The sequence below is a fragment of the Crocodylus siamensis genome, chromosome 2 (assembly GCF_052110815.1).
Source record: "Crocodylus siamensis isolate JL-2025a chromosome 2, ASM5211081v1, whole genome shotgun sequence".
Classification (NCBI taxonomy): domain Eukaryota; kingdom Metazoa; phylum Chordata; order Crocodylia; family Crocodylidae; genus Crocodylus; species Crocodylus siamensis.
Window position 1 is genome coordinate 57,132,823 of NC_143396.1, and position 72,089 is coordinate 57,204,911.

At 42.8% G+C, this 72,089-nt stretch overlaps 1 protein-coding gene across 1 annotated transcript; it reads right to left on the reverse strand.

Moving 5' to 3' along the window:
- Positions 1–17,447: 17,447 nt before the first annotated feature.
- KDR (kinase insert domain receptor) lies at positions 17,448–55,481 on the reverse strand. The gene is made up of 30 exons (XM_090035942.1): positions 55,323–55,481; positions 53,069–53,147; positions 52,750–52,946; positions 50,857–50,981; positions 50,379–50,547; positions 49,326–49,465; positions 48,899–49,070; positions 47,274–47,385; positions 47,005–47,168; positions 45,775–45,931; positions 44,231–44,354; positions 43,436–43,544; positions 42,241–42,585; positions 41,246–41,392; positions 40,476–40,607; positions 37,331–37,437; positions 36,794–36,929; positions 36,312–36,416; positions 35,538–35,651; positions 34,258–34,346; positions 32,103–32,259; positions 30,987–31,087; positions 29,404–29,526; positions 29,137–29,248; positions 28,631–28,730; positions 28,416–28,521; positions 23,109–23,260; positions 19,815–19,911; positions 19,601–19,698; positions 17,448–19,023 (listed from the first exon to the last, which is right to left on the reverse strand). Exons 1-30 carry the CDS (start codon positions 55,384–55,386, stop codon positions 18,807–18,809), a joined length of 4,050 nt encoding a protein of 1,349 aa, XP_089892068.1. The 5' UTR covers positions 55,387–55,481; the 3' UTR covers positions 17,448–18,806.
- Between the last annotated feature and the right edge of the window lie 16,608 nt (positions 55,482–72,089).

A 72,089-nucleotide genomic window follows, 5' to 3' on the forward strand; every position in this document is an offset into this window, starting at 1 on the left:
TGCATGACAAGGTGTGGTTGGCCTTCCTGACTGCATCCCCACACTGCCGGCCCATGTTCATCTTGGAGTCAATGATGTCTCCAAGATCCTTTTCTGCCTCTGTACTAACAAGAAGGGAGTTCCCCAACCTGTAGGTATGGTGCCAGTTGTTCCTCCCCAAGTGCATCACTTTGCACTTGTTGGTGTTAAATCCCATCCTATTCTCATCCGCCCACCCTTATAACCTGTCTAGGTCTGATTGCAGCCTATTCCTCCCTTCTAGCATGCCCACATCCCCCCACATCTTAGTGTCATCAGCAAATTTGAACAGGGTGCTTTTTACCCCCTCGTCCAAGTCACTGATGAAGATGTTGAACAGTGCGGGCCTGAGGATCGAGTCCTGCGGAACCCCACTGCCCACGTCCTTCCAGGTCAAAAATGACTCATCCACCACCACTCTCTGGGTGTGGCCCTCCAGCCAGTTGGTGACCCAATTGACTGTGTGGGTGTTGACACCACAGTCCCCCAGTTTCTTAATGAGAACGGGGTGAGAGACAGTGTCGAAGGCCTTCCGAAAGTCCAGGAAGACTACCCCCGCATCTGCTACCCCCACATCTAAGAATTTGGTGACCTGGTTGTAGAAGGTCAGCAGGTTGGTCTGACAGGACCTGCCACTAATGAACCCGTGTTCATCGCCCCTAAGCATAATCTCCCCTGCTGGCTCCTCGTGGATATGTGCCAGAATAATTTTCTCAAAAAGCTTGCCCAGGATCGAGGTAAGACTAACTGGCTTATAGTTTCCTGGGTCCTCTTTCTTCCCCTTTTTAAAGATAGGAACCACATTGGCTCTCTTCCAGTCCTCTGGCACCACACCAGAGCACCACGAGTGCTCTTAAAGCCATGCCAGGGGTCCCACAATGACCTCAGACAATTCCCTCAGTACTCTAGGGTGGAGATCATCTGGACCAGCTGATTTGAATATATCCAGTCCTTCCAGAAGTTCCCTAACTAGTTCCTTACTAACCCTTGGCCTAGGTGCGCCTCCCTTGGCATCTAAGGGGGGCCTAGAGGGGGGTGACTGTTCCAGTCCCTGCTTAGGAAAATGGAGGCAAAGAAATCATTAAATATGTTGGCTTTGTCATCTGGTGTGACAACCAAATGTCTTAGAGTGTCCTGCAGGGGCCCCTCGTTACCCAGAACCTTCTTTTTGCTCCCTATGTATTTAAAAAAGGCCTTCTTGTTGTCCGGGAAGCTAGTCCCAGTTCCATCTCTGCCTTGGCCTTCCTGACTGCCCCTCTGCATCCCCGAGACTATCCCCTGCGGTATAGTCCTCCCTGGTGATGGCCCCTCCCTTCCATTGGGTGTACACCTCCCTTTTTGCTAGAAGACATTCCCGGATGCTTTTGGTGAGCCATGGGGGCTTATGTGCCCTCCTGCTCCCTTTGATCCCTGTTGGAATTACCTCCCTTTGGGCTTGAAGGATCGTCTCCTTAAGGAGCAACCACTCTCCTTGGACACATGGCTCCCCTCCCCTCCGGGACCTCAGTGCTTCCCTGACTATTCTCCTTAGCTCATTGAAGTCGCCCCTCCTGAAATCTAGGGCTGCTGCCTTGCTGTAGGCCTTTGCCATCTTGAGCTGGATGGTGAATTCCAGCAGGCAATGATCACTGTCACCCAGGTGGTTGAGCACCCGCAGTCCCCTCACCAGGTCATCGCTGGTGGCCAGCACCAGGTCCAACAAGGTGTCTCCCCTGGTGGGGCTGTGCACCTCCTGGGTTAGATGGAGGTCCTGCATTCTGGCTAGGAACTTATGTGAGCAGTCAGACCTGGCTGACTGCTCTTCCCAGCAGATGTCTGGAAAGTTCAGGTCCCCCATGATGACCACATCCTTTGACTTCACTACCTCCATGAGCTGACTTAAGAATTCCTGGTCGAGCTTTTCCCCTTGGTTGGGAGGTCTGTAGTAGACCCCCACCGTTAAATCTCTTTCCCCTCGACTGCCTTGTATTCTAACCCAAAGCATTTCAGAGTGCCCCTCCTCTGATTCTTTGCTAATTGACGAGGATGTGTATTCCTCGTTAATATAGAGTGCCACGCCCCCACCTTTCCTTCCTATCCTGTCCCTCCTGTACAGTCTATAGCCCTTGACATTCACCACCCAGTCATGCATTGGGTCCCACCATGTTTCAGTGATCCCCATTATGTCCGGGTTGGTGTCAGCTAGCAGGAGGGTAAGTTCCTCCTGCTCGTTTCCCATACTACGAGCATTTGTGTAGAGGCATTTGAGGCCTCCTGTGATGTGTGCACTGGCCCCCTACTTTCAGATTACCCTGGCCCCTGTCGCTTACCTGTGTATATGTTCCACACGTCAGTCTAGGCTGGACTGTACTTGTGGGTGTTGCTTGTCTGGCAGTCCGATGTTTCCTCCACCCTCGTCTTCCCCTTCCCCCAATGAGCCTAATTTAAAGCCTGCTGGAAGAGATCCACCAACCTAGAAGAAAACACACGCTTACCTTTAGGGGAAAGGTGGAGCCCATCCCATCTGAGCATGTCTCTTGTTGTGATGTGGCAGTCATTGTCGAGGAAGCCAAAGCCTGCCTCGAGACACTATTCCTGAAGCCGCCAGATATTGATCAGGCAACCTTATAACTCTATTAATATACAAACTATTACTTCAGCTTATTCACATAAACTATAAGGCACAGTCTACAAATATAACAAGCAATCCTTAGACTACCTGGGTACCCTCCAGGGCAGGGGCCCCACTCCCAAGGTACCACTACAGGAAAGGAGGTGGGGGGAAAGAGAAGGAGAGGGAGACCCCAAAGACTCCTAAGCTTTTCCGCTATCACCCAGGAGTGGCACACTTGGTGCCCCTTCACAACCCTGTTGGTCCCTTTCTCCAGGGTAACTTACTACTCCACAGTCCTGGAGGGTTGCCTCCCATTTTCCAGGTTGAGCTCTGTTCCCTGCTAGGCTTTCCTGCTGCCTGACTCTGCTGCCATTGGCCTGGCTTAGGGCCACATGCACCACTATGTGTAGTGGGCACTTTGCCTTGTGCTAGGGGTTGGAGACCTGGACAGCCTAATGCAGCACTGGGGTCAGTCTGCTCCTGGACTCTCTGGGCAGCATTGTCTGCACTGACCTGCTGCTCTGTGCCAGCAGCTGTACAGCTGAGCCACCTCAAGTGACTCCCAGAGTCTCACCCTCCGTGCAGAGCATCATGCACCGAGCTGCCAGCCTCGTGCTGGGGGTTGTGGACCTGAGCCACCCAAGGGGCTCTAAAGATCCTGCTCTGTGCACTAGCTTGTGAACTGTCTCTATGGCTGCGTGCCAGAGGTTGCAGACCTGAGCCACCTCACGCAGCTCCCAGGGTCCAAACGCTGTGTGCCGTGCTGCACATCGAGAGCCTAACTGCTGAAGCCGTCCGCTGCTCCCCACTGACAGAAGTCTTCAGGGGCTCTTCCTGAGCTACAGCTTCACCCTGCTGAGCAGCTCTCTTCAGCTCTTCTAAGCCCTGCTCTTCTCTCTCCTCTGTCCCTGATGCATCCCCCCTCATGCTCAGCACGCAGCTCCTTTTATACTCTCCAGGGCTCCGCCCCTGAAGTCTTTTGGACCTGACAGTGTTGCAGTCTTCAATCAGGTCCAGGGGAGCTCTTCTCCTCCTCCCCTCAGGAAAGGAGTGTGACTTTATTTCTCTTGCCTTCTGATTGTTGAATGGGCTCCACCAATCAAAACAGCAGAATCTCAAGCCTGGGACTCAACCCAAGCTCTGAAAGGTAAGCCTGCTGCATGTTCATTTGGACAATCTCATATTGCAGAAAACTAGTCTTGGGACCTTTGTTTAACACCCATAATTCTTTGTTGTCTAGCTTCATATCAAAACTTTTCAAAAATATAAAAGGAACACACGCTCTATCAAATGAGGACCTTATCTGCCATCCTGGCATAAGGTCAGTTAAAATATTTCATGAGTAAGAAATGATGATAGATACAAGTAAAATTCTAAGCTGTTACTAGTAATAAAACTTTTACTAAAATCCTATAAATACTAACGAGGAAATAATAAAAAAGCATCTTTCTCTTTGGTTTACTGATCCATAAAAATTGTTGCCTTAGACAACCTGAAACCATGCCTGACTTCACATCTTGCCTGAAACCATGTCTAGACCTCAAAATTATCATTGCCCAGCAGAGGCATCCTCAAATATACCACACAGCTCCACACATATGCAGCCTCTTAAGAGCAGTGGAGACACTTCCACAGGGCCCTGGGAGCAAGCTATTGAAGACTGCTGAGTGACAATGACCATTAGCTTGTCCTCAGAATTCTGTCTATGCAGCTGGACTGTTGGGAAAAGATGTGTGCAGAGCAGTATGGCATGTTAGAGGGCACCCCTGCTTTTGCACCAGCAGCCAGATGCAGAGACATCATGCTGCTGCTATAGCAGCAACAACTGGGGTGGGCAAATTAAGCCATTGCAGCAACAGCCAGGAACTTTTTTGAGTCCCTGAAGCAGGTAAGACTCCACCTCCCCAGTTGCACCAACCACACTCACTTGCTCTGGCAGCATAGATGACACGTAGGGAGGGTAAGGGGGGACATGTGCCCCCTCTGAGATTTGGCCACCACCAAAGCCACCACTGGCTCCTGCAGGCAGTCACCACCCACACCTACACCCACACCTGCACCCCCTTACTGCCGATGCGGCCAGCAGCAGCTGTGGGCAGTCCCTGTTCTTCCTTGCCACCCTACCCCACTGCTGGCACTGCCAGCAGCAGCTACAGGCGGTCCCTGCTCACCACCATGGTGCTCCCCCAGTCACAGGAGACACCAGTCATTCATGTCTGGCAGGCTTTCACCCAGGGCACAAACCCTGCTAGTTATGCTTCTGCTTATTGTGAAACAAGGGGCCAATTACTTAGAATTCTAAAATCCACTTTAACTCATTCTGAAATGGACTTAATTCATTTGTAATGTGGAATGTGATTTGTATGGATGCATCTCTATTTCACACTAGCTTGGAAGGGCTATCCCACACATTTTTTATGATAGAATCATATGCTTGAGACTTCAAGGGTCACCTGGTCTAATTCCATACACAAATGCAGGACAAATTATTCCTAAATCATTTTGTCATCATGTCAGAACTGAACGACCTGCTTGCCTGTGTACTAGCTACAGCTCTGGAGTCATGCCAAATAGACATCTTCTCCCCCATTTAAACAATTGGTGCACAGATAGGATTTCTGCCATTTGTAACTGCACACTCTTGAAGTCACACCATCAATGTTATACCCTGATTATAGCAACATCATAACAGCTATGCCTATGTACTTTTCATAGAGATATACAGAGGTCTTGGGTTTTCTCATATTTTGAAGAAAGAAGATGGGTCAATACAGCCTTAATCATGGCCATTGCAGTAAAGAAAATAAAAAATATAAAATTGCATAGCTATGCAGTTGACTTAGATGGATAACTTCTGGGTTTCTGCTCAGCACTGCAGCAGAAGCAAAGAGCTAAGACAGAAAGTCAGGAAAAGGAGCTCTATTAGCAGTCTATAACTTCTGGCTGCTACCATGAAGGATTAAGATTTTTTTCCAGGAGCAGAGAGAGAGAGCTAACTGTGTTAGTCGTCAGTCAAGTAGAAGGCAGGATTGATTTGCAAATATGCCCTGCCTTTTTTGAGGAGTTCACCAACAAAAGGTTCTTTGTGATAAAAATATTTTCATGGAGAGCCAGGATCATTTCCCCATACTGTGAGAGTCTGAGAAAGACCCTGAAAAGAAGGCAGAGCCAATAACTCAGGTGGGCACCCTCCCTGATAGTCCTGTAAATAGAACATCCTAAGTCAGGCCGCAGCTGTTACTGGTTTTATAAAATAAAGCTGCAAAAGGGATTTGTTTGTTCTGACTGTCCAATTTGATGCTGCCATTTTGGCCAGATGTGACATATGAAGCTTTCTGAGCCTGTTCAGGTTCCTGAACCCACCTCTCCCTCATATGCTCAAAATAGTAGCCCCACAGGAAATGTTATCTCTATAGCAGATGGTTGCATTTGATTCATTCTGGGGTCCCTTCTGGGCCAGAACCCAAATTCAGACATCACTTTCTGATCCCCTTTCATATGCTGATGCCTGACTGACAGACAATTATAGATTCTCCTCCCATTCCACTGCAAGCTGCATACCCCCTGCTCCAATAGTGACATCACAATGAGTTGGAATAAGAATGGCAACCATGTCTTAGACTGATATATTTTATTAAGCCAACTATGTAGTTGGGATAAAGTTAGACAAGATATTCTTCCTCAGGTCCTGCATCCTTGCCTCTTGCATAATTTCTTAACTAATACAGCTACAACATCACTTATACTACTTGAATAAGGAAATATTCTAATGTAAGCATGTTTATTAAAAAGTACACTATAGTAGAAACATAGCAATGTTTTTATATTTGTATAGTACCAAAACAGATTTTTGTTTCAGTCTATGATGGATGTTGTAAGCTTTCAGCTATCTTACCACTTTAAAAGGTGTAATTCCCAAAGTAACACATAACAGTGCAGAGAAACTGCAATGCGCTTAGCCTCCAATAAAGAGACTGCCAGCATTGTTAACCCCGAAAGTTCCAAACAGTAACTATAAAACTCTCTTTTGAAGAGCACTTTTTGCATGCCTGGAGTTAAGAAAGACTAGCCTTTAAGGCAAAGAAAATACCTTTTTTGCCACAAACATTTCAGACAAAAGCAGCCTTCAGGAGCTGCCTATATAAGCAGTAATGCCATTGGGGTTTTTTTTGGCAGGAACCACACTAGTGAATAACATCACTGCGGAGCTTGCTGATATGCACTTTGCTTTCTTCTTTTTTTATTTTTTAAAGCCCCTTCATTGCTTCTATATAACCCCTATCGTAATAAAACCCTTCCAGTTTTACCCTCTATCAAGCAGCTGCTAATCTATCTTCTTTAACTGCTAACCTATTGTCTTCAAACTTATCAGTTCATGCTCCTTTTAATGCCAAGATTTTCTCATCCATGAACACTAGTGGCCCAAACCTCAAAATACTGCAACCCATTTACCCCCAGTACTGCCTAGCCAAAAAAATCCAGCAACTCAGAACTCCATTCCCTGCTCTCTACCCATTCCTATCAGGCAAGCACCAGAGTCAGCCATCTAAAGATTAAAAACAGGATTCATTAGAATAGGTTTCTTGTGAATAGGCCCAATAAAGCTTAAAACAATTTATCCTCAAATTCACTCAAGACTAGGAAGAAGCAATTGGAATAGTATTATGACATTTAGGAGAAAAAAAGCATTGTCACCATGGAGATTAAAATAAGTACAACTGCTGTTCAGGATGGTATACACTGCTGTTCAGATTTTCCAATAAACATCCATGTGAAAGTAATATGCACAACTGCACAGTTTACTTCTGAGATTATGTCTACATTGCAGTCAGATTAAAGCATGTGTAGATATGCCCTAACACTAGCTGCAATTCCCCTAGATACCAGTAAGAGTAAAGCTGTGACAATATGAACTTCATTCCACACCTTTGTACTTATTTAGACAGCTATCCCAGACTGAAGTGCTTTTATTGGGATTTGAACTAACTAGATTAAAACTAGCTCAGGGATGTTTACATGTGCTGTAGTGACACTTTTGATTGCAGTATCATTGAATCAAAGAAAATTAGGGTTGGAAGAGACCTCAGGTGGAACCCTAGTCCAACCCCCTACTCAAAGCAGCACCACGCCCAACTAAATCATTCCAGCCAGGGCTTTGTTGAGCCGGGCCTTAAAAACCTCTAAGGATGGAGATTGCACCACCTCTCTGAGTAACCTAATCCAGTGCTTTACTACCCTCCTACTGAGAGTTTTTTCTAATATCCAACCTAAACTTCCCTTGCTGCAACTTGAGACCCTTACTCCTTGTTGTGTCACCTGCCATCTAGATTAAGAAGAGTTTAGCTCCATCCCCTTTTGAACTATCCTTCAAGTAGTTAAAGGCTCCTATCAAATCCTCCTCCCACCCCCTCCTCTCACTCTTCTCTTCTGCAGACTAAATAAGACCAATTCCCTCAACCTCTCCTCATAAGTCATGTGCCCAAACAACTTTCCTTCCCTCTGCTGGACTCTCTTGTCCACATCCTTTCTATAGTCAGGGGGGCACACATTACTCCAGATGTGACAGCACCAGTGCAGAATAGAGGAGAATAATCACTTCCCTCAATTTGCTGGCAACACTCCTACTAATGCAGCTCAGTGTGCTGTTAGGTTTCGTGGCAACAAGGGCACACTGTTAACTCGTATCCAGCTTGTTGTGCACTGCAACTCCTAGTTCCTTTTCTGCAGAGCTACGGCTTAGCCAGTTGGTCTCAAGCCCATAGTGGTGCGTGGGATTGTTCTGTCCTAAGTGCAGGACTTTGCATTTGTCCTTGTTAAACCTCATAGGATTATTTTGGGCTAATTCTTCAATTTGTCTAGGTCACACTGAATCCTAGCCCTACCCTCCAGCTTATCTACTCTTCACATGTCTTCAGCAAACTTGCTGAGGGTGCACTCCACCCCATCTTCCAGATTCTTACTGAAGTTATTGAACAAAACTGGCCCCAGGATTGACCCCTGGGGCACTTGATACCAGCTGGCCAACTTGACATCAAGCCATTGATCGCTACCCATTGATCCTGACAATCTAGCCAGCTTTCTATCCATCTTACTGTCCATTAATCCAATCCATACTTAGTTTGCTTGCAAGAATGCTTTGGGAGACCATATCAAAAGCCTTGCTCAAGTCAAGGTGCATCACATCCGCTGCTTTCTCCCCATCCATAGAACCAGTCATCTCATCCTGGAAGTCAGGTTGATCAGGCATGACTTGCCCTTGATGAATCCATGCTGACTGTTCCTTGATCACTTTCTTTTCCTCCAAGTGCTTAGAATGGGTTCCTTGTGGACCTGCTCCATGATTTTTCTGGGGACTGAGGTCTGTAATTCCCTGGATCCTCCTTCTTCCCTTTCTTATGGATGGGTGCTATATTTGCCCTTTTCCAATTGTCTGGGACCTCTCCTGATCATCATGAGCTTTCAAAAATAATGGCCAGTGGCTCTGCAATCACATCAGCCAACTCCCTCAGCACCCATGGATGCACTGCATCTGGCCCCATGGACTTGTACACATCTGGATTTTCTAAATAGTCCCTAACCTGTTCTTTCACCACTAAGCACTGCTTACCTTCCTCCCCAAACTGTGCTGCCCAGTGCAGCAGTCTGGGAGCTGACTCAGCCTGTGAAGAGCATGGTAAAAAAGGCTTCAGCCTTTTCCTCATTACCTGTCACCAGGTTGCCTCCCCCATTTAGTAAGGGACCCACACTTTCCCTGTTCTTCCTCTTCTGGCTGACATACTTGTAGAAACCCTTTTTGTTACCCTGCACGTCCCTTGCTAGCAGCAACTCCACTTGCGCTTTTGTCTTTCTGATTTCATCCCTGTATGCCCAAGCAATATTCTTATACTCCTCCCTAATCGTCTGTTCAAGCTTCAACATTTTGTATTTTTTTTTGTACTTACTTTTTGTAAGCTTCCTGTTTGTGTTTAAGATCACCAAAGAGTTCTCTGCTAAGCCAAGCTGGCCTTGTGCCATATTTGCTATTCTTCCTGTGCATCAGGATGGTTTGTTCCTAAATTCCTCAATAAGGTTTCTTTAAATACAGCCAGTTCTCCTGGACCCCTGCTAAACCAAATGGAACACTTGCTGTCTGCATGTGTAGACAGTGACACTTACTGTGCAGTAATAAACTCTAATCTCAAGTAAAGTATCCCATGTAGACTGGGCCACTACCCTCTATCCTGACCAAATAGACAACCCCCTGGTGATCTGGAAACTTCCAGCATCCAGTACAGATGGCCCCTAACCAGAGGTGACTGGTAGGAAGAGCATGGGGGGGGGAAGTGCCCCCCCCCCGACAGGGCTGGCCTTCACCACTGGTGGCTTCTGCTTGCCAGTCCCATCCCCGCTGCTGACACCACTGGCAGCTTTTGTGGGTGCCCAACAGCCCTGTCCCTGCCGTCGGCTTCTACGGGTGCCCCCCCAAACTCAGGAGACACCAGTCATCCATGCCCCAATAGAAACAGAACTAAAGACATAAGCATTTCCTGTTTCTTTTGCACAGAGGTGAGGCAACAGCTGAGCTCTCCTTTGATTTGCAAAGCTCATGGAAAAATTTGAACTCTTAATTTTTCTTAGAACATTCCCAACTGAAGTGTGCAGTGCAGGAGTGCATTATTCAACCTAGCAGGCCAGCCATGTGAGATATTAAGCATTCTCATTTCAAAGATTTCATAGACATTAGGGCTGGAAGGGACTTCAGAACATCATTGAGTCCAGCCCCCTTCCCAAAGGGCAGGAAGTCAGCTGGCGTTATAGGATCCCAGCAAGGTAAGCATCCAATTTACTCCTGAAGGTGTTCAATGTCGGTGCTTGAACCACCTCCAATGGCAGGCTGTTCCAGACCTTGGGGCCTCGGACAGTAAAGAAATTCTTCCTTATGTCCAGCCTGAAACGGTCTTACAGTAGTTTATAACTGTTCAACCTGGTCATCCCTCGGGGCGCTCTGGTGAACAAACGTTCCCGCAGATCCTGGTGGTCACCCCTGATAAACTTATAGGTGGCCATCAGATCACCCCTGAGCCTGGGCTTTTGGAGGCTAAAGAGCCCCATAGCTCTCAGCCTGTCGTCCGCTTTTCCAGGCTAAAGAGCCCCATAAGTTATGTTTTCCTGACCTCTGATTATGTGTGTGGCTCTTCTCTGAAATCTCTCAAGCTTCTCCATATCCTTTTTGAATTGTGGAGCCCAAAACTGGACGCAATACTCCAGCTTGGCCTCACCAAGCCCGAGTACAGGGGGAGAAGGGCATCCTGGGATTTGCTTGAGAAGCATCTATGGATGCACGCCAGCATTTTGGTCACTTTACTAGCCACAGCATCACATTGCAGGCTCATGTTCATCTTGTGGTCAATTATGACCCCCAAGTCTCTTTCTTCCATAGTGCTAGCCAGCATAGCACTGCTGAGCCTATAAGGATGCTGCAGGTTTTTCCTCCCAAAGTGGAGAACCTTGCATTTTTCGGTTTTAAACACCATCAAGTTCTCATCCATCCATTTGCTGAGCCTGTCCAGGTAGGGTGGATCACACTCCTGTCTTCTGGCGTGGACGCTTTGCCCCAAAGTTTGGTGTCATTGACGGGCTTGGCCAGTCCACTTCTGACTCCAATGTCCACATCATTAATTAAGATGCTGAACAATATGAGTCTAAGGACAGAGCCTTGGGGGACCCCACTGGTTAGCCAGATCCACTTTCCTCCCTTTCTTGAAGATAGGCACCACATTGGGCTTCTTCTAGCCTTCGGGCACTACACCAGAGCACCAGGAGTTTTCAAAGATCCATGCCAGGGGCTGGGATATGATGCTCGCCAGCTCCTTGAGTACCCTGTGGTATAGATTGTCAGGGCCAGCTGACTTGAAGGAATACCTTGAGAGGCTGGATACCTTCATGAGGTTGGCATTGATGGAGGGCAGGGGATCTCCCTCAGCCAGACCTCCATGTCCCGTAGTGGATATAGGCTTCCCATGAGACTGATGAAAGACCAACACAAAGTACCCATTTAATAGGTTGGCTTTTTCCTGGGCGTCAGTTGTCCCATCTAGTTCAGCAGGGGTCCAACGTTGCTCTTGCTTTTCCTCCGGCTCCCCACATATCTGAAAAAGGACTTTTTGTTTTCCTTGATGCTTGAAGCTAGTTGGAGTTCAGTTGCAGCCTTGGCTTTCCTGGTTTGCTCCCTGCAAGACCGGACCAGTGCAGAATATTCTTCCTTGGAGGTGAATCCCATCCTCCATCCTTTGTAGGCCTTTTTTTTTTTTAGCCTCAGGAGGTCTGCTAGATCCCTAGATAGCCAGGGGGGCTGCTATGGCCTCTTGCTGCCTTTCCTCCGAGATGGAATAGAATTAGCTTGTGCCTTGAGGATTGCTACCTTGAGGAGCAACCACTCTTCTTGAACTCCCCTCTCCCTGGGGTCATGGTCCCTTAGGGCCTGACTGACAAGCCTCCTGAGCTTGTCAAAGTCAGCTTTCCAGAAGTCAAGGACTTCCATGTTGCTGACTGACTTGCCAGCTTTATGGCAGATGGTGAAGGTGATCAGCTTGGATCAGCTTGTGGTCGCTGTCACCCAACTTCCCATCGATCACTAGGTCGCTGATTAGGTCATCTTCAGTAGCCAGAACCACCTCGAGCAATGCTTTACCTCTCGTTGGCCCGTAGACTTCTTGAGCCGGGTAGAGGTCATCCACACACAAGAGGAAGCTTTGCGACCGCTCGGATTTTGCTGAGTGATCCTCCCATGAGATCTCCAGGTAACTGAAGTCACCCATGACAACCATGGTCCTGGAGCATGCGGCCTCAGCCAGTTTATAGGCGAACTCCTGGTCAAGCTTAGGACTTTGGGTGGGAGGTCTGTGTCCCCTGTGCCGTGTTCCCCACGGATTTTGACCCAGAGGGTCTCCAGTCATCCACTCAGGTCACCAACATCAGCTTGCAGGGATGCATAGCTTTCCTTAACATACAGAGCTACACCCCCACCCTTTTTATCTACTCGATCCCTCTACAGGGTATAGCCGTCTATACCTGTGGTCCAGTCATGGGTGGAGTCCCACCAGGTCTCCGTTATCTCTATGATGTCATAATTATTTGCATTAAGCAGGAAGACAAGTTCCTACCGCTTATTCTCCAAGCTCTTGGCATTTGTGTACAGGCAGGCAGGTGTCCTACCTGTACACAGATTGTACCAGGGCTGGGGCAAGGGTGGGCTCCCTTAGGTGCCTTGGCCTGCTGGCTTTGCAAGGGTTGCTTAGCGGGCCAGCAGTGGCAGTAGTCTCCCCATCCCTCAGCAGGCTTAATTTAATCCTGATCATTAAAATTAGGATTCATAAACCCCAGTTAAAATGTTTCATAGGAAAAAAAATGAATCCATTTCTAAGACTTAGAAAACCAAACAGTGGTAATATTTTTTCTGGCCACTGCTGTGACAGCAGAGATTCAATTGGTGATGGAGAGAGAGTGGCAGCTGCATATGTTTGATTTTTCAAGCTCACTAAAACTTTCGCTAACATGACTCATCATTCTTCTTAACATGATCCTAACAAGCTGCAGTCTGAGATGCTTCATATTTTAACCAACTGGTGGCAGTCACAGAATAATTTATGAATAACTAGAACACCCGTCATCATGAACCTGATATGCTTAGCAGCTAATTACATCTGTGCAGGGATTAGGCTTTACATTGTACAGTTTTATGGTAACAAAGCCCAAGCTTCCTAAGATTCCATTAAACAACTTCTTATCTCAGACATTGAGATGCTTATCAGCACCATATGCTAAGAACCCCTGCTATGCTTGCAAATGACCTTCTGGGACTTAATCAGTCTGAAATGTCAGGAGTGAAGGAGCTGAGGACATACATCATGGTTTAGAATACAGCATTCAGCCAAGGAGATTTTAAACCCAGGGCTGAAGTCCAAAGGAAAGGTCTTCACAGCCTAGTTTCTATGTGTCATAAATTTATCAGATAATCAGAACATAAACAGTTTCACAAACATTAACTTTGTTTTCTCTGCTATAGCTTTACAAAGGAAATACAGGACATGTACTCATGTATTAGTGAGGGGCAAACCTCAAAGGATTCAGAGTTTGGATTTGACTGGTATAATAATGACAAAGTCCAGATTCTTGTCTGGAGGTCATCCACACTCTCTGGACACACTTTATGATCAAACAACCATGGAAATAAATTATGGAAATGATCTGCTATGTTTTCAAGTCCATCCCTCTGTCAGTCAAGATTGCCCCAATAGGACATATTGAACGTTTTCTCCACACTAGCGTCAAATGATCCAAGCAAATGGGTGTTTGTCACTGCCACTCAGAGACTCTGCCATGTACAGAGCTGAATGTCAGACAGCTTTCTCCTCACTACTCTTCCTGATCCAGCTGATCTAATTTACACAGAACTCCCACTAGAGCTTCTGGAATCTTTGCCTGAACAATTTTTTTTCCCCGAAGGGTAACATGTTAAAGTGGAAAACTTGTTTAGATTTAGACCCACCCAAAAACTTGCATGAAGTAGAAATGTGGCATTTTTGACCATAAGTGACTTTACATGACGTGGAGGATAGCTGCACTTTCACTCGAGAACAATTGTGGGCAGCCTGACAAAATGGCCATGCACCGCACAGATTATCAGGCTGTAAGCCCATACAGGCCAAAACTACCCAAAGGTGGCTGGCCCAGCCTACTTGCTCAGGCAGCAAGGCCAGTTAGGATTCCATTCCTCAAAACTATGACATTGTAGTTTTGGAAAGGATCCTAAGGATCATTTAGTCCAACCATTTGCAAAGATGCAGGACTTATTATTCTTAAACTATCAAAGAGGGACACATACCTAGTGCCTTCTTAAAAACCAATGGGAAGGGGATTCTGTTGACTGTTTTTATGAAGTTTCCATTTAGAAAACAGCTTTTCCACCTGGTATTTTCCTTGCACAATACTGCTTAGCAGTTCTGAACCTCCCATAGGTGACAGAGACATGGCTGAAGCCTGACAGCATTTATGGCTCTGTCTCTTTGGGAGCCTCAAAAAAAACAAAAAGAAAACTCTATTTGCCTGCTTTACTATTGGTCATTACAAAGCACTCAGAAAAAATAAAGCATTCACATTTTCTTGTTGAGCAACTGGTATGGCAGTAGGATGGAGACTTGCTAGTTGGCTTTCACTTGAACAGCAGCAACACTTATTGAGACGTATCACCTGCAGAACATTTTTTTGTAAATCATTTTCCTACTACTTCCAGTGCCAGAGTAGCACTCCCTGGAGACACCTGCATGGTGCTGGACACTGCCTGCCTCAGATAAAGAGAAGGAAATCATGATAATGCTTCCAGCCTTGTGTTTCCAGTTGAATTGCACACATGTGACACACAGATGCTTTTCAGAGGAAGAGTTCATGAGAAAACACCTAGGCATCAACTGTGGCTTTACAGAAGTGTCCCTGAAAATGATAAACTAGAAGACATAAATAAAACTTCTGACTACAGAGATCCAGACCCTGGGTCTGAATTAATTCTGGGGTCTTTCAGAGCTTGCAAGTTTTTCATGTATTTAACAAACTCTAGACAGTGAAATTCTCCTAAGCTTTGAGTTCTGGATGCAAAGCTGACTGCTGAGTCTTCAACCTCCACCCCCTCTGAGAACTGACACAATGAGGAACGGGTGGGTTACTGAAGCATCACAAATTTGCAAGATTCTGTGATGCGTCTGTTATTCTTTTTAAAACATACGTTGTAGAACTTAAACTCGCTATCAGGACAGATGTTTCTTGACTGGAGCAAAGCCGAGCCTGCTGCTTTAAGAACATAATAAAAACCCAGGTGTTTTTGAGGATGTAATTGATATAAGCTAAGAAAAGAATTGAGGAACCAAGTGCCAAATATATGAACACATTTATAGAAACATTTCTTTTTCCTGAAACTGAATACATGTAAAAATAAAAAGAGAAGCTAACTTCCTTTCCTCTAACAGGTGTGAGCTCATTCTTGCATTTCCCAGTCATTTATAAAATGGCTTGAACCAAGAGAACAATCCAGTTGGCTGATAAGGACTACAAGATACTTTCTAATTACAGGTCAAACCTCACTAGTCAAACCTTTTGAGCCACAAGCTTTCAAGCACCATTACATTTAATGGCATGTCTTATTGTAGATACACTTAAGAAGCTAGAAATGCACAATTGATATATCATATCAGACTTGAGGTGCAGCCAGACTGTAATCCCTGCCTCAAAATCTTTGAGATTACCTTTGAAGGGCCAGATTATGATGTCTTCAGTTGCTTTTGGTGCATCTATACATGCACTTTATTGCTGAATTGACTAATTAGCGCTGCAGTAAAAAGTGTCACAATCTACATGTGCACTGGTATTAAGGCACAGTATATTAATTAACTCTGCTGTAGGATAGCACTGTCTATAACAGTACTGTCCTACAGTAAAGTAATGTACTCCATCAAAACAAACCTGCAGTGACAGGGGCTGGCTGGGGCACAATGGTGCTAAAGAGTAGGGGCTACCTGCCATTTTCATGCCCCACACTTTAGCACCTTCATACCCCAGCCAACCCCTCTGCTGCCTGACACCACCACCTGGAGCCTGAGACTGACTCCCCAGTCCCCCTGCCAGCGCAGGACTGCTCCACCCTGGTTTAAAGTGCTATGGTCTCAGGCACACATGTAAACACTGTGCCTGGAAGCAGTTTTCTGTGCCACAAACTGCACTGGAGTCTATCAGTGCTTTGGAACACACAGTCTCATGACATTTAATTAGACCAGTCCATGTGAGTAAAGGGATCTTGTCTGGCCTTAAAACTAAGCACTCAGAATATTCACAAGTGAGGCAAAGTGGTTCGGATTTAAGGAACAAACTGTTAAAACAAACAACAGCAATATGAATCTTTTATGTAAGGACTCTTATAGTTTTTATGCTATTAAACAGATTAAAATTGAATTTAGTAAATCACCATAGTGCATCAGGCCTGTCTCCCATCTAGTCCAGTATCCTGGTCCCTAACAGTGGCCAGCACTATCTGCTTTAGAAGAAGGTACAAAAAAAAAAAATACAACTGTAGGTAGGTATGGGCTAATCAGTCCCATAAAGGTCTCATCCCAAACCCGTACTTAGAAGTGGACTTGAGATCTGATTATTCCTAACAACAGATTTTTTTTTAGCATGAAGTGTCAGGATATTGGGGATTCCTGATATCCTCTCCAGCATGTCCCATGCCTCTTTAAATTTTACACAAGATGAATAGCAGATGTTACAGAAACATAGTCAGTGATGGAAAAGAGTGTAAGAAAAGGTAAATTTTAGGGATAGGTTTGAAGGAGGAGCCTAGGAGTGTGCAAGAATGGGCATTAATATTCCAGATGCAGAAAGCAAGAGAGAGCAAGTTTGAATGGGGCAGTGGGGAAGACAAATGGATTATATGACATATCCTCTCCCAGGTGCAACGATAAAGTAAAAATAAACAAAATATTTCATTTCTTATTGTGAAAAGGCATTTCCACAGGACACTCAGTATATGCTAATAAGTTGTTCCAATATCAATTTCCCTGAATGATCTTTTTTCAAATCAGTACCATCAACAACGTTTACTAGCATTGGGATAGTATTCAGGTGTCTTGGCAATGCAGGGCATAAATAACTAGGCATACAGACAAAAGTATATTCTACTTTCACTTGTAGTACAACATAGGTTCATATTGCATACGATTTGTTCACCAGGATTAAAGCTAAATTGCACCTGGTGACAGACAGAGTATAAGAACCTGATTACTGTAAAAGGAGAGAGATATACTCAAAAGTCCCCTTGTGGTTTATATTTTTTGATTCTTTAATAAAGTGAAATACTTCCACTATAAAAATACTTTGTGACCCTTATAATGCTATTTAACACTGATACAAACATAAAGACTACAATGATCATTATATAATATATATATATTTATATTTTAATATATTACATTTATTTCTACATAAAGAGGCTATAAATATTGTATGTGCCATTCTCTTAGATTCATGGTTCCCGCATTTGACATTATGGTAAAAACCAAATAACAAAACCACAAATTTAAAAAAATAAAAATAAAAATACAAAAAGAAACTCAGTAGAAATAACTTTACAGTTACAAAATCTTGTAGCACATATTGTGTTTGTCACCAGAACTTGGGGCTACAAGAGCACAGGTAGGAACTTGTCCAACAATTAAGAAATTAAAATATCATCACTCCTAGAAAATTTGAGCTGCCATGTAACAAGTCACAAGACTCAAGAGTTTATGGGCGATGTTCCCTGCTGCTGTAAACAAAAACTGTACTAAGTTTAGGAGCAAAAGCATTTGGCCTTTCTTTTAGGGAGAAAAGTGAGGGTTAAAAGATAACCTGGTAAAGATCACTAAAACACTATAGTAACTTCTACTCTGATTACTGCCAGTCAGACAGCCTGATACAATGTTGATGAAAGTCCATAGGAAAACCAGAATTTGCTTTATCTAGCTTTGGATTGGGTGCATATTAACCAATTTCACTTAGGAAAAATCTTATCCAAAGAAACACAGGGCATCAGGTCTCACACAGCAAATGTATTCTCCGTCAAGGAGAGGGACACCCAACCAGTTCTATATTTATCCCGGGCTGTGTTTAGCCATAAAGGCCAATCATTAATCTGAAGGTCCCTCCTTACCAGAGGTGAGTAAAGGACAATTCTGAGACAAGAACCCACTGTGGTGTTGTTTCCTTCCTGTAGCCCAGCCACAAGGGGAACACAAAAAGGCAGGGCTGGCCCTTCATTTTGTAAAACTGGAAACACAAAGTGCCTTTGTGAACACTGTCCCACTGGCTGTATTCTTGATGCTACTGGATGGACACTCAGTGTCAATATACTTTTCATCTGGGTCCTAAAGCCCAGAAGACTCATATTGCAATCAGAGACGTGCTCGTGACTGTGATAGCTCTTTTTCGCCAATGTCTTCTGAAGATGCGTCTCCTGGCCTGTCACTGCAGTTTACTACGATAGCCTCGTGTCCTTCTTATGAAAGCAGTTTCAGATAAATGTGTATTTTGTTAATTTTGTGAATGTATATGTTCTACACATAAAACCTGAACACCACTAGCTTGGGAAATAAAGGAACGTTCCATGGGAATCTCTGCTGCTGTTCATTTTGTTTTAGGGAGGCGAGTTGAGTGAAACACCAGTGTCATAGGGAAGCGTCTGTAGGCAGCACACTTGTGAGGTGTCCTCCTTGATGCTCAAGAGTTCTGTTTCTTCACTAGAGTAAGCTGCAGGGTCCATGTCATCAGAATGGTATCCTGACTGATAGCCACTTGTTGGGTTGGAGGCTTCAGACATAACAGATTCGTTACTTTTACTGGGTACCAGAGCACTGCAAGAGAAACGCAAACAGAACTGAAATAAGTTCTGAGAGTTTGGAGGCCATCAGTAGGTAGGTAACTTGTGTAGATGGCTGTTTTCCATTTCAGAATTAAACTATAGCATTCTGCTTCTTCATGATAATGGCTTAAAACTCTTTTAGAGGTGTATTATATGAGATCCCTTCCCCACCCCCCACATTATGTTCCCTAGGACATGTAAGTATTCTGTAAGTGGTCCATTCTTCTGCCTATACAAATTGATATTATTCTACAAAGCTCCTTAGAAGAGCATACAGATGTCATAAAAAAGAAACATGCGATGTGTTATAAGATACAGACAGCATGCATTGGTTATTTTTGCTTATGTTTTAATGTGACAGTGAGATCACTCTGGGTGAAGCTTCTGTCTTTCAAGATAGCTCAGTATCTAGAATTACTGTAAACTACCATGCTAAAATGCCTTTGCTGCTTCTGGTTCTGAAACTAGTATGTGCAGCACTAGCTCAGCATCTCTCTTCATGGTTCCAGTGAGCATGTACATCCACATCTGAAAAGCTTAGTGCATCACACAGGCAGCATGAACCATACCTAAAGGGAAGCGTTTCAGGGCCTGTTTGTTTAGCTCTGCCTTCTAGTGTCTTCAGTTCTTCAGATGCAAGAACCATACCACTGTCGGTCTGATTGTCCTTTAAAGAGCCAAAGAGATGTAACTGATCAGACAGAACCACACATAAGCATGGAAAAGGAGCACAAGAAATATAAAAGGTTGTAAAAAAACAAGAGAAAGGACAGACAGACCTACCTCCTGAATAACTTGTACTGTGGGTACTAATGGGACATCTTCAAAGGTTTTCACGCTTACAGGTCGACTTTTTCTTTTACTACCTTGTCGATACTGACTGAAAGAGAAAAATGGTATGCATGTGTGAGGTTATTTGGCTGCAGATCATACCTAAGAGATCAGAAACCTTCATCTTTCCACAGCAAACATAACACATCATGCAAACCTCAAAATATGCATTTATTGAAAAGGGGAAACTGGCCAGAAAGTGGCCTGTTTCTGACCTACTGCTGCTGGAAACCTTGATCCCCAAGCAAATTCTAAGAAATCTCTTTTAAAAACCAACAACCTCCTTTTCTTAGTTATGCTGGAGGTTTCATTTCCTGCAAACTTCACTTAGAAGTATAATAAACAGAGGAGCCTGGATCACAATCATAAGTCTCTTTCTTTGGACTGTACTTCTGAGACCCCAAGCTGGACTTCAGACAACAACAGCAAACTCAGCAATCTGCCTCCTCTTAAACTGTGGGAGTTTAGGACCATATGCTCCACATCTTGCCTTTCCTGAGGCTCTTCTCCTAAAGAAGGTTCTGAGCAGAAGTTCAGTAACCAAAATTACAAGAAAACAGCAATAGCTTATCAATCCAGCAGCAACCTCAGAGTTCCTTCTCTCTGGGAAAATAGTATGTGCTTTGTTTCTAGATTAACCTACCTAAAAGTGGAGTTGACAGATGCAGGAGTTGCAACAGCATGGGCTAAGACCTTGGAGGTAACTGCTTTTACACCTCCATTTAAATGGAAAAGTGGTGCCAATCTGTCTATTCAAATGGTGAAATCACTGAGGCAAAAGTATTGCCATGTAGAGATACTTAAGTCAGTCATAAACAAGCTAGGTCATGTACCAGAAGCTGTATAGCCACATTAGTCCAACTCTCCATGCAAACTAATGTACTTCTTGGCAGTGTTCATTAGCCTGGTCAGAAGGCTGAGCTAATGTGTCTTGAGCCTTTCGGGAACAATACAGCTAGCTTGTGTCATACAGACATGCCCCATAGAAATGAAGGGTGGGAGGGAACCTCAGGATGTCATCTAATCTATTTCCTGGTTCTGCAGCAGGATCATTTATACACAGATCATACCCAACAGTTAAGTTGCCCAACCTGTTCTTAAAAACCTCCTAGAATGGGGAATCTATAACTTTACTAGGCAAATCTGGCCCAATGCTTAAATATCATTCTAGCGACAAATGTTTTTCTAATATCTAACCTATGTTCCCACGCTGGGAATCAAACCATTTACCTACCCCTGGTGGACAAGGAGAATAATTAGCCATCAGCTTCTTTATAAACAATCCTTTACATATTTTAAGACTGTTCTCATGTCCGCTCTGTCTCCTCTCTTTAGAATAAACAAACAATTCTTTCACGCTTTCTTCTCAGGTCATGTTTTTTAAACCTCTTGTCATCCTTGCTCCCCTCTGGGCTCAGCTCATTGATATCTTTCATGAAGTGTAGTGCCTAGCACCAAATGCAGCATTCCAGCTGAGGCCCCACCAGTGCCAAGCAGATCAGAACAATTTCCACCCATCTCTTTATATACAACATAATTGTTGATACATTTCAGTGTGACATTTTTCTTGTTTGCAACAGCATCATATTGTTGACATATTCAGTCCAAAGTTCACTATAACCCTCAGATCCTTTCCTGCAGTTCTAATGCCCAGCTGCTTATTCCCATTTCATATTTGGGAATTTAATTTCTGTTTCCCTAAGAGAAGTACTTTGCACTTGCAAGAGCCAAATTTCATTTTGTTGTTTTTAGACTGCTTCTCCAGTTTATCAAGATCATGTTGAATTCTGATCCTATCTTCCAAAATACTTACACAACTCCTCCCAGCTTAGTGTCACTCTCAAGTGTATTAAGCATTCTTCTCCCTTTCATTATCCAATTAATTAATAAAGTAACTAGAATCAGACTGAAAACAGATCCCTGTGGAACTCCACTTGCTAGGACCTACAATTGGACAGCAAACCATTGAGCACAGTTTTTCAACGAGCTGTAGTTGTGCATTACCTTTCTAGCAATTTCATCCAGACTATTTTCCTCATTTACTTTTGAAAACGTTACTTAAGACTGTGTCAAAAACCCTACTAAAGTTAAGATAACACATTTCATATTTTATCTATTAAATTAGTTATCCTTCCAAAGAAGGTAACTAAGCTTTTTTTGGAATAATTTATTCCAGTTGCTTACGCTGACTGTTTATCTTTCATTCTAGTATATTCCCATGTATTAGAGTTAAGCAGATTGATCACAGTATCTCCCCTAGCCCTCCTTCCCCACTTCCCCTTTTTTATAGGATAGGCATTATGTCTGCCCTTCTTCAGTTGTCATCTGTCCTCCACAATTCTTGAAAACAACTATATCTGGTTCAGAAACTACTTCAGTTGGTTCATTAAATAAGGCCCTCTTGACTTGAAAAAATCCAACTTATCTAAATATTTTTTAACCTACTCTTTCCCTATTCTTGATTACCCTCTTGTTGTTCATATTAAATTTTGGTAAGCCACAATTTCTGGAGACAAAAAAAATAAGACATTGAACATTTCAGCCTTCTCAACTTCATGTTTGTTAAGTTCCTAGTTTGCCTTGTCAGCTGCAAAACTCTTGTCACCAGGAGCAGAAAGCTGTATCTAAGCCATGTTTCATATTGTCCACTGTCTCTTTGAGCAGCACCCCCTCAGATGCCTTTTCACAAACTCCAGTTGCTCGTGGTCCCTTTAAAAGGGACCTAGTAAACAACAACAACTTAACTCAACTTCTCTTTGCTATCAATCCAAAACTGAAATATCAGCTTTTCTATATTGTCAGTAGAAATATTAGGAGACTGGTGTAAGGTTCTTGTTAAGGATGAAAGATGTAGTGATAGATTCACTACCATTGTAGCGACAGAGTCATTATCATTATGGTACAAGTAGCATATGGTATAAGAACCTAAAAAAAAAAAAACTAGGAAGAATGACTAGATATAACTAGCCTATACAAGCTACCTATTAATACTATTGTACTTTTTGGACGAGAGGAGGAGTTCTTGAAAGGAGAGAGAGAAAATACATTAACATTATTGCTGAACAGTTCATAACTAAAAGGAATTAGATTTTGCATGTTCTCTTATAGAGATTACATTTATTCTTATCCTACAGACAGAATTAAATATGGACTACAGAAGCTGAAGTCTCTTCCTTTCATTTTCTCTCCCCCAACTTGAACAAAATTGTCTAGAGGCCCCAAAAGGATGTTAACCCTATAAAATACCTAGTTCCTGCTGTGCTGTCATAATGGAATTTAGGATCACACACTTCCTCTTCCTCCCTACAGGAAACAGGTGAGGTTGGCAAAGAGAGTCCAGAATCCTCTTCCATGTTCAGTGATACTGACAGAGGAAGGACAATGTAGTCTTTACCATCCTGTGGAACACAGAACAAGATCAGAGATAACTGTCGCAGGCACTCTGTGTCTGAATTGTTATAAAAGCAAAGCTATTTCACTGAACTATAAAGCAGAATGACATATGCTGATAATGTATGAAATGTTACCAACTTAAAGAAACATTGCAACATTTAGACACAAGACTCAGATTTTTCAGTACTAAAACAGAAGCTAATATCTAATTACATGTTTTTATTTCAGTTTAAAAATGTAGCTTCTTTCAATGATTGAAAACAAAACAAAATACTGCTTCAGAGCACGAAATAAGAAAATAACCAAAACCAAAGTGAAATTGACCAGTCTGCATGACTTGGGTAAACATGTAACAGACAGCTAAAAGTAGATCAGATTTACACACACACACAAAAATCATTGGTAAAATATTCTAAACTGATATTAGTGATAATAAGGATTTTTACCAAGTTGTATAGGGACCACATACTTGCAAGCTAATAACAGTCACTGAATTTCCAGATGTTGATTTTAAAGCACTGATTAATGGCAAAAAATTAATCACCTGATTAATGGAGAAAAATTAATGAAAAACTCATTGCAGGCAAAAATAGAGCATCAAACCAGTTAGAGCACATGAAAAACAAATGCATTTTTAAAGTAGCCTAAAGGATTATAATAATTTCTTCTTTCAAGATTTAATTTTAGATTAATTACCAGAGAAATATATATGCATCTGTAGTTACTGCTTAGCTTGTAAGCAGTCTATTAGTCTAAACCAGTGGTGCCCAACTTTTTCACCCCAAGCCGGATAGGCGGTGCCAGGTCCATCTTCAGGCTGGATGAAACTGGTGTGCTCAATAGAGTACACAGAGCCAGAGTGGCAGGAGCCTGATCTGGCTGCAGTGGGGTGCACAGCCTGACCCTGATCCAGGAGGAGCAGGAAGTGGCTTGGCCCTGATCCAGAAGCGGGGGGGTGGGGGCAATGGACATGGAGTAGCCCCAGTCTGGATGCACAGAGGGGTGAGGAGCAACCTGACCCCAGTCAGGACACATGGAAGGTGTGGGAGGGAGCGCAGAGCATCCCATCCCTGATCCAGATGTGCAGGGTGGTGGGAGGGGATGAGACCTGCTTGTTCCAAATGTGCCAGGTGCAGGCCTGGCCCTGATCCCACTGGCCTAGGATCTGCCCATGCAGAGCTTCTACTGCTCCCCAATAACAAATTTTCTAACCCATGGAGATCCCCCTGCACCAGATTCCATGGCTCCATGGGTTGGATTTGGCTCACAGGCTGAAGGTTGAGTGCTCCTGGTCTACACAATGCATGCTACCAATATTTGCCCACATATGTTGCTAATAATAGATATTTGTTATAGTACATTTCACATCTTCTCTATATGAAACACTAGTTCAAGCAGTTAAGACTCAAATCACATCCACAAAGGTTTAAGCTCCATCATTTCCCATTATATTAAATGAGAATTGAACACCACCAAAGAGCTGTACAGTTCTGCATAGGACTGGACCTTTAAACAGAGAAATGTGTTTATATTGTCAGTTCTAGAGGCTAAGGATAGTCTGGTAAACATGATTCAAAGGTTCAGATCCTTAGACGGATGTATTGAGATTTTTATGCATAATATTTTATCTATGGAAATGAGACTGAAACCAGAAAAGGTTGATGCACTCCTTCTTCATTTGGATAGAAAAATTGAATGCACATCTGAACTGTCAAGGATCTCCTTGTGCAGTGTACCTAACAAGTAAAACTTATTACCACTGGCCAAATTCTGTCTGTAGTTACTCACGTGTAAGTGAAGATAGCATTTAGCCTCATCACTTTAAATTAGCCTGCTTTTACCCAAATTGCACGTAATCTTGATTACATATAAAGATTTAATTACTCCTTGGTTACAGAACACAATATATTTCTCTTCTATAACAGTACCACAGTCCTCCATCTGGATGGTGATAGTCAACAGTCAAACATATTTGACTGAGCAAGTATGCACAGAATGTACATCGTATGAAATTCAAAAGACCTTTATGCTAGGAAACAAATTTACCTTCTTGTTCTGAAATTGGTCATACATAAAATAGAGTAATATTAAGTAGTCAAAATCTACCTTAGGGAAATTCCCATTAATTTCAATGGGAACAACATATATACATATCTAAGGGCAAGCTGTGTGTAAAGAGTTTAAGCTTACATCTCATAGTTTGGGGTATGCCTATGACTGCACGCATGTAGAAATGAAGCAAATGCAGAACAGCCACAGAAATAAGAGTCTATCTATCCTTGCTAATTATATTGCCCCTTTAAAGACAGCCAAGTGTTAAGTAACTAGGATAATGTCCTTACGGTCATTTCACTGCTGTGAAATAGGGATATGTCATTATCCTCATTTTACAGATGGAATACAGAGTGAGAGATATTACACCCCAAATTTGCAAAAGGTATTTAGACGAGTAACTCCTACTTAGTTTCCCATGTCCCACAGCAATAAGTGAAATTTTGCTTCAAAAATTCTTTTGTAGATCTGGGCCTAAGTAACTTGTGTACAGTGTAACAGGCAGCTTGTGGTGAGGCAAGGAATTGCATACAACTCTCAACCACTGGAGTGCGTTTAGCAGCGATCCACGTTTTCTGTTCACTACAGAAAAATGCAATAAAACTGGATTTTATCTTTTTAAGGAGAAAAACCCAGATTTTCTTCTTTAATGGAGAAAAAACATAGGAAAGGGTAGGTTTCCCTTTGCAGGCTGGCAGAGTTCTAGCCTGCAAGAGGCTTGGGGGAGCAGTCAGGCAGTGGTCAGGCAGGGGGTGCCATGTGCATAGGTGCACACACACATGCACATAACCACCAGACAGCCTGGAAAGCAGCTCCCGCAGCTGCCCACAGGTAAGTCTGGGGGGGGGGAAGGGGAGAAAGGAGGGATTGAGGCCCCCCACAGGGAGGGAGGGAGTTGTGCGGGGCTGGGGCTGCTGCTCAGCCAGGGTGGTGCCTGGGGCTTGGGGCCCAGGGTCACAAGCAGCTGGCAGGGTCTGGGTACAGTGAGGGACGGAGTTGCAGGTGGCTCGTCGGGAGGGTGGCAGGGGGGCTGGCTCCCCACCTCTGCATGCACTCCTGGGGTGCAGGGCCACCCAGATTTGTATGTGGGGCAGGGGCAGATGCAGGCTGCCTGCCATGGGCATGGGGCTCCCCACTCTGCTGACCTCCCCCTGGGGCCTCCATGGCCCAGTGGGCAAAACTCAGCATGGCAGGGTACAGCAGGGCAGGGAAGCTCTGTGCTGCCACCCGGAGCCCCATGCTGCTATGATGAGGCACCCCCTGCCTGCCTGCCTGCCAGCAGCAGCAGTGGTGGCATAGGGTTGCGCCCCATGCTGCTACTGGGTGGGCAGGGGGCACCTCATCATGGCAGCATGGAGTTCCTGGTGGCAGCACCAAGCTTCCCCATCCCACTCTACCCTGCCATGCTGGGTGCTACCCACTGGGCTGTGGAGGCCCCATGAGGAGGTCAGCAAGGTAGGAAGCCCTGAGCCTGCAGTAGGCAACCTGCATCCATGCCCCTCCACCCTGCCCCATGATCCACTCTAAGCATCCCAGCCATGGGGGAGGGGGAGCCAGGCTCTGCTCTGCTCCCCACTTGGACCCACAGGCGGCAGCTGGGACTCGGGCACTGCTGTGGGGGGGCAGGGGAATGTGGAACTGTGCCCCTGGCCACATAGCCCTGGCAGGGCCAGGGGAGCTGTGGGTGAAAGTGAGGGGAAATATGGCATAGGCAGGGCACCGGCATATCAGAGCTGTTCAGTGCCACTAAGGGTGCATGCGTGTGTGCCCTCTGATGGGCAAAGGGGGCAAAGAGACCTCTAATTTTTCATGATAAACCCAAAAATCAAATCCCAAAATTTAAAGGTATTTAGAATTTCTTTTATTATAGTGAGGCACTGGTAGGCTTCCAAACTGCTTTAAAATTGTAAATATATCAATAAAACATTGTGTTCAATTGATACCTCTATACATACACACACACAGCTCTATCGATACATAGTAGGGGTGCGGAAAGTGGGCCCTATTCAATTCAAATTTGGATTTGGCCTGAATCAGGGTCAGATTTGATTAGTTGATTTCGATCACTGCCCCGATTCGATTTGGCCAAATCCGAATCTGAAGGTTTGACACCGATTCAGCTATAGACACAGCTTTAAAAGTTTTTTCTATATACCTTGAGGTACCAGGCATGGCTCATGATTGCTGCAATGCTAGTGTGCATGGAGCATCTCACAGGGTAAGAGGCCCCTCCATGTGCTCAGCAGCAAACTCAGAAGCGGACCAGAAGTACTTCCAGTCCACTTCCAGGTCTGCAGGGAAGCACACCAGGGCCCACCACCCCCCAGCTCAGCAATTGGCCACAGGGGGACCCCGGGTGCCGCCACAGACCCAGGAGACACCAGTCACCAACACAGAGAGGCGTGAGGGGGCTCTCTGTCAGAGGGCTGGAAGTGCTTCTGGTCCACTTCCAGGTCTGCTGCCAAGCACGCTGAGGAGCCCCACCATACTGCTGTGGGACACTCCATCCAGCCCAGCATTGCAGCACTCACAAGGCCCTGCTACCTAGAGATATGTAGAAAAAACATTTAAGGGTGTCTCTATGTCCGAACTGATTTGGAAGGTTGCAATTCAATTCGGAGAGATTAAAGGTATTCCAGTTTGATTTGGATTCGGAGATTCGGCCACTGAATTGGGCAGAATCGAATCGGGGACCAAAGCTTCGCACAGCCCTAATAGATAGCTAGATTAGATGGAGTGTTGTTTCATTTTAATCATGAAAAAAACACAAATTTTGGGGTCTTAATTACAAAATTTGCGTTAAAAAAAAAAAATATCAGAAAAATTTGCTATTTTTAAATGGAGAAAACCAGGATTCCTGGTCTTCAGTGACCCAGATGCAGAGTAAAACAGGCACACTGGCAAAGAGCAGTAAAAAGACCTAGAGTACATTTACCACAGACCTCTGTGAACCATGATTTCTATTATTTGCTTCAACTCAGGGTGACAATGTGATAAATGAAGGCCCAACAAAATGTTATACAAGTCAATGCTCTGTTTACAGGATTCCATGCAGGAAGGAAAGTATCCAGCCATATTTTAACAAGAAAAAGAGCATTTTTCACATACCCGGTGAACATTTGCTTGTAGTAAGTTTCCCAGGTGTTCCACTAACTCAGAAAATGTTGGTCTTTGCTTAGGATCACCATGCCAGCAGTCCAGCATTGTCTGGTACCTTGAGGGATAAGACCATGACAATATCAGGGCAATGAGGACAGCAGATTCTGCTATTTCAAAAGATTGCTACTTCTTTAAGGTGTATCTACCTAGCTTCCAATTCTTACATTTCTGGGGTTGTATAATCTGGTGCTCTCATTCTTGTTCCCTCTTTCAGTCTTCTACAAAAATCTTCATCAATTTTCACACCAGGATAAGGTGACGCTCCTAAGAGGACAACAGCGGCACTTAAAATTCTTGGCCTTACTATCATTCAACTACGTTGGTCATGAAATGACTGCTATTGCATGAACAAATCATCAATTAGATATACATTATTTGCATATTCAATCACCTAGATTGCATGCAGTCACCGTTTGTAAAAATTATGCACACAATGCCCTACGTAAATTATATGAAAATCCACTTCAGATGTCTGTTCCTGAATGTTGATTTTATTTTTTTTTTTGATGGGGAAAAAGAAACCCTGAAAATATGTATTCCCTTGCAGTTCTGAAATTTCAGAATGTCAAACATTTCTACAACATCCTGCAAACATATTTTACTGATTCTTGAACTGGTTCTATTGGTCACATTTGAAGAAGGTTCAGCATACCGATAATAAAGGACTTACCCAATGAAAATATTTCCCACAGCAGAACCCCAAAGGACCATACATCACTCTGAATGGTATACACTCTGTCAAAAATGGTTTCTGGTGCCATCCATTTTAAGGGTAGTCTGGCCTGAAAGCATTGGTAAATACAATTAAACTTTAATAAAAAAAAGACAAGGGTAGGAAAACATTCTGTGATTCTGAAAAGAATGAATGTTGGGATAAAGACTAGAATAATTAGTACTGCTTCAAATTAAATGGTTCCAATTAGTCCATGAAACTTACATCTCCTTTTCTGACATAATCTGGATCTTTGTAAATGTCTCGTGCCAAGCCAAAGTCACAGATTTTGACCACATTATTGTCCGATAAGAGGATGTTGCGAGCCGCCAGGTCCCTATGGATGCACTACAAAGAGAAGAAAATAAGTTTATAGGTTGGCTGTTGTCTAGTCCAGAAGTTGTTCTATTTCTCGTCTGTGTTGACCTCACCCTCAAAGGCCAGTTACTGCTTGAACCCTATTAAGCAAAATAAATCCCAGAATCAGTTACTGATTTTAAGGGCTTTTTTCATTATTGTAAATGATTTGAGGACAAAAATCTTTCTGAGACAAGTTTAAACACATCTGTGCAATGAGAAGGGCTTTTTAATTTAGGTAGTTAATTAGCCAAAAAGTGACATAAAACAGGTTAGGATATAATTACCCCAGGTATACATTCATTTTCATCAAATCCATGCTTCCCATCATGCCTGTGAGAGGCTGCTCTTTTTAATACACACATAGGTTTAAAATGCTCTACTATCTCATGTTAAAATTATTCTCTACTGGAATCAATTAGAGCTGGAAATCTCCATCCTCTTACTTTTAAGACCTATCATCATAGACTACACACTAGAAACCTACAAGCCAAGCATTCAAGCCTCTATAGCTTGATATAGAAAGCTAGACTCTGTAGCTGAAAATGTTAATCTCACATCCTTCATGATTCAGACACAGAGAAGGGACACATAACACCTATATGCACATTGCCCAGCAGGTTCTATGTACAGGATTGTTCAATGCAATATATTTTTAAGGACATGCATGTTTAAGGACTCATGCAGAAAAACTGAAGTCTTCCTCAGAGAGCTGATTTTGTATTCTAACAGATCCCACCATTAGGGCATATCTCTAGCCTAACTTTTCTCTTCCATTTTATCTAATTTTTTTTTGTTTTTTTATCCTACCACTTCCAAAATAAAGCAAAATGCCTCTTTCTTCCTGAGGCATTGTTAGCAAAAATATTTCCTAATGTTTATCCATTATTTGGCCAAATTATAAACACACAGGGCCAAATCCTAACAGGGCACCTACAAAAGCCCAGAATGCAATGGAAATGTTGCACTTCCATTGTGTCATAGGCCAGGAAGAGATCCATCAAGGAGATATTTACACTACTGTATCTGCATTCATTTATTTGCAGTGTCCCACATGGGAGTTTCCAACATTTACAATGAGCTATAGAGAGATTTCTTCAGAGCAAAGTCCATCTACTCTAGCTTGGCACCATATTCCGTGAAATGGTCCCTAGTTCTTTTCAACTTTCTTCATAAAACATTCCCCTGGACCACTTAAATCATTCTTCTATGAATTGGTGACCATTGAACTTTACACAAATTGCTAACATTCCAGTCAATAAAAGTACTTTGCATGGACTGTTTTGCTTTGTAATATTAACTACTCAGATACATTTTAGAGCAATCAAAAAAGTGATGTGGATGGTTGCCAGTCCAAAGATGAACACATTGCTTCTGTATAAAAAACTGCTAATCATTTCCTACAGTGATTACTTATATTTAAAATGCCATTTTCCTGAGAGGTTTCTTACTTTGCGTGAAGCCAAGAACTCCATCCCTCTGGCCACCTGAAAACTATAACAGATAAGGTCCTCTAATGTCAGAGAGTTCTTGCAGAGATCTTCAGAAGTTGCTGTAACGAAATAATGACACCAGTCAAACTTGTTCTCCACGTCTGATTTTGCCTTGAGATATTTTCTTTTGTATACGATACTATAAACCTCCAGTTCACACTGTATAGCCCTGTGGTAAAGTTCGCATTTTACACTGCTGGGCAAAAAATACAGATTCAGATTCCAGCCTTGCTTGCTTTCTCATTTCCAGCATTTACAGGAGCTGAGTGAATGGCAAAAAGCAGCACACACAGGAAACGGAAAGTTGTGTAGCTATCCCAAGAGATGAACAAGAAGTGGTGCAATAGAGAGATCCCATCCAGTGCTCATTAGGGGATAAGAGGTCAAGGGAAATATTTTCATGGATGATAAACAAACTGCTACATGGGGGAGTAATTAATTTAATCTCATCCTCTAGCAATCTGAAAAAAAATCCATAACCATGCATACTCAAGCCCGGATCCCAAAGGTATTTAGAAACCTAATTCCTAGGAGCCAGAGCATATTCCTGAAACAACCACTAAGAAAATGTTTAAAGAGCCTATATTAAAGGAAATGAAGACAGCCTTAGTCTAGGCTGTCCATCTCTGATATCTGTTCCGGGGACAGGGGAACAAATCAATAAGCAGAGCAGTAGATGGAATTTCATAGTTAGTTAAGTTCTGGCAAAAAACTCATGTGAAATTCAGCTGGTGTTTTCATAACACGCTGGCACTCTCAAAATACACGTGCACACACACATCTCTAAACTGTCATTGTGATGTCTGGGGTTCTAACTGCCCAATTCCAATATAAGCTCATGGGAATTCAAGACAAATGTATTAGAAATATAATCCTTGGAAACTCTGAAGTTACCCTAGGCTACACTGAAGAGAAAGGGATTCTAAATTACAGTGGTCCTCAAATTAGAGTTTTGTTCAACCTGATCTGCTGCAAATCAAGCTTCCAGCTTGATTCAGCCCTGCTTTACCATGTCCTAAGGCAAGTCCTACAAAAGAACAATTATCCAAAACCAAATGAGGATATATATCTTACCTTCTTCTTCCTCCACATCACTGAGTGATCTCTCCTCCACAAACCCTGAACTGGCTGAGCTTTGGCTGCTTGCAATGCTATTGAGGCGGCACTTCAAGTCTGCTGGGAGGTCACCAACATAGTTTTCTTTTCCCTGCCTGAATCTGGCACTTTTAGCCTATTAAGCGGGGAGAAAACAAATCCGAGTTTTTTCAAGACTTTTTAAACAGGAAGTGACATTTCACACTGCGTAAAGCAAGGCCTCACTGAGAGCCAGAGTAGAGAGAAAGAGCCATGCAGAAGGCACTAAGTAGGCTCCTAACTTCCCTCCACCCGGATACAGCAGCTACCCACTGCAGTCTTCACACATTTAGTTGCAAAGAAGCAAGGCAGAGCTCATAAGTATCTGATGTTACAAACAGGCTGCTGCGGGAGACAGACTTTGCCCAGCCTTTTGCTGTGTCATTACACTCCACAACTTGCTGGACTAGCATGCACATACTGGGCACATCTACAAGTACATATTAATACAAAGCAATAAACTCCAGCACATATCACACCAGATTTTATTGCATACCGTGTTTAAACGTGTGTCCGGGACCATGGCAAGTCATGCTGGAGCAGTCCCAACTGGCAGTGGGCCCAGCAGGTCAGCCTGCCAGCCTGGGACTGCTCTGACATGGCTCAACATGCTGTGTAGGGGCTGGCTCTGGAGGATGAAGGTGCTCCAGTGTGGTGCTAGCCAGCAGGCAGCCCCCTGCACTGAAGTACCCTTGTGTCCCAGCCATCCAGGTCAACATCTACACATGTGTTGCTCAATACAAAAAAAAGCCTCTGCAGCAGGGCAGGACTTGTATTTACAAGTACTAACCTGCTGCAAAGTTTATTAGTTTCCTGTGGCCTAACAGTGCTGTGTGCACAGACACTGAGATGTTTACCACAGAGCTAATTAGGCAACTCCACAGTAAACATCTTGTGTAGATGCACTATTTTAGAAATTCTCCCCTCACTCTGTTCAGTCTCTTCACTCCAATCCCCTTTCATTTAGTCCTTCTATAAAAGTCCTCCCTGCTGTACTTCAACCTGGGCTGATCCCTTCCAGCACCTGATTTACAGAGCCAACAGACTATCTTCCCTAAAAATCCATTGTCTCCTGCTTCAGTTTTGCAATAGTCATTGCCAAAGAGCACGACTTTCCAAACCCCATTGGTTCTCATAATCCCCACTGTTTAATTTGCAATGTTCAACACCCTCCTCACATTCATCTCTTGTCTTCATTCTCTTCTCTTTCTCTACAGTAACCAGACAGAGCAGATCACTGTTTATCCCCCCTGCACACAAATACTTCCCATTTCCACAGTCTTAAAATCCCGCTGACACTGGATTTCTCTGGGCTCTGAGGAAGACTCCTCAGTCATAATGCTCAGTATTAAGTACCAAAATCATGTACACTCACGACTTTTATAAATGGCCTGACATTCAAAGGCAATGAACAACCCCAGTTCCCACAGAGGCCCATATATCCCAGTATGGGAATGCTGGTTTTTGCCCCTCTCCCTCCAGTTCCCTGTTTGTAAAGCTGGGATCTCATCTAGGTAGTTAAGTCTTTTTCAAAAAGTTTTGAAGATAAAAAGGGTGACATGAATTGGCTGGCCGACTTGATTTATGAAGAAAGATGAAAAGTGCCCACTATGTGTAGTCTAGTTTAACAATGAAAATATATGATATATGCTATTACAATAGGACATGACTATGTAAAGTTTTTTGAGTGGTGTATACACCATGCATGGAGTGCAGTTATTTAAGTGGGTATGGGTAGTTTACCTGAGAACAGTGCAAAGGAAATAAGAAAGGAAAAAAATTCAGGCTGATTATCAGGAAAATCTTCCTGACAGATATGGCCAAAGGTAGAATAGGCTGCCAAGGGAAACAGTGCAAGCTTTGTTTCTGCATATTTAAAGCCAACAACAACAAACTAACTACATTGTACAGGCAGGGAGATGGACTGTAATGTCTTTTGCCATCTCTGATTTCTATTATAAGACCCAAATATCACTATTACTAGTGTCCCCTAGAATTCCCAGCACACTTTCCACTTAGAAAAGAGCTTTTAGAATTTAAATTTAGTCACTCCTTAGCCTATACTCTTACTCTTGACACTAGCAGCAGTCTGTACCTTGTAAGGAATAAATTCGCTTCTCTTGCTCTTTAAATAAGCTGACAAATTTCCAAATTTGCAGTATTCCACAATCACCATCAGTGGGCCTGTATAAAACATGAAGCAATTATTTAAGGGCAGTTATTTTCTAGTCCACCCTAAAACATAACATAAAGCTAGAAATATCTGTTGTTTTTAAAAAGCAGTCTGCCATTTTTCCAAAGGATTTTATTAAAAATGTCTACAATATATTCAGTAAAAATCTACTTAAAGTCAAACAATAATGAACTTCTTTTTTGATCAACTTCTGTTGGATAGAAGGAATCATTAGTTTGCACTAAACTTTCAACAACAGAGACCTCATTTTGAAAACATGTAAGAAATGTTGTGTTTCTATTTACCTGCACAAATACCTTGACTACCATGCACAGTGAATTATTTTGCACATAGGATACCCATTAAGAAATCCAAATTGATAGCAGTATGCACTGTAATATGAATTAGCCACTAGAGTAAAGTATTATGTACAAAACATAACCACATTATTTTTATACATTTTTTGCATACAGAAGCCTGCATGTTTAAAACAATATGTAACCCCAATTATGTAATTTAAGATGCCCAAATGTTGTATTCAGTCCCAAGGTGACATAAGAGTTCAGTGATAAGGCTGGAAACGGAACAGGGCTGCTGAGTTTCCATCCCATCATCCAGGCACTCAGTCTATAGACCCCCATAATTAGGGACCTACCAAAATTGCAGCAGAAGTGCACGGTACAGCAGCTCCTTCAAATTTGCAGTTTCCCCCATGTGTCTTCTTGCTACTAATTGGTGGAGGGGCCCCACCACTCATCACACTTGCTCATGACTGGCAGGGAGGTGAAACCCATGGCTTTAAATATAGTGCAGTTTTTGCTTCCCACTGGTGATTGGCTGAGGGGTGCTGGTGGCCCTGCTGCTTGCTGCTGACTGGCCAGAAGGCAAAAATGGCGCCATAGTTAAACCAGCAGTTTTCACCTCCCCAACAATCAGAGCAAGCAGCAGCCCTCTCCCCACCCTCCCATCAGCAGTGGGGGCTGTGCAGGGGAAACTGCAAGATAAGAGGAGATGCCACACATTGCACTTTGGCCACAATTTCATTAAGTCTCTACTCAAAATGAATAGCCCTGGAATAATTATAGTGAAGAGTCAAAAACTTGTTATTGATTCTCCACTAATCAGAAATGGCTTCTCTGAATTTATATGGTAACTTCAACCACTAAAATAAAAGTACCAAAACTTCTCCATCTATTGCTCACCTCCTGGTTTTGTGCAGGCACCAAGCAAATTCACAACATTGAGATGATGACCAATATGAATGAGGATCTTGAGCTCTGACATAAGTGCCCTGTGTTCACTGTGTGTAGCCCCCTCTGTAAAGACAAGAAGTTATGGGGCTGAACAGCACCAGAGAAATAAAGGATTTTCCCTATGCTAAGTATATGATTTAATATTTTTGAACATTTGGTAAATGTATTTGCAGGTTAACCTAGGCCAGAAATGCTTCAGGGTGCCAATACAAACTGTTCTCATGGGACTGTTGAGACGTACATTCTTCCACACCGGACAGCCAGAGAAATGCATTAGAGAGTTGGTTTTGCTTTGTTTTGAAACAACATTCCTCAACCATTGCCAAAGGTAAAACATCTGACAGGACAGACAAATTATCTATACTACTATAGTAGTAGCTCCTTTGTTCTATGCAATCTTTTAAAGCAGTCACTAGCCTCCTATCTGGCATAGTAGTCTGAATCCATCAAGCATTCAGTCACCAAAAGCACAGGCATAGCTACTGTGCCACGTGCTTTAATGGAGTTTCAGTGCCCAAGGCACTCGAACACCATTGGTGTGGTATTTGACTGGTCTATGAAAGAGGGGAGATAGGGAAGGGGTTGAGCCAGGACAGCCCACCACACAATCGAGGAAGACAGATTCCGCTTGTCCCACCCCAGCTTCCTGATTCCTAGACAGAAGACTGGCAATTACAAATACACTACATCTTTTCCACAATGGATTTAAATCTTCCTTTGTACCTTTAAGCATTTTGACTGCAACAGTCCTGCAGGTAGCAGTTTTGTCAATTCCAAATGCATTTGCTTCTATGACTTGCCCAAATGCTCCACGTCCAAGAGGTTTACCTAGTAAAGGAAGGTGTGCAGATTTGGACTTACTGTCAAAGTAATGGATAAAAAAATCCAGGCTAATTTTAACTAATTTAGTCAATGTGAATATGAATGGACCTTGCATGTGCATGGAGGCTGGGGGGAGGATGCACAACAGTGATTATCAAACTAGCTGTTTTTGCACAGTTGAGTCAGATGAGGCCACAATCCTGGCATCTCTTGGCCCACAGAAGTGAACTAATTTACTCCAGTGTGTTCTCGCAACTGTATGCATGTTACCCAGAATCCCACCAGGGTACCACCTGCAATGTTTCCTTTCTTCAGCCCCTATATACAATATATGCTGTGCATTAAAGCCCCAGTGATGTCATTTTAGTGCAGTGGAAACATACCTAGCTTTAATCGGTCTCTAGGAAATTCCCATTTGCTGGCATCATAGGGCAAGCGTTCACAGTGTTCATCTAAAGGGACTTCATCGGGATCCATAATGATTGACAAGTAGCCAGTCTTCAGTTCGCCTTCATTAGCCTAGAAAACATAGTTTTATGTGACTGGAATTGATAATATTTCCTGGCTAGAACAGTGCTGTTTACAAAATTATCACTTCTCAGTTTTTTCAAGTTTCAGAGAAACGTAAACTTGTATTCCCCGCCCCCATGCAATCAAAAACATAAACATGGATTCTCATTAATTAAATACCCTTTTAATAATCAAAACAGTTTAAGCATTTTTTCCTCCAAGTGCCTGTTCAATTAAGCCAAAAATTCTGCACCCTCAGTTCCAGGCAACACTGTTATGCCACTGAGAGAAAAATATGTGACTGTTGATATAAGAACAATGGAAAGAAACAACACAAATGAACTCTAGTCAACTTTCATTTGTCATGCAAGACCAGTGCCAATAGGACAGTCAGCGAATGATTTTGTTACCCGCTTAACAGTCCGGAGGATGATTACAAGAAGCAACCAGAAAAACATGGCAATCACTGCAGTGCCAACCAGGATAATGAGCTCCAGATTTGTTTTCTCTTCAGCGCCTGGGAAGAAATAAATGAAGATTTCATTGATAGCTGACAGCTTATTGGTTTAGGTCATTAGCCAAAGCACTAAATAGAGTTCTTTGTTCTGAAGATTCATTTTAAAAGCACAACATGTAACAAGCCAATTACGACAAGACAAAACCCCTGTCTAGCACGTTGGAGTGCTGGACCAAGATCTATGCTGATTAACACACCATGCAATGCCACTAAAGTTAGTAAGAAATGGCATTGTCCATGCAAAAACTTAGCAAAGACTTGGTCCACTGTTTTCTCATAAGCTTTATGAATCCAACAAATTGGTGTAAAATGTTAGTTACAGCTATGCAACTTCACTGATATCAAGTTTGTTTCTAAGAAACACAGTTATGCAACAGTGTATAACCAAGAGCAGAATTTCAAGACAGCAATACCAGTTTAAAAGTAACTGGTATTCTAAATATCCCAAAATGAACATTTTTAAAACACAAAGACAATTACCTTTCTACAAAGAAGATTCAAAGAAAATGCATCATGCCAAAATTGAAAAAGTTGTAAAGATGTCCTTTCCTATCATGAAATGACTCTACATGTCTTTACTGACTAAAATTGGAACGTTAGGATGTAGTTCCTGCAATACTAGCTGAGAGAGCATGTCAAATAGGAAGGATGTATTTGAGGGATCCTTATTCCAGGATAAAAGGAATAAACACAGTACCACTTGCACATCTGATAACGCAATCCTCATTTCTTAAAGTGCGTTCCTGTGCAATTTAGCCCTTACGGCATAGCTTCTCCCACACAATAGCACACTGTTTTTTTCCACTGTACAGCCCATGATGGGCAGCAACATAAATTCCTTAGCATGAAACAATGCATCATAAACATGCTTCCATGTTTCACAAAGCTATCAGATCATACTCCAAAGAGTTATTTTTATTACATGAGCTGAAATCAGGCATTTACATTAAGTTTATTTATACATCATTTCTGTCCAACAAAAATATGCTACCCAGCACCTTTAATATTACAACAGGAATTATGAGAACAACAAAATATCATTAGCTCAAGTCTAATATGACTTATCACCTTGAATTAGGAGACAAGTGTTCTTGAAGTATTTAGTAGATTTCTATAAATAGTCAAGGAGCTTCTGACCAATTTTTTTCCTCAATGGAAAGGTCAAATGGATTCTAATTTGTCTAAAATTTAGCATGATCATGTATCAGCATTTGGTTCAGCTTTTGCATTCAGAAAAAGCAGCGCTGGATTTGAATAATCAAAGAACCAGTCTTGCAAACTTTAGTAACTGGGGCACGGTGTCTACCACAAGAAGTAGTTCTAATCCACTAAACCCAGCAGAAAGCTCTTAGTTCAGCAAAGACCTTACAGTCACTTTCATCAGTAAGGCAATCAGCAAAGCACATAAACATATACTAATGTATAAGTATATGTTTAACACCTACTGCCTTCATTAGGACTCAGGTATGTGGATAAAGGTAATCATATGCTGAAGGACTTGGTACATTTGTTGCCTAAAGACTAGAATTCGAAATGGGTGAAAAACGTGGTGGCACTCTCAAAGTTTCCAGGTGGCAGAAGGAGCAGCAGCAGCCATGGGAGTCAGGGAGAAGTTGCCTGGCCTCATGCCAGTGGTGGTATTTGGATGCCAAAGAGCTTACATGTACTTCTGAACACTACAGATTGAACATTTACTGATAGAGCTTGGGGCTAGGGACAGACATTCAAAAAACCTGAGCCTGAATTGATTTAATCTTGCAGGTTAGTTTAACCTGATTAGGCTGAATCAGTTTGTAACTGTACAGACATCCCAGAAATGCAGGCACATTTCTGTTCCCCCTGCCTTCTGACCAGCCCAGCAGGGAACTGATAACAGTGTTTATCACCCCATCAAGAAAACAGAGGGACATTACCAGCTGCCTGTTGATTTTGCCTTTTTCCTGTCTGCCACAGCAGGGACAGTAGCCAGCATGTGGTCTACTAGCTAATGCTAAGACATGTCTGTGTAAGGCAGAGGGGACAGGGCAATCCCTATTCAGCACGGAGTGGGGAGAGGAGCAGGAAGCAGGAGGAAGCCAGGCAGATGCCTGCAGTCTCTGCTGATCTCCAGCCAGGGAGCAAAGGCCAGCTCTGCTGTGGAGCAGGGAGCCCAGGCCAGAGAATGTGCTGGGATGCTGGGGGAGTCCAGTTTGTCTTAAACCAGCAAGGGGTCTGAGACAGACATTGCATAAACTGGTTTGACCCAAATCAGTTAAATCTGGTTAAATGTAGTGCCAGACTTATCTCAAACCGGTTTCAACTATTTTCAAACTGGTTTACATACACTGAACATCTGTTCTGTTACAGATTTAAACCAGTTGCGGATCACTTAAACCGGTTTGTGTATAATGTCTGTCCCTAGCCTAAGTGTCTCCCAGTCTCTCTCCTTTCCTTCCGACACCTTTCACCTACACAGGACTGATGGGGCAAAGGAAAGTGCTTCCCCCAAAACACCATCATTTTTGTCACCAAGATGGGATAACACTCACAGCAGATTGTACTTGAAACTCCTTAAGCTTTCTTTAATGCCTCAACAACAGTGATATAATTTAAATGTCAATAATATTAAACAGTATCACTGAACACAGAGTGGAGATACAAATGAGGTATGTCACAGGCACGGATTCAGGCATATAATCACTGCATTTGTGGATAATCAAGCTATATTATCAAGGGTCCATCTGAAACCATAAAGGCTAGAGACTTCTTTAGCATATTTTAAAAAAATCTGTGATTTTATATAAAGCAAAACATCACCCTCAAGAACTGATATTACTAGACTGCCAGGCTGGTATGACCTCCATCTAATCTAAGCCTAATTCCCTTAAATCTTTATTCATATATGAATGTCATTCTTTTTTGCATCATTTTGCATGTTCAGCAAGGCAGTAGTAGTATATTTAGCGAACCTCGATCTGGATATTATGCATAGGGTTCTTTTTCTTTTATCAGTTACAATTTCATGCACAAATAGTTAACAGAAGCAAACCTATACTGACCTTCTACTGCAAAATAAGTTACTGCCGTCTTGCATCCAAGGACATTGCAGGCAAGGCAGGTGTAGAGACCTCCATCTTCTTTCCTTACTCGACGGATGGTTAGAGTTTTGTTCCCATCTTTTAAAACAATACCTGAAAAAAAATTAATGGTTCTTAATTCTGCTTTATGCCTCGGATTCAGCCCATTGCTAAGAAATCAATAGTTATCCCTGTTCTATACCTTCGCATAAATAAGTATACACACATTTTGTTATTTACTCAGCTCTAATTGAGTCCAGTGGCTAGTCAAAAAAATTAATTAATTAATTAATTAATTTAATTAATTAATTAAATAAAAAGGACAAAAATGGCTATACTTGTCGTTAAAAATAAAATGTTGGCAGACCAAAATTTTAACAGAAATTTTGCTTTAAGTTCAAGCAATTATTTAATTTTTTTAAAAATATTTTAGAATCAGAAAAACTTTTAAAATTAACTTATTTTTAAAAATTAGAAATAAATCATTCTAGTAAAAAAAATGTTTAAATTTTTCATGTGGTTTTTTTCCTCCAAACAAACAATTTGGCCAAAATCAAAATTCATTTGCAAAACATTTCAATACAGCTTTACCAGCAATTTTCACTAAAAAAAAGCTTCAGTTGAAAACTTTTACCCCACTCCGAATAAAATGTTTTGTTAGAGACACATTTGGCATCTAATTTGCACTTGAACACTACTGAAAGTTTTGTGAAAAAAATACACAAGAGATTAACAAGGAAGTGTTTCCTCACCAGAGTCTCCAACAAGGGAATCATTGTTTTTGAACCAAGTGATGTTCGGAGGAGGAATTCCATTCGCCGTGCAGGAGACTTCTATGGTTTCACCAATATTTGTTGTTTGATTCTCAAGATTCCCTACCAACGTGGGTGCCATAGGCTCTGATTGCATGAAAATAAAATACAAACACAGATTTAAGAATACTTTTCTTGTAACACCAGGGAAGTCCCCTGTTTTAGATGTGATGATGCAAAGAGTCCCAGGTAGCTGAGGAGGAAGGAATTGGCTAAAGCTGCCTCCCCCCTTGTCTCCATTTCCACTCCCACTACAAGAGGTGTGATAATGCTGGGTCAGGACAGCCCATGAAAAAGGGCCTAAACACAAACATATATATAAGTACTTTCTTCAGTTGAGATCAATATCAGCCAGGATTGCAAGGCCCCACAGCAAGGTTTTTGTTTTTGGATCAAGTCGGTCAATTAGCACTCTGCACCTAAAACCAAGCAACCACTTGTATTTTAGGGGGTCTAATCCTGGCCTATTTTTATTACAATTTGTTGCTACAGTTTCAAACCAAAGTTCAGTCAAACAAAGCATCCTCATTATCATCACCACCAGCATAAGCATATATAGATGAAGGCAGTAAGGTTGGGCAAGCAGGGCACCACAGATTCAAGATTGCTGGCCACTGTTACTGCTGTGACCCCCAGTCCAGCCATCTTCACTGCCCGGAGCATAAAAGCTCTGTTACAGCTCTGTATGTAGGTGCTTTGCAGTGAAAAAACACAAAGCTTTCAAGACGTTATTTTGTACAGCTATGTCTCTACATTAAACCTCATATTTGAATTGTGTGCATGACAATTACATTTTTCCCCCACAAGCCCTGTACACTAACCTTTAACTGAGTACAGTTTTAGATCAGTCAAATGTTAGACCCTCAGGCTCCCACAGGTTTATACTACTATGCATTTTTAATAATGTACTGTGGTTTTCATAAACGGGTTCATACCTTGAACAGTAAGGTGCTTGACAAGACAGTGTCGTGTTTTGGTCTTTTTGTCCTGGGCTATGCAAACATAATCCCCTCTATCTTGAAGAGAAATGTTAAGGAAGATGAGCTCTATGGTCACATTTTCACCATTGCTATTTGAAACCGTGGTATTCAGCTTCAGGAGAGCATCCAGGTTCTTGCACACTGGCATTGGTAAGCCTCCAGCAGGAGTTCGTGAGGTATGAGTGCGGAGTTTGTACCAGGTTAAATTTTCAAAAGTGAATTTGTCTGCAGTGCACTGCAAGGACATATTATCCCTCTCTGTGAGTTGGTGTCTAGGTTGAAAATTAAGTTCAAGACCTCCTGCAAATTAAAAATTTCTTATTAAAAATACACCTGTTCTGTCAAGGAAGTCCTTTTCATTTAATATTAAACTGAAAGAGTCATTTTGAAAACTTTCATTCACTAATTTACTGGCTATGATTCTACAGAGCCTTCCACCCTCTTCACACAGATAAGAATGACTCAAAGGCACTGGAGAATCAGTCCCATTATTCACTTCCCCCCCCCCCACCATATCATGAGCAATATTCCTATTGAATAACCAAGAAAGGCCTATGTAGAATCCCTATGCAGCCTTTTATCAACTGTATCATATGGATGTGTGTTTATTCATATTTAATTATCTGGCTTTTTATGGCTCAATTAAAAAAACCTCACATTTAAATGCTTCTAAATCCATATGTAGGCATATAGAAGTTAGTTGATTTTCAAAGGTCCTGAAAAGCTAGAAGTCACCCAGTTTCAAAAATCTAGGCATTTTGTCATATAGTATTTTATTCTGACACATACGTGCAGGGACTTGCACATGCACAGTACTTAGATCATTTCTAAATTCATAGCAATATATTTTTTCTCTTTTTTCATATACCTATAATTGTCTGATTGGCAAAAACCAGTTGTACGCATACAGCTCAATTCCAATTCATTTGACACTAGTTTCATGCCCTTCTAACACCATTGGATTTATCCAGTCACACACCACTACTACTTTAACTATTCACAAACTAAATGTTGGTTATTTAAAAGCTAAGTTTAATATTCAGTGGGAAATACCTTGAAGTGGATCAGGCTATAATGTGGTGAACCTACTGTCAATAGTGAAGCAGAGAGTGTTAATTAACTATTTATGCAATCCACAAGTTATACTTACTGCTAACATGAAAGGAGATTACCCTTTCACCCACTCCAGCTTTGTTAGTAGCCATGCACCTGTACAAAGCTGACACATTTGCTGCTTGAATCACAAGGGTGCTTACAGTCTGCAAGAGAATAACCGAGATATTTCATACAATATCAGTGCCAAAGTACATAAGGGAGATAGACCGAAAACTTTTGGGTGCATTTCTAGATAGCTATCCTACCTGCATGAAAATTTTCACATAATACAAATTAATGATGTTCTTGGTACCCAGTTCATATTGGGGTTTATGAAACATAGTATTGATGGCTACATTTTCACAAAACAAAAGAAACCAAAAGAAAGAATCAGATTTTTTTTTGGGGGGGGGGGGGTGTCCATTCTAAAATGTAGATTTCTGTTTATGTATTTGAGAGCACATCTATGTGAGATGCTAGAAGCACAGTAGACTAATTCTACTGCACATTAGCATGTCATGGCAACAGCCATGCTAATATGCAGTAGAATTAGTCTATTGTGCATTAGCATCACCTAAAAGATGCGTGCTGGCGCTACTGTGCAATAGCACCCATAACAATGCATTAAGTTAGTACCTGTTATTACAGCTACTAAGCTTAATGCGCTGTAATTATGGCACATGTAGACATGTCCTGAAAACGGCATTATACTAACATTAGCAGCATGTAACAATTCTACTTCTGCTTTTTAGACCTTTCCCTATTATGGTTCAATACAAATACATAAAACTCAGCATAAAACTCTCAGAAGCTGTCTATTCCTAATGAGCATGGATGTATATCAACTCACCTTCATTTTCCCAGCAATAGCAACAAACTGGTTTTTAACAATTTCAATCCGATTTCCATCCTTTCTGTCCAAAATGTCCTTCCATTTTTTACATGCATAAGGATTATTTCCCAAACCTGCTTGACTGACAGACAGACAGATGGACACAAGTATGGATAAAGAAATTCTCAGTGCTTCAAGGACCATTTTTGTTCAGTTTATATATTAAATACATAAACAATTAAATTAAATTAAAAAAAAAATCAAGAGACAAAAGAAGAGGCATTGTATATAACATAGGAGATAAAAGTTTGTTCCTGAAAACTTTTCTATTTAATTGCAACCTACAACCTTTCCAAGACCTTTGGTGCTTTATAAAAATAGAAATTCCCAGGCCTAGAGGTGAATTTCCTAATTAATCTACTCAGGTCAGCCCAATCAAGATATTTTGAGGGAAGGAACTATTCTGGGAACAGGCCTCCTTTCACAAATTGACAATTCAAGTTAATTTAGTTTCAAAGGAAGACAGAGAGACACAAAAAAAATCACTGGCTCCTTAAAAGAATTTCTTCAAGACAGTTGCCCTTGTGTAGGAAATAACCAGGCACCAAAGGAAGAAGCTAGTGGAAGTTTTTTTAAAAACAACAACAGGAAAGCGGAATGCCTTTTATTTTTTTATTTTTTTTAAGGAAGTCTGGCCTTGTGCTAGGCCCAGATAAGGGAAGCTGCATGGATCTTGGTCAGGCGCTCTCTCTATCATTCCCTGACATCAATCAGTGTGCACTTCCTCTCAACTACACTTTCACACAGATAAGAGGCAGCATCACACACAGCAGCTGACCAGTGTAAGAAAAGACACAAAGAACTGTAATTAGCATATACAGCAATTTTCCTGTTTTGGTGTCATGTTTGGGACTTGCTGCTACCCAGCAAAGTTTGACGGAAGGGCACCCGATGCTTCTGTTTGGAATCCAGCAACAAGCCAAGATGCTAGCCAAAAAGGCATCAAATACTATAAACAACTGATAGGTTCTCTCAGTGGGTGATCCTGGCCAGCAAATACCCACTACAGCAGCCTGCCAGCCTGAGTTTGGTGATCTTGGTATATCATGTAACACCACTTGTTTGATCAGATGTATGATTAATTTTAACTGTTTTGCAGCCTGGGGGAAATTTAAGACTACCTACCCTGCTATAATCAGTGGGAGCATTGGCACAGATGGAAGTAAAAAAGAGACATATTTGGCTATATTTTCTGGAAGCAACTGTTATTCTGAGAAACTGGCAGTGCTCCACAAGGGAAGATAAAGCCACTAGACAGGTACTGTGCATTAGGAACCGCCTTGCACAGGGGAATCACTAGGTTAATTTGGATTCATGACCCCTTTGCATTGCAGAAATGCCACCCAGGATTTCTGTTTCCTGGGTGTCTGATTTTGAATGTTTTTATAGTTTTGTAAAGAGCTGAGCTGTTAAGACAATAGACCAAAAGGCATTTTATAAACCTGTGAGGAGTTACAGAGCTGACACTAAGAAGTTCAATTGGCAAGGTATGTGGTACTTACTGAGGGCTGAAAGTGCATTCTTCCTCTAACTGCCAATACCACCGAATACTGACCGGAGTTGGAACGGCATAGACTGTGCAAGTGAGCACTTGAGTACTGCCGTACTTGTAGGAATCAACAGGTGCCAGCAAAGCATTCTCCCCGATCTGAGGCGGAACTGAAGGACAAAATCTGCATATTATTGACCATGAAGAAAGAGAGAAATTCTCTGCCTTCTGTCACCTCTTCTTACTGAGGAAGAATACAGTTTGTTGTGAGAGGTATACTGTATCTGTCACGCAGACTCGCTCACTTGAACTCTTGTATTTCTTTTAAGATTTCAACCTGCATGCTGCTGGGTTTCTCCTGCAAGATGCTGATTATTCTTGTTCCCCACTGACTTCATTGGGAAGCAAAAGTATCAAAGAAGAGGTATTCTGCCTTCAGGGGAAATTAGAAAGTCTCTGCAAGGTACAGCACCAGGGTTTTGGGGACACACTGATTAGCTCTGGCAATGCGTAAGGGGTACAAGCTGGTGCACGTGCACTCCAAGATTGGCAGTGCACACCCTGAGAGAATCACTGTCAACATGGGTCACCAGCACAAGCTCCCTGCTCGCTGCCAACATGCCCTGACCTGTGGGCGATCACCGTACCACTCCCCCAGCCTTTCCCACTATGCTGTAACCACGATCCTGCTGTATTTAGCCACACTGCCATTTTGAAGCCCTACTATTTTTTAAGCTCTCAGACTAACCAGGTTTCCTGAGGAGCAAAATGGAAGAGGGGCTTTGGGAGTGGAGCAAAACAGAACTGACAGCCTGAGGGGGGCAGGAAGGATGGGTGAGGCAGACCAGGATGGCGGGGAAGAAGTCATGATGCAAAGTGGGAGACAGCACAGGGGACAGGAAAAGAATAAGACGCAGGCCAAAAAATAATATACAAAAAAACTAAAAGAAATCCTTTCATGTAATAAGGAGAACCTGAATATGCCTTAGTTGCAGACTACAGAAAGAATATATAGTTTGTATTCCCCATCACTTAGGGTTTTTCAATTACTTCCCTTGGCTGCTGCTGCTTTTTTGTACTAATTTTAAATCTTTATAATTCAGAAATGAAAGGCAGTTCAGAGCTGTAGAGATGTGGTTTATGCTAGCTATAGTTACCTGTGAATTTTAATTCAGAAAGGTTTAACATACAATATACCCTTATAAAAGAAAGAGTAAAAAGACCACAGCCATATGCAACTTACCATTCACAGCCAAATGAAACGTGTGTTTCACTTGCTCCTTGTTAATGGGATTTGTGAGTACTACAGTATAATTCCCAACATCCTTTTCACTTGCCTCAGTAATTGTTAATGTATAACCAACTTTAATCGTATGATTTGTGCTGATGGCTTTTCCATTTTTATACCTAAAAGGAGAATATGTGGTATTTGAATGCTTTAGAGATTCTCCTGGACATGCACATAAAAGCAAGATTCGTTTTTAAAAAGGTATCACACCTTTAGACTCTTACCATTTTACTTCTGGTGGGGGATATCCTGTAAACTTCACAGGAATTCTGACTTGCTCACCAAATTTTGTCTCCACCATAGACTCCATTTTATCCAGATTGATGAAAGGTTTTTCTGAAATAAATTAATTGATAGTCATGAAACAAAACATGCTCGCGCATCCTCCAGCCTGAAGCTGCCCATTCCCCATCTCAAATGTTCTATGACCATATGGAATGCACTCCTAGCTACGCAGATCTTTGCAACTTTCCCAACCCATGTCTTCTCTGTTGCCCTTCCACAGCAGTCAGTGGCTCCTTGGCACTGGAAATAGTTGACTGCAAGACGAGATTCAGCTCTCAGAGATGCGCAGCAAATCTCTGTTCCGGTGCTTAAGTCTAACTACTACTGATTGGTAGCAAAATAAGCAACACAAACAAAGTTGAAAGTTGATACATGTATGTAAAGTTATATAATATCTCATTTAAAACCTCTCCAGTGTTCCCATTTATGTAATCATACAAAAAGGTTGTAATTGATCTATTCCAGGGAACAACAGTATTCCAAACTTTATGTGATCAAGTTAAACAGTAGAGAAATGGTTGAAATGATCTATTTGAGTACTGCAATGAAAACAACTTTGAAAGGATTTACACTATTTTTTTTGCCACACAGAAGAAGAAAAATTGTATTCAGAACAACAGTGTAACTGGCTATGTAGCAAAAAATCGCATATAAATAAATTTAACATCTTATACAAATCTCTAGCATTAAAGGGGTCCATTACCTGTCTTTGCAGAGGAACAGACTCAATTGCCTCAAAGAGCTTTTCCATCTCTAATCACTCTCGTCAGATAAATGAATCTGAATGTACCAAGTCAACAGGCTGAAATCTGTTTCACTTATGGCTTCAACTCAGCCTCCATGAGACTCAAAACTCTATGTCTATCCCAATGTTTCTGCACTCATTAACATCTTACTCAGTAAAACTCTTGATTCAAAGGGGTGGGGAAGCTTTTAAAGCCACTGGAGTTTTAGCCAAGTGAGGATAGAGAAAGGATCAGAGATTTTGGCCCAACAATAACTAAGGACTTGGCCAAAGTAATTTCTTCCAAGTCATTTCCTCATAATCAAAACTGAATCTGATTTCCAGAACGTAGAAGCCAAAGGCTGCATGTTGTCACCTCACTTATACTCAGCAATATCTTCCTCTGCAGAGTGTCCCACTGGAAGCAGCATCTTGAATTCTATTTAGTGTAAGAGAGTGGCAAAATCTGACCTTCTCTACACAATTTCAATATTACAGGACTATTTAGGGAGAGATTTAATTTGCTGATCATCTACTTGAGTTTATTTAATTATCAGTTTTTCAAGGTTACTTTACAGTTTTCAGTGATAATCACACATGAGAATCTAAAAGTTTAATCATTAAACAGAAAAAAATTTGGTGGTATAAAAATACTACTACTGAAAAAATAAACTAGAAGCCATTGAAAAACTGCAGCAGCAACCTGAGAACAGATAGTTCACATTACACATATTTAGGTTTCTTTACAGTAAAGCTATTGACTTTACAACCTGTTCATTTTCCATCCCAGTAATCCCTACCCAAAATTTTTTTGTGGAATTAAGCCTGAAAATTTCATACCATGGACAATGACATAAGTTCCATTTTTCTTTGTCATACGGCCACTGGATGCCAGGCAAGTGTACTGGCCTCGATCACTTAAGGTCACATGCTCGATTGTAAGAGTGCTTACAAACTTCTTCAGTTCATTCCCTGCTGGTGTTTTTAAATCCCTGATTGTGACATGTTTACCCTATAACAGATAAAAGTTACTGAAATGCAGTTCATTCCAACTCTTCCTCTCATTCATGCAACAAGCCGATTCCTCACTTTCTTGCTAATATTTACAGCAGTAACAACATTCTAGACGGTCAACTTAAAATGTCATTGTCATGCAAGTATTTCTGAAAGCTAAAACAAGAAGGGAAGCATCCCTCTTAATTATTCCAGATTAATAAATAGGTTGCCTCTAAAAAAGGGAGCAACCTTTTTTAAAAAATTGTTTTACCTGGCCAGAAGGACAGTCCCATTTGAAGTCAATTCCCACATTCAATTCTGTCCTTACAGTACAGTTTAGAACTAGTTTCTGCCCTGCTGCCAGCTCTACTTGACGATGAGGGTTCATAGTCAGGTCATAAATTTTGTATCCTGCAGGAAGCAAATGAAACAAAATATGAAAAAAAAAGGATGTTAAAGGACATAAGGAAGATACCTCTCCAATAACATGCTTCCTCTTAGGAATTCCACCCACAGGGCAGAAATCTTAAAACCCTGAGTTCAGTGTGGAGATGGACATATAGCCAAATGAAAGGAGTGGCGACCATGTAGGCTCAGTTTGCCAGGATGGCCCTAAATTGTACAGACACACAAGGTAGATCTATTGTCATATGCAAAGCCTGAATTTAACACATGCAGGCTAAGTGGACTCCTAGATCATTATTAACCAAAAAGCTACTTAATGGTCTCACCCTGTCAGTTAAAAGCAGCAAAAGATGACAGTCTCTCTGAGCTGGAATAAGCAAGAGAAAGAAAGAAGCCAACAGATTTCCACACCCCACCCCTCCAAGGTGTTTGGATCTGAGCACCTTCAGTCACTCAGTTTCTTAGAAACCAGGTTTTTATTTTCAGTGCCACACTCCCTTGATTTCCACAGCCGCCTAATTGCAAGTAAAGACCCATTTTCTCAAATTGCTGGTGATATTATGAAAGCGTATTCTCAAGTTCCCTTCAGTTCTGATTTGGTTTCCAGTAAGTCCACATGCATTTAAGAGTGAGAGGATGTGTTTACAAAAAACAAATCCCTACATGCTTGAAAAAAGTAGAATCAGTATAGAGTTGGTAAGCATTGATGGACCTAAGCATAGATGGCTGTGGCACATTTTCCCTTTAAATACAGCACCTTTGGGAAGTGAAAGGAGTCGTATACGTTAAACCACACATTTTGTATTACCTGTTACTATTCCTAATCTACAATCCAAACAAATTTAATGGATCAATGTGTCACATAAAGTAATATAACACTGGATAAAACAATGGCCATACAGAATAATCTTCAGCTTACCTACAACCACAACTATGTACATCACAGACTGATAGCTTTCATCATCTATTTTAGCTTCACAGAAGACCATGCCTGCATAGCTGATCAGGTTACTGGGAATAGTGAAGCCTTTTTTATTATCCCATGAAATCAATTTACCATCAGGAACGAATATCTTTTCTGGATACCTCTGTTAAAAATATCATTAAAACATCCAGTCAAAACCCAAAATTAAACAAATCCAAAATGTCACATCTAAGTTTGTTACAATATTGTGGGCCCAGGCTTAACATCCTGGCTCAAAGTTCTCATTACAGTCAGTAGATCTTTACTTGAGAAATGCAAATTGAATTATGAGTACAGTTAAAACATTATTATTTTATTAATAGATTTCATAATTCCCAAAGAATTAAGAGTTCTATTTCAATCTGTTGTACTTATGTCAAGTTGGCATTAGCTAACTCTAAATACAAGTAATGAAATAGTGTTTTTTTCCTACCGCATAAAGTGATACATTGAGGTTCGATACAGTTCCAAGACATGGTATCACCACTGTTTTGTTCCTTGTGATGTATATAACACCAAGCTGATCAGTAACTGAAGTCACAAATGGAGATCTGTAATCTAGAAGAAGATTTTATTTGTAAATACCCACCACATTTTCTGGAGTTGAGACATGCTATTTTGAACTCATTTCCCCCCACCATTTTTCCTTTCCATTGTTTCTCTCTTTTTAAAATATATATTCAATTTTATCCTTTTCTATTTGACCAATATTTATACTTTTCTGGCATGCTTATTTGAATATTTCCTTTTTTTGCAAAACTAAGAATGCACCAGTGGCAAAACATTACAATTCTAGAAATGACACCCCTAGCTCTACAATCTTTACTCAGGCAAACCTCCAAGTCAACACAGGTTTGCCCAAGTTAGAACTACAAGGACATGGTCTGATATAAGTTACAGCTGCTAAGGGCTGTATAATCTCCAACTGATGGCTATTCTTTTTCCTTTTTAAAAAATTGTGCATGTGTGTATATGCGCACCTTTGGACCACTAGTCCATACACACATTTCAAAGCTCTGTGTAGTTCATTAAAAAAAACAACTGTGCAAAATAACTGTGCAGAAATAATAGGTAATCAGCAAAAATAGGTAGATGCTTACTCTCCAGTGGGTATGTAATGAGGTTACTGAAGGCATTGCAAGTAAGCCTGAGTTTGAAAACTTAGTCCTTTGAAGTCTAGAGGTGTTTCCCTGTAAGAGTCTAAATGCAAGACAGACCAAATTCCACCCTTGATTTCAACACAATCCTATTACATGGTATCTATTTGCACAACGTGCATATAACCTGTATTCCTCTTATTCATGAAACTCCTATTGAAGACAACATCAGTTCTTCATATAAAAACAAACACAGAAACAGACCTAGTTGAGAAACATTGGATAGGGTCTGGAGGACTGTATTAGCTTAATTTCCATAATCACAGATTTTATTCAACAACTATGGGGACCAGGACTTCTCCATTGACAGTAACTGGCATACTAGTATGTCATTGTCATGCACAAATATTTGCATTTAGAATATTAACTGCACAAGGCTGAAGATGATCCCTTATACCACACCTGACGAACATCTTTGCTCTTCTCAGTGGCAAATTTTAGAGATCTCACAGCTTACTACTACAAAACTTTTCTATCACAACTAAAATACACGCTCTGCTGCTGCACTGTTCTGCTTGTTGCTCCACCCACATCTATTAATATGCCGGTAAATGTATCTGTATGAACTGCACAGAACTAAGAGAGATGACATAAAACATAAATGGATATGCACTTTCACACAAAAACCAAACAGAGCAGAAATGTGATTAACCTTTTGCTTCAATTTTTTTCCCAGTATGCTCCTGCATTTTCTGATTGAGACTGGAAAAGGGACAACTAAAAAGCCATAAGATCTGATTCCTGCAGAACATGTAGCTCAACCAAATCTAGGAGTTGCTACAAATTCTCACAAGAAAAGTTTGATCGCCACCCATTCCTTCACTGCCGTGATGAGACTTCCCTCCCCGTCTGTTGCAACCATTGACAATATGCGCATGTTAAGTAAATACACAAACAAAATGAATGTGTGATTTGTCCATTAAAAATGGATACATATTTGTGTTTTTATTTTTCTTGAAACCTTAGAAGAAAGTGGAGAGACTACTATTTTCTTTTAAAGCTGGAAGTCTTAACATGCTATTTTTTATGCATATCTGTCAAGTATGTTTCCTTACTGTGATCAAAGCAGTGAATATTAAATCAGACCAAAGCTGCCTGAAAAGCTAGACACCTCTCTTCCAAATTTCCTTTTTATCTTACCAATAGGTAGAAATCTTTTAACCACTTACCTTGAACATAGACATATATGCTTGTGCTTGCCTGGTTGTCTTTGTAAAGGCACTTGTAAGCCCCAGTGTCATTACTTATTACTTTTGTCAGAGTGAGCATCTTACAATAGAGGCTGTCATTGCAGTTCGTCACGGTGACACGTTTCTCAGAACTGCTCTGATTGTTAGGCCAAAACCATTCCACAGTTCTTTGACCACTAGGAAAACAAATTATGGAGAAGTATAAGGACAAGACTGGCTATGGAGTTACTCCATGTCAGTAAAATTCAGTCCCATAGTCCTTAAATAGCCCCTTTTAACACAATGAAAAACAGCTTACCTACAAGTAATTTTTAATGTATCATTTGCCGTTACTGTAAGGATATCTTTTTGGATGCTAAGGGTTGGCTGATCCAGGCCTGCAGAAACATCAGTAAACGAATGAGCCAAAAGCCAGTGAGACTCAATAAGAAAAAGCACAGGATAAAAGTGTACATACAGGCTATTTTAAGTGAACACCTTTACATAACGTGTCAACCTGTAATGGGCAAATAATCACTTTTCACATATCCCAGTAAGTTCAAGATCTGTCATAACAGGAAGAATAGGCAGATGGTCATGAGCTAGCAGAATAGCACTACAATTCATAAAGCTAGGGTGGAGTTCCTGTTTTCTTGCATTGCCAACTTCAAGGTCTAACAAGAGGATATGGGACATTGAAAAAAGTGAACCTTCATCTGATGATCTCACTCCCTTGAGAAAAAGCCTACCAACTTTACTTACAATAAACTGAACATACACATTTGCCACGGCTACTGATTAATAAATACTAATAGGAATAATTCTTTGAGCAGGGGGTTGGACTATATGACCATCTGAGGTCCCTTCCGACCCCAATTTTCTGTGATTCTATGGTTCTATGAATGCATCATAAGCACAAGGTCATATGAGCAATTGTTGTTTTCCTTGCTTACTTTTTCCCTTGTCGCGGGAAAAATTATTCCTATTTTGTGTGAGTTGTTCCATTGTGTCCATTGTGTTTAGTGGGAATCCTTGTCACCAGGGTTGCAAAATCAGTTCCAGTTCAGTCTTAGATAACTGTCTGGTGAGGCAGTTTGCGCAATATTGTAAATAGCACAGAAAGAGACCTTTCTAGCACTGGTTCCAATAATTCCCAATAGGAGGGAGTCTCTCTTGGTAAAGGGTGTCTAAAGATGAAATAAGTCTAACAAGACAGAGCTCAGATGAGTGGCAACTTGATTATTACTAGTGACAATAAGGTAAGCCTATGTCTGTAATGTACAATATTTTCCCAGAATTTCTATTATAATCTGATCAAACTCTGCCTTCTCTATTGCCATTTTCACATATTTGCACTTTCTTTTAGAAAACCATCACTACTAGAGATACAAGCTGGTTTGCTTTCTCTTGTAAAGTATCATGCAGCTATTTTTCCTCATGATAAGCATCAGAACTAATGTTACATCTATCCCATTTGCCAGGTAATCGCAAACAAACCACCCCAGGCCAAACCCTCCCCTCAGGTGCACATCTGCAGTCCCCAGTGGCTTCAAGGAGAGCTGTTATATAAATAAATAGCAGAGCATCAAACCTCTGGAAGGGGAGGATTTGAGGGTGGGAGGGAAAGGGGTTACTGGGGGCTTCTTTTTCACCACAGAGAACATATAGCAACAGCAGACTCTCCCTATGCTTGAAGAAGGGTGTTGGAGCCTGAAAGCTTGCAAAGAACAATTTTTCCAACTATTTAGTTGGTCTAATAAAAGATACCGCATTTACCCAAAGAACCTAGTCTGCCAAGGGAATACACTTCTCCATCAATATTTACTAGCTGAATTGAGCTAGTGATGCTGATCTATAGCCAAACTACAACCAACCACTCCCTAGATGATCTTTGGTGTTAAGCTACTGGAGCGCAGCATTTGCACCTCAAGGGAGAAAAGACTGTTGAAACAGGCATGAACACATACGTAGCCATTCAGAAACCCCACCGTGGTGGTAAAGCTTGAAGAACAGCTGAAGTAATCGTGCATGTATTTGGCCTCAGACCAATGTGTGCGCCCTCTGTAATGTCCGTCTGCCCAAAACATTCATCTTCGGGCCAAACAGGTGCGGTGCGTTTGTCCCATCCGTCGGCACACAGCCGGCCGCGCCGGCGCGGAGCTCCTTGCCACCAGGCGCGGGGGACGCGGACAGGTCAGCCGGGGCCGCAAAGGGAGGGACGGGGCACCGGGCGCGACTGAGCGTGGGAGTGAGGGGCACAGCCTCGGAGCCACAGCTTCGAGAAGGGCCGGAGGCTGCAAGTGAGAAAGGACCGGGGGGAAAGCCCTGCTGCCCCGCTGTGTGGCACAGGGTCTGACCCAGCCCTTCGGAAACCTTGCTCCAGCCGGGGACCCACCGTGCTGCTCCGGGGGCTGCGGGGACCGCTCTGGGCACTGAGGGGCTGCGCTCGCCACCCAGGGGAGGCTACGCCCCGCTCTGCCCTGCCCCATGCAGCACCTTTCCCCACCGACGCCTCGGGGCAGGGCCGAGCGCTGCCGCTCGGCTCCGGCTCCTGCCCCTGCCCCTGCCCCTACCTGGAGCCAGGCGGGAGCCCACGCCGAGCCACAGCGCCAGCACCAGCGCCAGCCTGGGCTGCATCGTCCGCCGCTGCCGCTGCCGCTGCAATCCGGGGCCGCCGCGCACCGACCGCCCCGCGCACCTGTGGGGCAGCCACTGCCTGCGCGCCGCCCGCAGCGCCGCTATTTTATAGAGGGGCGTGGCCTGGTTTGCCGAGACTCCTCCCCCTCCGTCGGCCCCGCCCCCTCGCTGGGCGCCCGGGGGTTCTGAGCCCTGCAGCCCTTCCCCTGCCGGAGATCTGCTTCAGCCCCTGGCTGCAGCGGTGAAGAGGGCATCGTTGGTGATTTGGCCCGATCAGGCTGGCGCAGGGCAGGGCAGTGATTCTCAGCCAGGGGTGACCTGAGCTCCTTGCAGGGGTGCCACAGGGTGCCAGGCAGCGTTGGGTGTGCAAGCAGGATTGTCGTGAAAACTGCAAACAATGTTAGCGCCATTCTGGCCCGTGGGTGTCTTCCGGGGGTCTTGGCAGCAGAACTGCTCTTTTTTCCGTAATCCAAAAACAAAAAAGAGTGAAGGCTCGGAGCTGGCATGTTCCCAGGGTGCCTTCATTCAAATGGGGGCTGCCTTGCTCCAAAACAGGCAAGAAGCGCATGTACAAGTCAACACAAAGGGAAACAATGCTTGTTGGTGAAGGCTGCAGAGAGTCCCTGTGAGAAGGTCTCCAATGAGCCCACGAGCCCAGGACAGGAGCAATCAGAAACAACATATCCTTTGGACCACAGTTTCTCAGCAAAATCCAAGAATACACTACATTTTCTTCACAGACTCTTCTGGGGAAATTCACTCGCTGGTTAGATGTGGCTGTCAAACAGCAAGTGTGACTGGAAAACAGCAAGTCATAGAAATTATTTCTCAAGACCTATATGATTTCATGTTAAAGAAAGTACCTGGAATCTACCAAAACTTTGGGAAATCCCCAAGGAAGAGGACAGTATTTTGTGACAGGAAACTTCCCACTTTTAATCTGTGTAAGCTTGAGGCACCTTAGGAGTCTTGATCCTCAGAGGATGAATGCACATGATTTTCTGAAAATCATTGCCATATAAGAAAGCATCTCTTATTGGCTCCACAAAAATGGAGGTGCTTAAAATCTCTGGTCATGTTTTTGTAAAATCTTGTACCTAATCCTCAACAAAAATTCCCAAAAGAGCTCTGACGCATTCACATGGTGGCCTTGTTCACATACAGTAAGCTGGATGTAGCTTATCTCAAGCTGGTCCAGGTGCCCAGATACTATATCACTGACTGTATATGGCAACATCTATATCCTTAGATCTGATATAATTTATATATTACCCCTATGTGTCTAGTACATCCCTTATGATTTAGTTACCTGAATCCTGGTCCCCCATGATAAAGTTATTTCCTGTAAGATTTAGCATTTTACCTCTTCTTACTAATGTCTAGATCCAGGTCTATTTAATCAGGCAACAATGCTATTGATATGATCGAGGTATAAATATGTTGGAGTAAGTCCTGCAGGATTTGGTTGTAATTATTGATCTAATAAGATCAGGGTGATGTAAACAGGCTCCAGTCAGTAGGTTCTTCTCCAGAAATAAAATATAAGAATGGAGTGTTACTTTCTTAATTAAAAGGATTTTTTTAAAGATGACTGTAGTTGAAACGTAAGTGTTCAAATAAGTGTTGGCAGAAGTTTTATGAAATATCCTCCTTTAGAGAAATAAAAGCATTCATACAAATAAATTTTAGTTGTGCATAATTTGCTCTGGTTGATATACTAATGCATCTGCATAAGATTCTATCCACAAATGAATTAGTCAATAAGCCTGTAATTTTACTTTGAGTGCTGTGCAATTTCAGCTCTCCCACTGTATTGGGGGACTGATGCAATTTCATTGGAAATTGCATCCCTCCTGCTGACAGAATTCTAGTGGGAGTGAGAAAAGCTAAGTTTCTCATTTGATTTTTTCCCAAAGTTCCAATAAACTGCATTACACCTAAAAGAATCTCTTGCATCAAAAAGAGTGAAGTGAGCCACACTCAGACAAGAGTGTACTGTTGCCCTACCCCGACAACATTTTATTATTTATGGCCAAAAAATGTTCAGGCCTCATTACAACATTTCCAGTATTACATGTGTGGAATCAGTGGCACTGCTGAGTGATTCTTAGAACTCTGGGTTCAACTGCAAAACAATTGTCCATTGCTGAAACTGGTTAGCAAACAAGTTTATATTCACAAACTAGTAATCAAAACCTAGCAGGAACCATTGATCCTATGGATACCTAAAGAATCTCCTTTGCTAACTTTGGTCTAGATCAGTGAAGCTCAGTCAGAGTGCTGGGGTACCCTGGGGTACCACCAAATCCTTTGAAGGGTGCCCTGAGGAGTGAGGAGATAAGCAGATAAGTGCAGGCTCAAGTTTGCTCCTGCCTGGCAGATCCCCCACCCCTACTGTCTGGCCACTCTGCAAAGAGGTAAACACAGTAATATATAAATTAGTTTTTGAAATTGGCTTCCACACAATTCACAAGTTATGGAGCGGTTCCTCAAGTCCAGTGCGGGATGACTTAAGTCCAGTGACGGGAGCATCCAGTCCAAAAAGGTTGAGAACCTCTGGGCTAGATTGTGATTTATAGTGTGCAGCTACACAGAAAAGTAAGTTAAAACAGCAAGTTTAAAAAATGCCCTTAATTCATGCATAGACTGGAAGGACCGGGGGTGGAGAGGGGTTCAGGCATTTGTGGGTAACAAGACACATCACCAGAGAAAATGGGTGGGAATGGAAAAGCCATGACTCAACTCCTGTTGGGCATGGGGGCATAAATTCCTGATGGTTAAAGTGAGTGACAGCTACTAATTTCTCTCTAGAACAACTTGGAGTCACAAAGAAAATTAGGTCTGATAGTTTGTCTCCAGAACACAATAACTTTCAGGCTTATGTCTTAGATGCTGCAATGTTGGAAGCACACCTGTTTAGGTGTTTCTTGCCTTTAATGATGGTCACATGCATAAGCATGTGTTTTTCATATTTATTTCTTCAAAAACAGTAAAGCAAAGATAGAGGGTAAGATTTTCAGAAGCATGTAGTTGACTTAAGAGCACAATTCCCACTCGGTTCAATTCAATTCAGTTCAAACTCACAGGGAAAAGGGAAGTCAATCAGTGATGCTAATTGAACTTTCATCCAAATGACAATTCAAATTAAAATGTAGTTTGATCATAACCAGATACTGCTGTAAATAAGCATTGGCAAAGCATAGGATGTGTATGCGGGTGCACATGCACCCTCTCAGTGTTGCAGTGCACCCCCTGCAAAAAGGCACGGCAGTCACTGTTGGCAGCACCTGCAGGGGGTCACCACTCACCACCCTGCCCTCCTTGCCACCAACACCGCCGGCAGCATCTGCAGGTGGTCCATGATTGCTGCTGGCTGCCACCACCACCACCAGTGGCATCTGAGGGTGGTTGCTGACTGCTGGTCAGCGCTTGCCACCTTCACCCACCACCGACAGCACTGCAGCTGCCTGTGGGAGCTCCCCGCTTGCCACCACCACACTCCTGCTGCCGACAGTGCCACTGCTGCCTGCTCTGGGGGCACACAGCATTCACATAAATAAGCATTGCTTTTTCTTTCTGTATCCGTATCTTAATGAATCTTACTTGGGTGGATTGATTTAAAGAAATAGATACAAGAAACAAAAGAGAGGTAGTTACCAGTGTTTGTCTGAAGTCAGGCAGTGGGCAGGGCAGTGTTGCACTTAGCACCAGTTTTCCTTCTTTAACACTCCCACACTCCCATTTTAAGTGCCTTTAGTACATTGTAAGGGTAACATGTAACTAAGCCCTTAGAGACTAACACATTCAGAAATGCATAAGCTTTTGTTGGCCTACAGAAACTTATGCATTTCTAAACAAGTTAATATCTAATGGCACCTTTATATGTGCTCCAGGATGGGAGCCACTCTAAATAAAGCACCCGCAGCATCTCGTGTAGTCAGCATCGTGCACTTCAAAATAGCGCATTTAATGAGCTTTAGTTAAAGCGCTCCCGCCACCATTTTGAAGTGCGTGGACACAGAATACATGTGATGCTGAGGTTGCTGGAATGTGCTAATTAGCGTGCGTTGGAGCAGGCATTAGGCATATGTGTAAGTGCTCTAAGGTGCCACCCTGCCCTGCCTGCTGCCTGTCTTCAGACTAACACTGCTCACCATCTCTCTTTTTTCCTTGTGTGTTTCTTTCAATCAATCTCCCAAAAAGGACTCATTAAGATAATGAGTTCAAGTTATAACTTCCAAGAAGGGCTCACCTTAAAAAGAGTTAGGCCAGTTAAGGGAAAAAAATGAAATTAGTAATGAAATGAAAAACACTTGTATATATTACAGGGTCCAAAGGAATTATTTTAGTGTAATACATTTGTAATTCACTCTATTTCTTCATATATACATGCACATGTGTTAGGACAGACTTCCTACAAATACTGTTCCTTAAAAAACACAACACTATATTGAATTATTTTTAAAAGTAATTTATAGTATTTATAACAATATAATTTAAACAATAGATTTAAACTATTTCACATTATATAACTTTAAGAAGCAATCTTCTGAAATTCAGTCAGATGATAGCAGTTATAATTTATTGACTCAGTTTATATAAAATGTGAATTTTCAATTATAATGTTATTATGCCAGGGTTTGGTTTGGTTTTGATTTCGGTTGGTTGGTTGGTCTGGAATGAAGAGTTTAGAAGGATCAGGTAGCCGATGATGAGCCCAGGAAGTCAATTGACTCCCTCAGCACTGCCTGACTAAAAATGCTGCTGCCAGGCAGTTGTTTTTAAACTTTGAGTGGACCAAACATCACAGAAGCAGGGTGTGCCAGTGCACCACCATACCCCCATGGATCTGCCCCTGGAGAAGAGGTTGTCTTTGGGAATGACAAAAACTTGAATAAGGAGAAGGCAAATAACTAACATATAAGAAACGGAAAATTGATCTAAGCCCCTGTCTACTGTGGCAGCTATGTGAAATTAGATGACTAATCATCATGGCAAGGTTGAAGCGCCAATGGGAACAGTATTTTTTTGTAAAACTAAAAAAACACAACAACTCAAGACGTGGCCAGTCATCATCTTGGTAGCTTTCACTGTTGTTCCCCTGTCACCTACCCTTTACCTGTCTGTCTTTTTATATTGTGAATTCTGGGAGTAAAAGGCAGCAGCTGTTCCTTTCTTTAGCGTTTGGCACGCTGTGGCTTCTACCAGAAACAAATGCTAAGTCCTGGGGAAGCCAATTAAAGGATCCAAATAGAGAAGCAATGTGGTCTGGGTAATGAGAGAGAAAGGAGACTTTTGTAGATTCTTGGATGTATTGGAAAGAAGCTGAGAAGTGAGGAGGAAGCTGCAATAATTATGGCTCATGCTGATTTCACTAGAAGCATGGATTTTAGCAGAAGGAAAGGAGACAAAAGGGTTGATTCTTGTCCACAACTGGAGGGGCAACCCTGGAGACTCATAAGAAAAAGCTTTGACAACAGCTTAGAGTAGCACTGTCCAACTTCAGAGCCACTGGAAGCCACACAGGTCACAGACCATTTGCAGTCCCCCCCATCCGTCCCTCCCAGTGCAAGCAGTGTGATCCCCCACCACCACTACCACTGCACAGGTAAGCCCTACCTCACTGTTGCACATGAGCAACGCAAGCTCTCTTCCTCCTGCCCCACAGCTGTGCAAGCCCCCTGCTGTTATCACCATGTGGGTGATTTCCACCCACACCCTGTCACTACCACACTGCCCCAGGCAGATGGCTTGCAGATAGTGAGTTCACCAGGCCTCCCACCATACTATCCGACCCCATAGACCCAAGAGCAATGGGGGCAGCAGGACTCAGGCAAGCGTCCAGGGACCACAAGTTAACCCCTCATGGGTCAGATACAGCTCCTGAGCCACCAGTCAGACCATTATGGCTTAGAGCTATGGGAATAGAGACAAGAGCAGTGCCATAGCAAGGCAGGGAGGGGGCAAGTGGGGCGATCACCTCAGGCACCGAAGCGAAGGGGCGCCAACAGATGCTGCCCAGCCTGGGCAAGGTGCAGGACAGAGCTGCGAGCAACTCTTTGGGTTGAGAGGGGTGCACAGGGACAAAGGATAGGTGACTCTGGCCACTGCATGCACGCCTTGGTAAGCATGGGAGAGCATGTGGGCCCCAGATCTGTGTGTGGGGCAAGGGCAGGCTGCCACTGCGGGCTTTGCCCCAGGCACCAAACTTCATTGCTATGGCATTGGACAGGAGATTCAAAATGAAAATGAAAACGCAAAATAAAATCTCAACTCTAAATTTGCCTAGATTTAGACAAGATACATGTGGGATTCATGTGCATAAAATGCCACTGCACATACAAGTTTATCCTGACATTCAAATGATGCAAAAGGAGCAGGATTTCCCACTTCCTTGGACTTTCATCAGTGTGGGAAGAATGCTGGCAATCATATATCCACACAACTAGCACTGAAGGCTCCTTCCCTGCAACCTCTTCCCTCGACTGAAGGACAACCCCTTGGAGACTTGTGATGCCTTGAATGGTTCAGAACAGCCTGTCAAGGGCTTTGACTGAGGCAAAACTGGCAAAGAAACAGGGCTTTCTGAGAGCCCTCCCTTCCTGCTACACTGGAAGGATCTTAGCCACAGCAAAGGACCTGACCCTGTCTGCGAGTGCTGATGGTTGAGGGTTTGGGTACAGTCAGGCTGCTTATTTGCATAGCACTTCACACAAGTGTAAGAGCTAGAAGACCCTATAAAAACTAAGGAGAAGCCCTAAAGATTCCCAACACACCACTGTCTGTTTTGTGTTTTGTCCCCTGAAGACTTACCCTGTTTCCTTGCAGGGTATCTAAGAAAACAATTTCTCTCTTCACTCAGCCTCTGAACTAGGAAAATCCTGTTTTTGTAAAACAATCTATGGCAAAGATCTGCATAAAGGGAGGGGGCAGGACATCTCCCCTTAGCTAAACAGGGGGCCAACATGCTTTTGTTTATGCATCTGCTACTCTGGTGGCCAAAAGCTCATTAAAAACAAGACACAAAGAGACAGCGCAGCCTCTCAAAAAGAGTCCTGAGACACAGCAGGCACTGATCGGGCAAGAGGCTGGCAAGCTCCCTGTCACTCCCTTTCCCGCTCCCCTCTGACTGAGTCACGACTCCTCTCCACCATAGCTGCCTTCAGCACCTCACAGGCGGCCAAGGCTGAAAGAGCCTGGTCAGGACTGCCAGCAGCAGCAGGAGCAGACAGGCAGCCTTTTGTTTGCTTAATTATTCCAAATAACAACCTGGAGGGAAGAGATATGAGCTTGCACTGAGTTCACAAATTACACTGACCCCTGCTGCTTTAGTCCTGAGGTTCAGAAATAGCTCATCACAGCCACCTTAAAAGAGAAGGAAGATTTACAGCAGTAGCACCATTAGCATTAGTAGTGTCATTATCTTTATCTTTCAATCTTGTACCTGATCTTTGTAGTACCTGAGTGCAAACACTCTTCCCACCTCCAGTGCACAGAGAGGAAGGAAGCAAGCACTCCTACAAGCTTTGGTAGGCCGTGTGATGGAGCCATGTCACAAGGCAGGATGTTTCCCCCCATCCCACTGTGTTGATGCCTGCTCTCTATAGCAAAACATCCTCTTCTCCGCATGGAAAAAATCAGCAGTGTCCAATCCCTGGGAGACACCTATAAAGATAACATTGTCTGAGGCAAGTGAGCGCCAGCTGTATAGTCTATAATTCCCATCTGCAAAATCAGTCACAGAGTACAGCTGAGGTGCAGCAGCCAATGGCAATACAGCTGGTAAGCATGCTTACAGATACCTTAATCATGAATGAAGGCAGTGAAAGTTGCAGGTAGCTAATAGAGCCTTAGTAGTAAAGGCCTTTCTTTTTTTGTGGACTCTGGTAATCTCCCTCCCCTTTGTAACAGGACATAAAGCTGAGGCATATTCTTCTAGTCAGTAAACAAAAGGAAAACAGCTAGGTGATTCAGCCTCTAAACTGGTCCACTGGAACTACAGTCAGCCAGGAGTGCTGATAAGGTCTATAGGATAGCAGTGGAGTTTCTGGGTTCTATACAGAGCAGGGTGATTTTTGTTTGGGTTTTTATTTTTAATGAATAATGTAGTAACTGAAAATTGTGGTTCAGCTATCCTGGACTATTTTAGCTGGAGAAAAAGTTCTGGGCTGGATTCACAAAACTGCTCTAGAAGGAAGTCTCCTCTTACTCAATCTGCCAGTGGTTACAGCACTCACCCAGGATATGGGAGACCCAGGGTCAATCCTCTTCCTCTGGAGGGAAGGAAAATCAGGTTCCAGTCCTCCTCAAGTTGAGGAACAATTTGAACCCAAGTCTTCTATATCTGACATGAGTTCCCTAACAAGCGAAGTATTATATAAAAATAAACCTTGAGTGTCTTTACAGAAAAGGTTAATCATATGTTACCTTCATGCACCTAAATGGTACTTCTATAACCACACATCTGCAATTTTCAGCTCTCTACACATACTTTCAATTGTACATAGCAGTACTCGCCCTGAAATTCCCTACTGAGAATGTTCTGTAGGCTACACTCTGGCTGTTAGTGCTGTAAGGGAATAGAATTGCCTGGGCAGGCATACAACATTGTGTACGTTCCAAAATGTTAGTTATAGGAGGTGTTTGAAATAGGAGGAGATGAGAGAAAAGGGGCTTGCTTCTTTCAGTCGTTAAGACACTAGCCCAGGGAGCAGAAGACCAGGGTTCTAGATTCCCCTCACCCAAAGACAGTATGAACCTGCCTTTCGCAGTTCCAAGAAAAGTGCTCTAACCACCAGGCCACAGGCAAGGTATTGCCAGAAGCAATCTCCAGCTCTCTTCTTGAAACTGAACCATTGGGCAGCCAAGAGTAAAAGAGATGTGGGGCCAGGTAGAGGTCAACAAGTCAAGGAGAGGGTGGCTCAGGGGAGTAGGATGAGGAGAGGAGAGGAGATTTAAGGAAAGGGTTTGGGGTGATAGCCTTGGCTATTGCTCCCAATCACATGGGCTAGGGACAGACAGTCAAAAAGCTGGAGCCTGAATTCCTGAATTCATTCAATCTTTGAAAGTCAGTCTAACCTGTCTAGATTGAACCAATTTGCAAGTGAATAGACATTCAGAAAATACAAGCACATGCAGTGGCTCAAACCAGAAGCCAGAGGGCTCTAGAGAGCATCCTCAGCTGTGGGGAAGTTGTGCTGGGGGGGGGATGTGGCCAGCCTCAAGTGAAGTGGCCAGGGAGGGGGTTTATTTCACCCCTCCCTGTCCCACTAGCTGGACCCAAACCAGGATCCACCTGGTGCTCCCCCCATGCTGCTGCAGCAGCAGGGGCATGGCCAGATGCCAGCTGGCATGGCCCCAGTGGCATAGGGGGAAAGGAGAGGGTTTATTCCCCCCTCCACCCCCTCTGTTCCCTGGAGACCACCAGCCCCAACCACCACCACTAGGTCTGCCAGCCCCAACCACCGCCACGGCTGATTGCTCCCTGCTTGGGGCAAATGGCAGGATAAACTCCTTCCCTGCCCCCTTACCTGGAGCAGCAAGTGGGGAGGGACCCTGATGGGGGCAGTAGCCCCTCTCATGGTTTCCCGGGAGCACAAGCCTCTTCTGGGAGGGGGGCTGTGCTGTGGGTGAGGTTGGGGAGGTCAGTGCTGCTGCAGACTATGTGGGGTGAGCGGTGGCACTGGAGCTCAGGGTGGTGGCCATAGCCCCCACAAGCCCTTCCTAGCACCACCACTGCTCACCCCGCACAGTCTGTGGCAGATCTGCCCACCCTGCTCCCACCCGCAGCACAGTCCCCTGCTGGGAAAAGGCTTGCACTCCCTGGGAAACCATGATAGCTGCTACCCATCCCCATCAGTGTCCTCTCCCCTCACCGCTCCAGCAGCAGGGGTTGGGGTATTGCCCCCTTAGGCAAGGTGTCAGGGACGGGGCTTATTTCCCTCCTTCCTCTGGCGTTTGGCAGAGGGGGCAGGGAAGGAGCTTATTCCACCACTCATCTGCAGAGGGAGCGATTGGCGGCAGTGAGGGCTGGGGCTGGCAGACCCTGGCTGCAGTCCCCCAGGGACATAGCAGGTGGAACTCCCTCCCTCCCCCCTCTGCCTCAGGGACCCATGCCAGCCGGCCTCTGGCCATGCCCCCACCACTGTAGCAGTGAGCAGGGAGTGACAGGCAGATCCTGGCTCAGGTCCATACTGGTAGGAGAGGGAGGGGGAATTAAACCCCCTCCCTGGCCAGTTCATTTCAGGCTACTGCCAGGGCTGCCCATACACCCACTGCTGGGAGAAATGCCTGGCAGGTCTGTGCTGGTGGAATAGGGGAGGGAGTGGGGAATAAGCCTCTTCCCTGCCCTCTTTGCCTTAGAGGTGTCAGCATCTGGCCACGCCCCTGCCCCTGCTCTGGCTAAGGAGCAGAGGAGTAGGGCCAGCCCTGCTCTGCTGGAGCAGAGCGCCCATCTCAGCCCAGGGCTGCAGAGCATGCTGGGATGCTGGGGGACACTGGTTTAACTTAAACCAAGAAGGAGTCTGGGACAGAAGTTGCATAAACTAGTTTGAACTCAATCAGTTAATCTAATACTACATTCAACCAGGTTTATCTCAAACCAGTTTTGGCCATTTGGAAACCAGTTTATTTGCACTGGACTTCTGTTCTGTTACAGGCTTAAACCAGTTTCTGATCATTTAAACTGGTTTGTGTGTAATTTCTGTCCCTAGCAATGGAAACAATCCCAGTGCCACTTATTCATTTCATCCAAAGCACAAGGTGCTGTTGGACAGCTTCAGGAGGGCTGCAGGGTGTTCTGGTCAAAGCCCAGCATGCGACCTAGTAGTAAGAGCTGTGAAAATGCAGGTTCAACTCTGTCCTCTGGGTCAGGTGGGCTAGGAGCTGAGGTCTGGCTTTTCCTGGGCAAATACCTTAACCACAAAGCTAATAGATAAAAAGGTAGGACAAGCCCTTACCCTTCTTTCCCTCCCCACTTTCAGCAGGTAGAACAATCCTGTTCCACCACGGGTAGAAGTAAAAGCTAAACAGTGCATGAGTGCCAAAAATTGCCATTACATGGTTTCCACTCAGATAGAAGTAGCCACTTGTTTTAGCAAAATATTTGTTAGTTCAGCAGCCAAACAGACAAATTCAAGTATGCAAATAGCCCTAATATTATATCTGTGCATTGCACTCCTAGCAGAGTAGAATGCATAGGGGTGGCAGCAGCTTTTGAAATGCAATACATTTGCATAAGCACTCTATTACTGTTACATCTTGAAATGTGATTTCCAAGTAGTACAGATCACGTTACTCACTGGCTCACTCAGCCTACTGATTGGCTGGCAGTAGCACTCATCTTCTTAATTAACCTTTGCCCCTAGGTGAAAATATTCCATTTATACAGTAATCTATTTTATACATTTGTACAGCATTCAAGCTAGTTTCTTTCTAGTAATTAATTTTATTTACCATAATTTCTATGGTCAATTAAGCAGAGGGCCTAGGAGACCTTGTTTGTGTCCAATCTCCTGCAATCACAAGGGTGATACTATTACAGGAATTGCAACAGCTGGGGGTGCAAGAATTACTTAGGACAGCGTTAGGTCCAAACAAGATGCAGAGGGCATTGCTATGAGGATGGGAGGAACTACTTCAGTAATACCAATTGTATCATCCTGGTGGATAATCATTTATGACGCTAGAATTGTTAATTTTCACTGAAGTCCATAGTTCTCTCCAAGAGTAAATAAGATCCTGGTATTTATGAAGGCTTGCTACAAATGCTGTATTATCAAAACCTATTTCTATTAGCAGCACCACAAACACAATGAATCTCCCTTAATTCATAATCTTCAAATTCTTCACCATCCAAGACACTTTTCTTAATAAGACTTTTTCCTAGTAAGTTTAAAAGCTCATCTTAAAAACTGGCTTTTTTTTATATTCTTTCTTCCTTTTTGCCCCATACTTATTTCAACCAAATGATGACCATTGTTGTCCCCAAATAAGTGAACAGTCCCACTAGCTACATATCTGGCTTCTGTTTAAACTCCATTCAAGATGATAAATGGATGAGGCTTGGCAAATACCAGAGCTGAATTTTAGGAATGATAGGCAATCTAATTAGTTTATCTGATCAAAGTGACAATCCTTGATTTATTATTGAGTGGACCATTATTCTTCAATCCATTAAAGTGGACTTCTTCATCTCCCATAATCAGTGAGCCAAATGCAAAGACATACCATGCCCTCCACCTATTTTTTCCTTTGTAAATCTATCAATCAATCAATTTATTACATTTTTTTTATGTATGACCATCTTCTGTCATCTATCCAAGCAGGAACCTCACAGCAAATGACTTGTTATTGTCCCGCTGCTTCCTGCTGTTGCTGTAGCTGAATCATCTCCTCTGACCACTCAGTAACTAATACAAGGTAGTGAGGTTTCCAGGGCTGCAGATTCAACAGATAGGAAGTGACAGTCCATTTACTGAAATTCCCATTGGGTTTGTGTCGCCTCTGAGGCTGTTCAAAGGTTAAAAATGTGTTCCATTTTGGTTTTGTAGAGAGAGACATAGGTCTAAGAGCAAGCAGCATATGAGATTCAGAGATTTTTAAGGCCAAACAGGACTATTAGATCATCTAGTCCGTCTTTCTAAGGGAAGCCTACTGAGGGGTACTATTTTGAACACTGGTGATTTTTCTTTAACTGAGAAACTTGTGAAAAAGAAAAAGGGAAATATTTACTCAAAGCTTGATCCTAATTTCAGATATACCCATAAAAATCACCAAGACATAAAATAATCTGTGTATTTGAAGGGTTAACAGCCTGCACGTTATACTATCCTACCAGGATCCTAAGGTCCCCTAGAATGCTAACTGTGCAATCTAACATCGTCATCATAAATAAATAGTTCTTTAAGAGACTGCACACAGTAATCCTGCAGGTACAAAAATGCACACCTCTAAAATGTTGCAGATTTCAAATGATGCTCTATCCCCTTGAAGCGTCTTCCCCATGAAGCTGGAATATATACCTAGACTGCAGTACAGTAACTGAAAAGCCTTTCAGTGGCAGCCGTCTTGTGCCTACTCCTTCATTCAGGAAAGGCCTCTTGAAAAACACCCGCAATTCTTAACTGGAAAGCATGTTTGGAGTGAGGATAAGAAAGTCTCATGGATTGGTTAGAACAAACTTTAAGGTCTGACTCCTCTTTAAGAAAATAAAAAAATCCATCTGCATGCAATATTCCACCTTCTTCAGCCCTCAATTACTAGTTCAGTTCAGCTTGGTGACACTGTCTGACTCTGGCGTTAGTGTCTCCTAAAGTCACACTCCTTCCATGATGCCTCTCACCACACCTCCAACTTACACAGAAGTGTGGAATGAGCATCCTAAGGACTGGCAACCCGTTTGTTACCAAATCCCCCTATTCTCTACACGCTAGAGTTGCTTCCCCTTTGCACTGATATCATGACTTACAATGGCATGCCTCCAGGTATATATTGCTGTCTGTGATGCATTTGGCATTAAAGAGTCATTAGGTAAAATACTTTAACAGTTTTGTGAGTGGGGGCCACAATCTAGAACAGAGGTGTGGTGTGGAAAAAATTAACCCAGGGCATTCCTCTCTCCCCCACTCCAGTACCTTCTAGTTTGCAAGTGCAGGAAGAGCAGTAAGCAGAGAGCTGAGCAGGGTCATTGGAGTGGAAGGAATTCTGGGCATCATAGTTCTCTAGGGTGGCAGTGGAGTTTGCTGCTGCTGGGTGGAATTTTTCACCCCATTTTTTACCACCAAAGTCCATGTCCATAGCGCTGATTTTGGCAGCATAAAAATGTGGACAGTTCTCTCCCCAGCTTCAGTGAACTCCACTGCTGCTCTACTAAACTACAATTTCCAGAACACCTTGTACTCTATAGCATGTATTTCCTGCGCCAGGGATGGTGGGGTGAGATTCCCCCATTCTCCGTTTCTGCTGCTGTTCCTCTTAGGCAGCACCCAGGGTACCTGATCTATTCACCCATGCCATGCTACACTACTGATCTAGGGTTCCCTCTCTTGTAGGGTAGGGATGGACCTTCTTCCCTGAGCCACAGAGTTAGGTACTCTCTAGCCTGCTTTCCTAATGACCCCAGCAGTCTTTCCCTTTCAGCTGCCCAACAAGCTAGCTTCAAAAGTATGAGGAGGTGAAAGGCACTCACAGCCTGGCCATATCTGCCCATAGTTTTAGTGTGTGGGTACACTGCTAGGCAAGTGATGAAGTTCAAACCTCCTGAGGCAAGACAAGTGCCCAAGTCTCCTACATCTTCAGGAAATACTGTAGCCATTAGCCTGCCTCTGCAGCTGTCTAACAAAGCCCTACTAGGATGTATACATCTTACATGGTTAAAGGGAAATAGGATTCCAATTTGCCAGAGGCACCTAAGCACAAGTTCAATTCTTCTTCTGCAGAAACATCTAAGGGCTGCTCATTGAAATGAAAGAGCTGTATGCCCCTGCAAGGTAAAGCATATTTTCGCTCTGGGGATGCACAAGCTGTATATTTGTGGTCACTGAATGTATAGTTGGACTATACATCTACATAGGTGCAATAGAACCCCTGATTCTAGTTGTTTACATCAGGAATAGCCTGGTGGTAGTAACAGGATTTCACCCTAGCTGTACATTTAAGCAGAAATAGTTCTGGAGCCACAGAAATGTTTCTAGTATTATGCCAGTACCCGCACAAAATACGCCGTCTATTCACTATGCTATTGATAAGACAGATGTGCACTACCAAAAATGCCTGTAACACAAAAGCATTGCATAAATATAAGAAATGTATTAGCATTCACAGAAATTCTGTAGGGGACTACATGGAATAGCTTCCTCCTGTTTGGGTGATTCTGTAAAAGATTAACACTCCCTCCCATTCAAACCAGACTGAACTGATAGGGATCCACCAGGCAAAGAAACTTAACTCTACAGATCCTACTTTTGTTATTAAAACGTGATCTAGAATAGTGCTATGACCTACAATGGTATGACCTAAGGTAGGGCAGTGCCCAGAATGTATCTGGCATTGGATAAGTGAGTAAAATATAACAACAGTTTTGGAGGCAGGGGCCAGAACCCAGGGTTCTGTCTCCTCTAAGCAGGGCCTTCCTCTTGAGAGCTTCAGTTGAGATTGGCAAGGTAACTTGGAAGGGCAGCTAATACTGGTTTCATGTTCCTATCTGAATGGAAAACCAGGTCATCTTCTATGCTGAACAGGTGCAAAAGAAGATAAGTTCCTATATGAGCAGGAAAGCAAACATCCCTACCTCCCATCACAGCCACAGCAACATCAGTGAGAAAAGTAGAAGCCAAGATGTGGGGAGAAAAATCTTTCTTTCGAGTTGCAGGGTTTTTACCAAGTTGTGCTCTCTCTGCACTTACAGAATAGACTAAGCAAAATGTATTCTATGCCCTGTCTAGGTTTGCGAGCCTTTCTGATTTCCTGCATTTGCCCCTAAATATCATGCAAACATTTCCGTATAATGCTAAAACTGGAATCTTTAATGTGGGAAGCATTCTGCCAGCACTGAGATATTGGCATTACAGGCCTCCTTCTACTTTGACAGCTGTTTACTCTTATGTGCCAAAAAAGGTACCTAAAACCATTCAAGGAAGGAAGGCATTAAGTTCAGGGTCACTTGTACCTGCCAACAAGACTTGTTTTATTGCAGCAGATGACTTGAAAATGCAGGAAGACCATTTAATGGGAAGAAAATTAAAGTGTGGTATGACTTTGCAGTTGCTAGTTACTACATCAGCTGATGACCACAAATATATTTTAGTCAGAAAGTATAATAACTGTAAAAAAAATGGTTTAAAATCATTACTCTGGGAATCATGATGCAGAGCACACATGCTATGAAGAATGACATTTCACAGACAACAAATGGACAGAGTTCTTCTACGAGGAAGTGAGAATTGGTCTGATTTACTTTAACGTCTATTTTCAGGTGTTATGTCTGCTTTGTATGAATGCTAATATTTTCTACCTTCTCTCTGACTTGCTTCTGCATTAATTCCTGTGGTTTATTTTATGCATATGTTTTAATTGCCACTTTGTTGCCTTCTAGTCATATTTCTAATGAAGATAAATTTTTTTAGACAAACCTGTGAAAATATTTTGTCTGAACTGGTGCAAAATATTTTGAGCAACGCAAAGTATTTATGCCAAAATATGTTTGGAGAATAACATGCTATGATAACAGCTGGTTATTAGAGGAAACAAGTGGTAAAATAGAGGTATATAGTTTCTAGCTGGCTGAAGAAAAACCTGACAGCTACTGATTAAAAAACAACTATGTTGGGTAAAAGACTTTGAATACCATCTCCCTTCCTTTATCCTTTTTTGACCTATTTGAGTACAGCCTTCTTTAACCAGTCTTACCTAGCCAGATGGATATCACATTCTTTCTCTGGACTCTATAGATAAGTGCAGGAGGTTTACCACTGTCTGATGCTACAGTCAGTGAAAGTCACTTTTTGTAGCTTCTTGCCTTCCTCTTGGCAATGTATGTCATCAGGAAAAGTGAGTCTGGGCTCACTACTTTCTCTTCCGGTCCTTTAACTCCACATGTTTCCTGACCCTTGGCTTTTCTGCTGGGAGGGTTGCCACCTGCACATCAGAACTGTTAATACAATGACATCCTGTACCTTCCATGTGTCCAGAACACATTATTTTCA

What these genes read in the sequence shown, in the direction of transcription:
- KDR (XM_090035942.1), bottom strand. Translation starts at nt 55,386, where the DNA reads ATGCAGCCCAGGCTGGCGCTGGTGCTGGCGCTGTGGCTCGGCGTGGGC. An exon ending in GTGGGAAATATTTTCATTGG is followed by an intron (nt 28,731 to 29,136) that starts GTAAGTCCTTTA and finishes TTGTCCTCTTAG; the next exon opens with GAGCGTCACCTTATCCTGGT. An exon ending in CAGTACAAGTTATTCAGGAG is followed by an intron (nt 19,699 to 19,814) that starts GTAGGTCTGTCT and finishes GGCTCTTTAAAG; the next exon opens with GACAATCAGACCGACAGTGG.